We start from the raw sequence: 72,089 nt of genomic DNA on the forward strand, positions 1-72,089 counted from the left end.
ACACTCTATGACATAAATCACAGCAAGATCCTTTTTGACCCACCTCCTAGAGAAATGGAAATAAAGACAAAAATAAACACATGGGACCTAATGAAACTTCAAAGCTTTTGCACAGCAAAGGAAACCATAAACAAGACCAAAAGACAACCCTCAGAATGGGAGAAAATATTTGCAAATGAAGCAACTGACAAAGGATTAATCTCCAAAATTTATAAGCAGCTCATGCAGCTCAATAACAAAAAAACAAACAACCCTATCCAAAAATGGGCAGAAGACCTAAATAGACATTTCTCCACAGAAGATATACAGACTGCCAACAAACACATGAAAGGATGCTCAACATCTTTACTCATTAGAGAAATGCAAATCGAAACTACAATGAGATATCATCTCACACCAGTCAGAATGGCCATCATCAAAAAATCTAGAAACAATAAATGCTGGAGAGGGTGTGGAAAAAAGGGAACTCTCTTGCACTGCTGGTGGGAATGTGAATTGGTACAGCCACTATGGAGACGGTATGGAGGTTCCTTAAAAAACTACAAATAGAACTACCATATGACCCAGCAATCCCACTACTAGGCATATACCCTGAGAAAACCATAATTCAAAAAGAGACATGTACTAAAATGTTCATAGCAGCCCTATTTACAATAGCCCGGAGATGGAAACAACCTAAGTGTCCATCATCGGATGAATGGGTAAAGAAGATGTGGCACATATATACAATGGAATATTACTCAGCCATAAAAAGAAATGAAATTGAGCTATTGGTAATGAGGTGGATGGACCTAGAGTCTGTCATACAGAGTGAAGTAAGTCAGAAAGAGAAAGACAAATACTGTATGCTGACATATATATATGGAATTTAAGAAAAAAAAATGTCATGAAGAACCTAGGGGTAAGACAGGAATAAAGACACAGACCTACTAGAGAATGGACTTGAGGATATGGGGAGGGGGAAGGGTAAGTTGTGACAAAGTGAAAGAGCGGCATGGACATATATACACTACCAAACGTAAGGTAGATACCTAGTGGGAAGCAGCCGCATAGCACAGGGAGATCAGCTCGGTGCTTTGTGACCACCTGGAGGGGTGGGATAGGGAGGGTGGGAGGGAGATGCAAAAGGGAGGGGATATGGGAACATATGTATATCTATAACTGATTAAAAAAGAAAAAAAAGTATATTAAAATGATAAGAAATAATAATGAGAAAACTACGCGAATAGGCAAGCCCCATACAGGAAAATGAACTAGCCAATAACTATTTAGAGAAATCATTTAGGGAAATACAACCTGACATTAATATGAGATACAATAAAAAAAAAAAAAAGATTGCTTTTGCTATTTGAGGTCTTTGGCTTATTTTAGTGAACCTATATTTTAGTGTACCTGTATTTTAGTGTTTGTGTATACTAAAATAATCACTCAAATAACAGAACAGTTATAGCACTGTTTGTTGTGTTATTTGAAAGACTGCTTTAGTATTAATAGCATGTATCTTTTTTTTTTTTTTTTTTTTGTGGTACGCGGGCCTCTCACTGCTGTGGCCTCTCCCGTTGCGGAGCACAGGCTCCGGACGCGCAGGCTCAGCGGCCATGGCTCATGGGCCCAGCTGCTCTGCAGCATGTGGGATCCTCCCAGACTGGGACACGAACCTGTGTCCCCTCCATCGGCAGGCGGACTCCCAACCACTGCGCCACCAGGGAAGCCCTAGCATGTATCTTTAATTTATCAAATTCTACCTCCATGTAATATTATACTACCTCATGTATGGTAAAGTAACCTTAAAACATTATACGCTTATACGCTTATTTTTCCTCTCCTGCCCTTTGTGCTATCGTTGTCATACGTTTTGTGTCTACATATGTTATTAAACTCCCATATACATTGTTCTTATTTTTTATTTAAACAACCAGTTATCTTTGGAAGAGATTTAAATAATAAAAAGTTTTACATTTTTCCATGTAGTTATCATTTCTGGTGGCCTTAATTTTTTTGTGTTGATCTAGCTTTCAGTCTGGTAATATTTTCCTTCTGCTTAAAGGACCTCCTTAATATTTTTTATAGTGCAGATCTGTGATGAGGAACAATTTCACATGTTATACATCTTAAAAAGTCATTGTTATACCTTTTTATTTGGAAGATATATTGACCAGGTAAGAAATTATAGGCCAAATCTCCCCCCAGTACTTAAAGATGCTGCTCCACTGTTTTTTTTTCTTGCATTGTTTCTGACAATAAATGGGTTACCATCCTTATCTGTGTTTCTCTGTATGTTTTATGTCTTTTGCTCTGACTATAAAATTTTCTCTTCATCACTGGTTTTAAGCAATTTGATTATGATGAGGCTTGTGTAGTTTTCTTAATCTTTAATGTGTTTGGGATTAGCTAAACATCTTAGCCTAGTGATTTATACTGTTTATCACATTTGGAAAAATTTCAGCCATTAGCACTTCACATATCTTTTTACCCCCAATCCTCCACACATCTTTTCAGGGATCCCAACTGCATGTTATTTATCTGCTTGAAGTTGCAACCTAGAAACTTTCTCCAGGCAATAACAGGGCTCATCTCCCTTTCCCCCCATCTTTTAGTGTTTAGAACCGTATTCCAGTGTTTTAAGTATCATTGCCTGATACACTTTGTCCCTATTTTAGTTGTTTCACAAAGGAAAGTAAATGCAGTCCCTGTTACACCATCTTTACCAGAAACCGAAGTCTCCAGAATTCCTCTTAATTTCTAGTGCGAAAAAAGTATTGGACAATTTCATGAGTCCTAAAGTGAATTCTCTTCTTAAAGGCAGATACATGTGAAACAAAATTATATTGCTGTTTGGTGAGTGTGAATGCATATCAAGGGAAAATTCCCATAACTTTTAAATGCATAAAGACAAAGAAAATCTAAACATGTTATTACTCAAAGAAAAGAACATAGAAAGCAAGGGAGAAAAACATATGACCCTTAACTTGTCTATATAATCAAGGAAAACATCTGATTAATAGTGAAATCTGAAAAGTTTGAAATTGATTTGTTTTCAGTCCTCTTTATATACATTATCAGAGAAAGGAACAAATACAATACTGTATATTTGTACAATGAAATTCTGTAAAATGGTAAAAATGAATGGAGAATATCTATATGTATAAATATGGTGATAATAGTGATACTTTCAGAAACAAGTCTTTGTGCAGGCAAAATATATAAGACAGAATCAAGAAGACTTAGAAACAGTGTGAAGTGTGGCAGGTAAGTTGTAGATTTGGTGGTAGATTAGGTAATTATTATCTGATGGTTTTGTTTCCTCAAGAGCATGTAAGACAAATAAAAGTGAGTTGCAAAGATATTGGGAGTATGAAAACAGAGAAGTTGTAAAATGTCTGCCTTGGACAGTGGAAAAGTAGATTTTCTATGGCATTGGAGAGTTGCCAACTAGCAATGAATGGATGGCATATTGGTATGATTTTCTCCATTCAGCTGTTCACAGAGTGGCTAATACTAGGTTTAACTAACCATGAGATTCTTCCAGGTGAGAAAGACAGATGGTGAGAGGAACAAAGGAATAAGGGGTGCTGTATCCTAGAAGGAAAAAAGAAACCTTGTAAGGCCAATTAATTTGAGCTTTCAATAGTATAAAATATTTATCACAGTGGGGAAAGTGACATTTCACAGATCAGGATTTCTGACATGGCAGACTTAAAATAATGGATGGATTGCCTCTGTGGATGTTGAATTTGCCTTGACTTATTATGGAACTAGGGCTAATAAAGATCTAGACAGATTATCAAGTACTGAAGTCTTCAATAAATTGAGGGACTTAGATGGGTGCAAGAGATTTTGAGTGATATAGGTTTATCACAGATGTTTCAAAGGATCTATGGATTTTTGAAAGATAAAAATGGACTATGTTGCAGAAGCTATGGGTAGAGGATATAGGCTAAAGAACTAATGGACGACATGGATAAGACTTGGAGGGCTCACGAGAACCAGAGATAAGTGGGGTAGAGTCAAGTCAGCTAGAAGCAGGATCATTGAGATTACAACCCACCTCTTACTCCAAAGTACACACTTTTATTATGCAGAGAAGGCAGAGTTCTTCACGTTTAATCTGCAGCCTTAAGCAAAGTGTGACAGCCTGAATCCTCAACAACAGGCAAGATCAACAGTATTTTTATAGGTGTCAGCATTTGTACTCAGGGACTAGATCAACCAGCAAAACTTTGAAAAGCTACAGAAGGACCAGAAGTCATATGAGGAGAAAACTTTAATGTCTCCTATGAGGGAGAAACTACCGGTAAGGTACCCTCCAGGAAGAATACTAGAGATAAGTTAGCAAGGTAATTCAGGAAAAAATTAGACATTTACTCAAAAATAACTGTTTAACACTGAAGGAGGCATTTTTTTAACCAAAGAAATTGTCTTAGCTTCATATCTACTCTTTTCTATACCTCCTCTCTAAGCAGTATTATAATTTTAGAAGAAGTTTAAATTTATTTTAGAAAATTTAGAAGCTATATATAAAACACTATAAACATGCTAATTATTTATCCCACCTAAGTTTCACACACAGATACACACAAATAAAAAAATAATCTCTCTTTCTCTCCTCCTCCTTCTTTTATTCATCACTGTATTCTAGCTACTTAAACAATTACTGTTTCAGCCTAGGTTACATATTTGTAAATTAAATGAATATACACATGAATTCAATATATGATAAAGGAACCATCACAAAAGAAAACAAAGAATAATGAGGAGAAAATAATTAGAGACACAAAGAAAATTAAAAGAATCATAAGAAACTATTTTGTTCTACACTATACCAATATATTTTTATACCGAGATGACTTTATGAAAAAATTAAACTTTTAAAAATTTATGCAAAACAGAATTAAAACTCACAGAAGCAAATAATATAAGGACAGAGATAACACTGTCAAAGGACTACCCCCCATCTCCTAAAATATCATACCAAGATATTTTACCAAAACTCAAAGTAATATACAATCCCTTTGCTATTTAAAATCTTTCAGAGTTAAGTAAATGAGGTTTCAACTTCTTTAATAAGTACAGCAAAACATTAACAGTAAAATTGGGAAAAATAGAACAAAAGGAATATAGTAAATGCCAACAAAAATATCCTTAAAGCGTTAGCAAGTAGAATCCAGCAACACATTAAACACGTACTTAAATACAACCAACTGAACTCCATAGCAGGAATGCAAAGATGGTTTAACATAAAAATCTGTTAACATAATTTAACATGTGAAAGAAGAATCATATTATCTTTCTCCATAGATGCTGAAAATGCAGTATTATTGTTGATTAAAAGAGTAAATTGATAGTATTTTAACATGCAAAACATGTGCCTCTCAACCCAAAAGCTGAATCATGATTAGCTGGTAATACAAGAGACGCTCTTGGAGACAGGACCGACATAGCTACTCACATTACTGCCATTATTTAACATTATTCCAGGAGTACTAGTCAAAACAATTGAGAAAGAGAAAAAAAATGGAGGACTGGGATTCTAAGAGAGATTAGTTTTTTTTCTGGTTCATGTGGTTGTGTAATCAAGGAAAACACTTATTTCTTTGGACCTAATTTTTCATTAATATAATGGAATGACTATGAGAGACAGGAGTAGGAAATAACAGTTTTCTCTTGTAAGTTGCCAAGCTGACTTCCTCTATCAGCCTCCCTCTTACCCCATTTGAAAACCAGGATTTAATTAATACATCGTGTTTCTACTACTTTTATATCACGTTGACTGACACTTGTATCTTAATAAAAATGAATCTCAAATAGCTTAGTGGTGTAGCTAAAGTCAGCCATTATTTGACATCAGTCTTAAGAAGTTTTCTTGCCTGTTTGTAGAGGCAAATTTGCATTCGAGGGCACTTTCTCAGAAGGGATAAAACATGGAATCGTGGTGAAAGGAGAAAATTGCCTAGCCAGTTATACTATATTTAATTCTTATGGCAATAAATAACACGTGACCTGTTTTTTTCAAAAAGAAATTTTAGGGGGCAATGTTCAACTTCAAGGAGACTTAGAAAAGAGATATTCTGTTGGAAGTTTAGAAAAATGACAATATTTTTCAATATAAATTGTTTAATATTTTATAAACTGTTATTTAAAAGTAAAGTCACATATTTTAAATTTAGTCAATGTGAGCATTTAGGAGTTGCTGTTCACAAAACCTGTACAGATGCTTTCTAAGTGTGAAAGAAAAAAATAGATAAACTAAAGTTTGTTGAACTTTAGGCAGTGAGATTAATCATTTTTCACGTTCAATTTAAGAGAAACAACCCATTTTTGCTTCCAGAATATAATTTATCTTGTGCCAAAGAGAGCCAACAGTGAATCCAAATCAGACAATGAATGTAGAAAACATGGTTTTCTACCCAAACACCACTAAAATGATGGCAAAAGTACACAGAAAAATCATAAACCCATGAGACAAAAGAGAATGGGTAGGAGTGAGGGGAATAAAATAGTGGATAATGGAGATCAACATAATATTTTAAAATATAACTAAAATGGAGAAATGGCAACTCACTAAGCAAACTAGAAAAACCTGAGATTTTAGTATACATTTTGTAGTGAAGATTAATCAAGAAACAATCTGATTTATCCCACAGGATCTTGGGATTGGCAGCGTATCTCAGCATATTGGAGTATGGGATATAGTGATGGGGGGATAGAAGCAAGGAATGTTGGAAGTTGGTAATACAAAGCAATTAAGTGACTTGTTCTATTTCTCCACTCCAAACAACTGACAGACTACTCCCTCCTCAACTCCAGCAGGGGTCTGCGTGTTTATTCTTCTGTGATGATGAACCAGAAGGACTCCGGATTTAGGGATAGTGGGCACTGTTGAGCAAAATGGTGCTATACTCAGATCATAGGTTTATATCTTCATGAGTGGAGAGTGAAAGATTCCTCCACAGAAACTGGCAAAACCAAGAAAAAAGCTAGTAAGATATTAGTTCACCAGTCCTACACATTGAGGCCCTTCAGCTAATAAGCTCTCCTCACCTAAAGTAAGATTCTAGTCACCTTTAGGAATACTGAACAGCATAGCCAATGATCACAAGATATTTGAGAACATCTCTTACATGGAAGACAGAGACCAAAAGAAGAACTCAGAGGAGGCTGAACCAATTCAGGAGATTGAAAAAGTCTACAATGTAAAAGGAATAGTCAGAACAAAAAAGAGCTCTTGAAAATAAAATGTGATAACAGAAATTTAAAATATAAATATATAAGGGTTAAAATATAAAGTTGAAGAAATCATCCAAGAAAGAAGATAAAAGCCAAAGAGAGAATATTGGAGCATACATGATCATCTGATTTACAAAAAAGGGCATCACTGCAAATCCACTTGTTAAAAATGATCTTAGGAAATAATGCCTTTCATTTGCTTATCTAAATAAAAAAATCTTGACCCCCTACTGTACCCTATATACCAAAATTAACTTGACATGGATCACAACCTAAATGTAAGAAAATAAAAGAGTTTTGGAGGAAAATTAGGAAAGTATATTCACAACTTGGATAATCAAATAATTTTAAAATAGGGCACAAAGCACTAACCATTAAACTATTGGAAAAATTAAAAACTGAAATTCACTAAAATTCATAAATTTTGCTCAGTTTTCAAAGTTTTCCACTAAAAGACATGTACAATAAAGTTTATGGTAGTTTTGTTCATAATAGCCCAAGACTAGAAATAACCTAAATGTCCAACAGCAGTTGAATGAATAAATAAAAGGTATTATATTCATATAATCAAATACAACACTGAAATAAAGAAAACCACTTTGTTATGTGCAGTGTATTGATGTATCTCACCAATATATGGCTGAGTAAAAGAATTCAGACCCAAAAGAGTATATGATTCTCTTTATATATTGTTCGAAACAGGCAAAATTAATCTGTAATGATAGAGGTCAGATTACTGGTTACCTATGGGAGTGTTGACTGAGAGAGGGCAGGACGATGTCTTTGGGTGTTGGGCATATTTTATATCTTGATTTGGAACATGGTGTATAGATATATACATATGCAATAATTCATCAATATATGTATTTAAATTGTGTGCACTTTATCTCATAAAGAGTGAGTCTTAACAGTAAAAGAAAAAAGAGAAAATGAAGAGCAAATCAGAGTATCCTTCTAGGAGACCTGTTATAGTCCTTAAGGTTGTTAATCAATATTCTGGTTGTCTTCCTTTGAGGGACCTTGTGGGATTACACCTTCCCATTTGCAGTTAGGCATAGACGTGGTACTTCGTGTGTCTGATAAAATGTGAATACAAATGCAAGTTATTTCTGGGTGGATGTTTTTAACAGCATATGGCTAGCTGTGTTGTCATTTCTCTGGTGTGGTCTTGAGATCTTTTGGAGGGTGGAGACTGTCACTTTAGCCTCTGTGTAAGGTCAACATGGAACAAAGCCCTCAGCTGGTCTCTTTCGGACTTACAGAGTCAATGAGAAGCAAACCTTTGCTGTATTATTAAACCACTGATATTTGGGTTTGCTTTTTACTGCAACACAATACAGCTCATTTTGACTTATGCTAGAGCCCAGTGTTCAGAAGGGGAGAAAATGGTCAAGGAAATAAGGCAAAAACATTTTCTAGAATTGATGAACTTTAATTTCCAGATTGAGAGCCCCTCCTAGAGCTGATTACAGTAAATGTAATGGAACAAGACCCACATAATGCATGCCACTGTGACGCTTTAGAATACAGGAGTAAAGAGACTATCCTGAAAGCTCCCAGAGTGGGGTACAAAAGGATCACAAAGAATTAGGAATCACAAGAGACTTGGAGTTCTCAATGTCAACTCTGGAAGCTAGAAGATAATGAAACCTTCAAAAATTTTTAAAAAACATTTACAGTCTGGTTTTATATCCCAGCCAGTCTTTCAGTCTAGTGAGTATATAAAAATAAAGACATTTTAAAGAGAGGCAAAGCCTCAAAAAATGTATCTCTAGCTTACCCTTTCTCAGCAACCTACTCTATTGTCCCTCCTTCTTTCTTAGTAATACAACTGCTAAAATAAAGACCTCAATTTCCTGTTCCCTTACAAATCGCTGTGGCCATGTGATGAAGTACTGCTTATGGGATTTAAGTGGAGGTAGTGTGTACAAATTCCAGGAAGTGTTTTGAAAGGGAATGCTGTTGCCCTTCCTCTTCCTTTTCTGTAGTATACACATAACAACGCTGGAAGCTCGGGCAGCCATCTCTCACTGTAACCTGGTGTCCCGGGAAATGAAAAGCAAACAAGGCAAAGCAATGAGATCAGAGGATCACTTAACCCCGGGACCACTCTTTTGCCAGTGATAACTAGACTCTTGTTTGACCCCTTATGTTGAGTTTCTGTTTCTCAGAAACAAAGGGAATTCTCACTCAAAGGGATTCTGAGAAAGGGCACTGAATACAAGTGACAGAGGAGATCTCCAGAACTGATAATGAAGAAAAATCTTAGGTTTTGACGGTATGGTTCAAAAAGGGCTATACCTTATTTTTTATCATAGAAAGTCAAAATGTAATATCTGAAACTGGAACATTTTGATTTAGCAAAATAAACAAATTATTTAGGAATATGAGTTTAAAATACCAGAGAGAACATCTAAGACGGCCAAAATGAGTTGCCTTTGGGAAGTGGAAAGCAAAGGTGAAAAGGGGTGAAAATGGGTGGCACAGAGGAATGTTATTTTCCATTATGAGCCCTGGTGAACTATTAGATCAATTAAACTCTGTAAATGTATTAACTTATCATTTATTATATTTATAGTGATAAACACAAAAAATTATTTTTAAAGACAAAATAGATATTTAAACCTGTGAGCTGTATTTTCTACTGCATCTGTATGAGAATGGTAAGAAAGTTCTATTGTTTGTGCTAGTTGACTTACCAGAAGGTGATTTAAAGAAATGGCATTCTTAAATTGAGAGACAAAGGTCAAAGACAAGCAATGCCTTAGCTGTTAAAACGTATATCATGAAGCACGGATCTTTAACTGCATACAGTGGCAGTCCACGGGGAGTGAGGAGGAGTGCCTTTAGTTTGTATCTGTGACTTATTGCTATGACATGACACTATTACATTTTGGTTTTTAGCATTTTTAAAGAGGAAGTAATAGTTATGAGAGATGAAGAACTCAGAATTAAGTACTGTAGTTATACACAGAAGGGTAATTTGGTTTTGATGTATTGGCTCAAGGCTGTTAACTAATAATACCAAATTTTAAGTAGCATCTCACCAGTATGAAAAAGAGGTAGGTAGCATCATTATTAATGTCTAAACTATAGTGTGTTTCACACAGGATTATGGTAAAGGTCAGGCCATGTTTCTCTGAATTAAAAGCTATTCTGAGTTATCGCATTCCTAATCAACTGAGACCTAAAGGTGCATAGCTCAGTTATAATGAGGCACAATGAATTTAAATAAACTGCAAGATACTGTATAGTGATTTATATGTGCACTGTGTTATCCTTTTAACTCATTAGCAATGAATGATACTATGTGTTTGCAACTGTTTTTTGCTGTATGACTATTTTCTAATCACAATATTTCTTAGTAAAAATGCCTTATGCTTCCATTTCTTCCTGTATGTGTAAAGTAAAAGGTAATGGGTGCTCCTGGCATGTACCCAAACATGAGTTACAGCAGAAAGGAACCAGCAAATATCCACTCAAATAAATTTCATAAATTAACCATTTGTAACTATGCTTACATATTTATGGTTTCATGGTATAGAATTGCCATGGGAAGTGAGAATAAGAATTGAAGGTTATATGTAGGTTTCTGAATTATACTTCAGACTTATTTTTGTGGAGGAATTTAAAAAAATCATTAAATACATTTGAGCATTTATTAAATAACACCAAAATTTAGCCAGAAACTCTCTGCTTAATAATTCAGAAGTCTTATTTACCATCTTCCATCATCTTATGTATACCCAATAATTTTTGTAAACAACAAATCCCTATAGCTTGCTCATATATCAGGTTTACATAAACTGTGGGGTTTATTTCATTTAGTAAAAGCCTTTTGTTTTCTTTATTTCTAGATTAAGAGAAAATCTTATGCATGACATGCATGATCAAACATTTAAGTAAAAAAGGGGAGTGATTGAATTGATAAAATTCTCTTTATAAATGGCTCAATTATATCTACTTTTTGTGGTGGTCAAAAGAGACTAGTTATAAGATCCTGAGAAATCTGTTTCTCCTAATGCTTAGGAAATCTTTCCATATTATATTTATCTTAAGTTATGCTCTCTACACTTGAAATAGCCTCACTACTCCTAAAATTGAGTCAATTTAATACCATTGTATTAAAACAGGATTTATGTCTTGGGGTTCAACTGCTTTTGAGTTTCATTATCAATTACTTATCCTTCCCATTCTTTTTCTTGGTGAGTTTTTGCCTAATGTACACTTGGCCTTGTACTTATTAATTCTAGAATAATGTGACGGATGTTTCTAAATATTCCTCAATATCTATTCTCCTTTCTTTCCTTTTAGAAATAGGAGTAAAGTTATACTTAGCTAAATGGCCATCCTACTACAAACTTCATTTCTCAGTCTCCCTTGAAGCTAGGTATTATGGGCTGAATCGTGTCCTCTCGAAATTTATATGTTGACATTCTGGCCCCCCGTACCTCAGAATGTGACTTTTTTTGAAGATTGGGTTTTTAAGAAGGTACTTAAGGTTAAATGAGGTCATTAGCATGGGCCCTATGCCAACATGACTGGTGTCCTTATAAGAAGAGGAGTCTAGGAGACAGACAAATATACAGGAAAGACCAAGTGAAGACATCAGAGAAGGCACCATCCATAAGTCATGAAGAGAGGCCTCAGAGGAAACCCACCCTGTTAATACCTTGATTTCAGATTTCTAGCCTTCAGAATTGTGAGGAAAATAAATTTCTGCTGTTTAAACCACTCAGTTGGTGGTACCTTGTTATGACAGCCCTAGCAAACTAATACAGTAGGAGTGGCCATGGGATTGAGTTTGGGCTACTGGGGTATAAGCAGAAGTGATGTGTGAAGTTTCTAGATAATTTGCTTAAAAGACAAGGTGGAATATTCTGCCTTATCTCTTTTACCTTTCTCACAGTCTTGAACACAGATATGGTAGGGACTCCACTTTGAGTGTTCAAATAAGAACAACACGTTGGGTGTGGTAGAGCAACAAGATGGAAAAAACCTGGCCCCCGAATGACCTTGTAGAGAAGAGCCAGCCAGCCAGCCAGGCAGAACTACTCATACCTGGACTATTATGTAAGAGATAAGTAAACTTTTGTCTTTTGTAAGCCACTGAATTTTTGGGGTCTCTATTATTGTAGTTTAGCCTTTAACCCTAACTAATAAAACATGTATGGCATAAGTACCAGGCACAGGACCGCTATTCTATTTCCATTTTAATTTTTCATTTATATTCCATACATAATAAATAATACAGTTATATAAAATAAACTATAACATTTATAATTTAAATATATAAAATTATAATATCCATATACTTTTTGTTGTATATTACATTGTCACACTACTACCATTTTCATTACAATTTCCTTGCAGGTTTGGCAGTAATATATCTAATGGATACTTGTCTTTCTTTTCTTTTCTTGGTCATTCTCAGGTGGTCTTTTTGAACTTTTATTAAACTCAGTTTCACCCTTCATGAAGACCATCTGAGGGACCAAAGATACCACATAGTCACCATTGTACATTTGGAAGGTGGGGTCCATCCACCATCACATACCCCTGGCTCCTATCCAAGCACTTATCTGAGGTGTTTCTGATTAAGTTCTATTATTATTATTACTATTATCAATATTTCACCAAATTATGAAGCTGGAAGGCATGGCCTTTTTTCCACAGGCTTATTGATTTTCCACACATTTACTTCAAATCATGCCATGTGATTTTTTTTCTTTTTTAACAGATGTTGATAACCATGGTATGTGAGTTCAGTGGACATAATACCCACCCCTGCCATCTCCTACTAGTTTCTAATCATACTAGATGATTTATAGTAATTTTAAGGACATTCATTATACAGAGCTCTTTTCTTATTGTTTTTGTAGTCAGAAAGTCCAACTCTCTTTCTAACCTAACTCTATATAATATTGCTGCTCTTTTTTGTCATCTGTTATGTGTTGAATAAGTGTGTCTTAATGCTTAAAACCTAAGATTTGCAGCAAAAGGAAAGATGATGCCATGGAATGAAGTAGTGCATCAAATGCTGCTAGTAGCCATTTAGAAATTCTTTCCATTGTGACTTACATAAAATAACTTGCAAGCAAAGCAGCCTCACAAACACGTGTTCAACTGGAGTCCTGTTGGGAACTAAAAGATGGGCAGTTTCTTGCTCTCTAAAGAAAAGGATAAGTTTAGCTTGACTGAATGGTGGTAATTCCATCTCCCCACTCTTGGATTAAGTGATTAACCCACTGGAAGTCTGTGATCTGATTTGAAGTCCCTAGCTTCAAAAGACTCGCCACATGAGACCTATTCACATAAACCTGAGTTCCTCTAAATAGAAAAAAAAAAAATCTGCATTTACTCTTAATTTTTTTTTTTCAGTTGATGAAATGTTTTTGAGTATCAATAGGATTTTGATAGTACCATAATTTCTTCTCAAATGCAATACTGGGAAAGTAGAGCTTGAAGGTCCTGGCACATAGGGTTCTGTTCCATGGAATTCAAGCAGGAAGGAGATAGTAAATCACTCTTAGGGCTTTTTGAGGTGCTTCCCTTTTTCTCCCATCAGATCAACTCTCATTCTAAGAAACAATGAATTGAGTTTGTAAGGGGGTTTTAACATGCCAAAATAAACATTTATTCTTTGAATTTTGAATGGGAAATGCAAATTTTTTGACTATCTGAACCCTGAAGAGTGCACTCAATTTGATAATTTCAGATTTAATTAGGTAGTTGGGCATAGTTCTCAGTGGAGTAGGGCAAATAAAATACTCTTGGCTTGAGTGATCACTTTAATAAAGTGAGTTTCTTCCTCTCCATTAACTTTTTTTTTTTTTTTTTTTTTTTTTTTTTTTTCTTTTTGCGGTATGCGGGCCTCTCACTGTTGTGGCCTCTCCCGTTGCGGAGCACAGGCTCCGGATGCGCAGGCCCAGCGGCCATGGCTCACGGGCCCAGCCGCTCCGCGGCATATGGGATCCTCCCGGACCGGGGCACGAACCCGTATCCCCTGCATCGGCAGGCGGACTCTCAACCACTGCGCCACCAGGGAGGCCCCTCCATTAACTTTTGTTGAAAAATAATTCATTTAAAATGAGAGTTGAAACCACCATAGTCCTAAAACATCTCATAATTGAACGTCCCCCAACTCTCCAAATTAACACATTAAAGCAAGGAAAAAAAGGAGGCCTAAATACAAGCAAGCATTTAACAGATACCCAAAAGGTTTGAGCTTCTGACATTGTATATGTATTTATGCTGTTAATTATCATCAGTATATGCTATATTCTGAGTATTACAATATATGAAAATAGAATTATATGAAAATTTTAGACTCAGACTTTATGGAATTCATAGTTTAAGAGGGGCATTTCTTTTATAATGACTTATTCAGGTATGTTGTGGTTGAAAGATTTCAAAGTTTAGCTAGACTCCTAAAATATTTGGAAGATAAATCCATTCATTTGTTCAGAAAATATTTGTTAAGCAAGTACTACATTCTGATTAAAATGGCCTTAAGTTTCCCTTCAGCTTGACTAAATTTTAGACAAGTTTCTTTCTGACTATAGGCCCCTGACCTCCCTTTTCATGGAGCATTTACTTTAGAAAACTTTCAGTTATAAATTCTTTCTCTGCCCCTTTGATATGTTACCCTTTTCCCAGCTCTTGCCAGTTTTACAACCCAGGAATATCTTTCTCAAGGACCTGGCAGCCGTCTGTTTGACATATAATCATCAAAAAGATAGCATCCTTAAAAAACAGAATTTTTGCAACTCAGAAATAACCTTGTAAACAGTAAAGAGCCTGTTTTACTCCAAAGAAGAATCTAAAATTTGAGTTAAAAAGAAGATAGCATCCTTATCTTTCAGTCTTTGTAGGAGGCTAGGAGTCTAACTTCGATTAGTGCCAATTAGCAGACACAGATGGCCTAATCACATTAACTACCCTCCTCCCTAACACTGTCCAGTACTTTTCCTCTATCTTGCCCCAGTACTTAAGATCTCTCCCATTTTTTGTTTCAGTTGAGTTCATTCTCCCTCTCCTATTGCAATAGTCTTGAAAAAAGTCTTCCTTCCCTATTTAACTTGTCCAATGTAATTTTTCTTTGACAATTCCAAATCCTGTATTAATAAGGAATAAAAATAAGACATGTTTGGGATAGGTGTTGTCCTTGCCCTCAAAGATCTTAGAAACTATTAATGCTGTAACAATTTCTTGAATATAGAGGTGGCTTCAAGGAATGCTTCAAATGTATATTGAAGATTCCATTTAATTTAAATTTGAATTTATCCACAAACTTGGGTATGCTAGAGGTCCTCCAGACTGATGATGGTTATCTGAAAGTTTCTGAATCAGAACCCATCCCAAATTTACACTCAAAACCAGGTTTACATGCAGGATGAATAATGGTGTTATTTAGAATGTAATAAAATGGTATTTTACTTAGAAATATCTTCACCAGGATTATTGGATGATTGAAATCCCATATGTAGAAATATGTCACTTTGTATTAACAATTACCTTTCTTTCACTTTCTTTTCAAATATGATAATTAAGTAGCTTATATCTTAGCATGAAATAATACATCATATAGTCCTTTGCAACATGAGGGAGCCAGGGTATCATAGGAACTTTGGGAAGTTGGCCTAGAGAGAAGTAGAGGGAGAAGAATGCTGAGAGTGCAGTTCTTGAAAGATTTCTGCAGAACTAATTGGTGTTGTTGAAGTTTTATTAAATAATTCACATAAAATGGATGCTCATAGAAATCAAAAGCATTAGCATTATTTGTAAAATTAGAGAATGACAATGGTAAAAAAAATGGATTGATTTGGGGTCAGGACTAAAGCTTCCAAAAGTACTTGATAAAATGTGCTTATTTATCTTGCTTTTTGCTTTGGTGTATCTGTTTCTTACTATTTACTGGGACAAATGTGTTTTGGCTTCTCCCAATATAGCTTCTCCCAATATAGGTATACATAGTTAGCTTTCTGTTTCTCTCTTCTTTCTCCGTTAATCTCTATCTAACTTTCCTTCTAAAAGTGAAATATTTGTGTGTATATGTTTGTATGTACATTTATTTTTAGCTTTAATGAGGTATAATTGACAAATAAAGTTATAATATATCTAAGGTACATGATGTGATGATTTGATATGTGTATATGTTTTTAAAGGATTCCCACAATCTGCTAAAACTTAATACATCCATCACCTAACATATTTCCCTTTTTTTCCCCAAGATTACACATATAAGTGATACCATGATGTAGTATTTGTCTTTCTTTGTCTGACTTATTTCACTTAATGTAATGCTCTCCAGGTTCATCCATACTGTCACAAATGACAGGATTTCCTTCTTTTTTAAGGCTGTATAATGTTCCACTGTGTGTGTGTGTGTGTGCATCTGTGTGTGTGTGGTATAAAATACTGTTTTTTTATACATATATGTATATATACAGATATATGTAACTTTTTAAAATCAATTCATCCACCAACAGGCATTTAGGTTATTCCCATACCTTGGTTATTGTGAATAATGCTGCAATGAACATGTGAGCACAGTTATCTCTTTGAGATAATAAATTCTTTAGCTTTGGATATATACCCAGAAGTGGGATTGCTGAATCATCTGGTACTTCTAGTTTTAATTTGTTGAAGAATCTCCATACTGTACAGAGGTGAATTATTTTTAAAGTAATGTAAATGTGTTTAATATGAAGAAATCCCATCTGATAGGAACATTAGCCTAGGAAGGGACTTCCATTTGCTGTATGTCAATCTAGAATGCCCTGCCCACAGGCCTTCATATGGCTACCTTCTTTTTGTTGTTCATATCTCAGCTCACATCACCTCTTTTTTGAGGTCTTTCCTAGTTGCCAAAGATAAAGTAGCTTCATCTTCATACTCTGCTAAAATCACAGATAGATTCTGTCCCACCAGTCTAGTTTATATTATTCTTCAGAGCATTTATTACTACCTGGCATTATTCTTTCTCTAATTTATTTACTTTGTTATTAACTGTTTCCCCCACTAGTAAATAAGCTTCATGAAGTAATGGATATTGTCTGCATTGTTCAGTGTTATTTAGGAAGTCCCCAAATTATTGCTGATGTGTAGTGCACTCTCAATAATTAAGGAAAATTCATATTAAAATTTTTTGCCATAAGTATATTAACTCATTTCTCTCTCCCTTTCATCATGAATTAATTCACCATTATTTGAATTCCATGTTTTATATTTCCACTAAAAATTTCTTCTTCTTTTTCCAATTAAGGCTTCTAAATTCTAGTTGAGGAATAAATGTTTGTTTGCAATTGTGTTTATTTTCCATTTTGTATTTGTGGCCTAGACCTTTGGGAAAATACATGAAAACTAGAATCTGTCTTATTATGAACAATTTATTTAAAAAATATGAAGGTTATATAAGGAACAGGGCTTTATAAAAACTTAATTTGTAGGATGAAAGGAGTTGACAGGTTCCATCACCAACTCATATATGCAGTATGAAAAGATTAGTCCCCATGAGAGGTCCTTCAAAGATGTACTTTCTGGTTTTGTTTACTACAATCCAGTTTGCTTTGTTCTGTAGGTTGCTTAATATATCATTTGGTTCTACATGTTTCTTTTTCCTGATATTTCTTTTATACTGTCAGATCCTGCCATGTCCATTCAAATAGAAAATTGTCTGAAACTACCTAAGTCACAACAAATCTGCTGTGTGAATAAAATCTTTATGGAGAGCTGTGAGGTTTCCAAGGCACATGCCTAATAGAAATTCAATATCACTTCATTTGAGTACAGGCAGAACTACCAATAGCTTCATATCACAGAGACCCACAAATTTGTGCTAAGAAAAGAATGATTACAACAGAATGCCAGGCCTGTGTATGGGAGCCTGGTAATATATTCCACAGTCAGCAGTGTGAGTCACCCCAGGGTGCTGGTGTTAGGAGAGAGGGCCACTTCCGAATTCACAGTGGTATTAGAAGCTTCTAATATTAATCAAATCTGTTTTTAAATAATATATTCCTCAGTATAAAAGTTAAGTTCAAATAGGAAAAATGGCAATCTGTAAAAGCTGCTTTAAAATGGAGAATCTGACATTAGCTTCTTTAACTTTAGTGCCAACGAAACAGTTAACAAAAAAAAGAAAAAAGCTTATAAATACAAAGTTTAATATGTTATCCATTTTTTGCTTAAAGTATTAATAAGTAATTCTCTGGACAAAAACTAAGGTAGGAAAAATGTCTTACGTGTTTGTGAGCATGTGTACAGAAAGGAAGAGAGAGAGAGAGAGATCTCAAATGGGATTAGAATAAATATTAAGAAATTTATTGTCTACTTTCTCCTTAGGATAATTTGTTATAATAAATGTTGCTGAAAATAAGCAGGGAAAAAGTTAAAGTTAATGAGGATTAAAATTATTTAAGGGCTATTTTAGACCAATTTATGATTAAATTTACCTTATGTAGACTATGACCTCTAAGAATATAGCTAATATAAACTTTAATACAATGAATTATGTTTGCATCAATATTTCACTTTGGGGGATATTTTTTCAACAACATTTTTACCTAATACCTACATTATCAAAATAATTACAATCTAAAATCTAAATTTACTATTTTAGCTAACAACATATATGAAAAAAATAATGATCTAATAATACTCCTTGGTTACTTCATACATCATTTTCTAAAGATTTAAATGAACAACTAAAATATATATTTATATTTATAGTTTTTAAAGTCGTATTAAAGCTCAGAAGTCTAAAGTCATTATTACAATTGATCTTAATTTAGCATGAAAATGTGTGTCTATATAGTGCTCCAACTTAATAACTAGAACACTTTTGGATGACTGACACAATTATTTTTTTATAACTTCTAAAAGAAAAATAACTCATAACAATATATGATTATAAAGCAATAATTAATTAGAATCTTTGTTAGGTTGATCCAAGATCAACTTTATCTACTGATTACTTTGAAATAGTTACCATTTCTATGAGATCTGAGTCACATAGAGTTAAGATAATTTTAGACAGAAATGCACTCAAGACAGATGCATTTTTTTAAATTAAAACATGGTAAAAGGGTACAAAATTTTAGTTATAAGATGATTAAAGTCTGAGGATCTAATGTCAAACATGGTGACTATAGTTGATAATACTGTATTATACAACTGAAATTTGTCAAGAGAGTAGAACTTAAATGGTCTCATTAAAAAAAAAAGGTAGGGCTTCCCTGGTGGTGCAGTGGTTGAGAGTCCGCCTGCTGATGCAGGGGACACGGGTTCGTGCCCCGGTCCGGGAAGATCCCACATGCCGCGGAGCGGCTGGGCCCGTGAGCCATGGCCGCTGAGCCTGCACGTCCGGAGCCTGTGCTCCGCAACGGGAGAGGCCACAACAGGGAGAGGCCCGCGTACCGCAAAAAAAAAAAAAAAAAAAAAAAAGGTAATATGTGAGGTGATGGATGTGTTAATTAACTAGTTGGTAGGAATCCCTTTACAATGTGTACATATAGGAGGTCACCAAGATGGATATTTTAGATAGATTACAATTTTGTTTTCAGTTACACCTCACTAAAGCTGGAAAAAAAATAAAACTTGACTGTGGAATGAAAAAACAAAGATAAAAAATAAGAATCTAGCCACAAAATATAACCAGTGAAAATTCTCCAAAAAACCCCCAAAAACCCATTATTTAGCAAACAGAGTATTTTGATTACCTAAGAAAACTACTTCTATTGTGTTAACCTGATGTCTTAAGATTTAAAATGACAAACTCTAGAAGTGTAAAAAGTGGTTTTTTTCCCATTCAAGGAGTGCTGCCAACAAATTTAATCCATTCAAAGTAATTGAACCATTAGAGGGAGAGTAAGTGTGATTTGGTCTCTGAATTAGTTAGGTCTCTATGAATTTTGGACCAAATCTGAAACTCTTTGAAACACTTTAAAAAAAGTGACTAAACATGAAAAATATGATCCTAAATGGTACTGTTGAAGTAACATTTTACCAAAACATGAAAAATTCATGTGTGTATTATCAAATATTTAAAAAATATGTCAACTATTAATGTGATTCTGACTATACATGTAGTAAATTGGTTTGTCAAACACAATACGCTATTCATCAGTATTTCTGAACATCTATAGGATAATTATAATCATTATTTGTATTGACCCAGATGATAATAACAGCTGTCACTTACTGAACACCTGCAATTTACCCAAACACTGAGTGCTGGTACTGTATGATGTTTAAGGCTATTGACTTTTTATCCAGAAGCTGCATTCAAATCTTGTTTCTGTCACTTACTTGTTGTGGGGACTTAAGAAGATGATTTGTGCCTCAGTTACCTTTTCTGCAAAAGAGACAATAATTTTATCTGCCTCATAATATTGTGGTGAGGAAGCATTAAATGAGTAAATTCATTAAACCCCTTAGACCAATAATTGGAACATAGTCAGGGTTCAATAAATTTATCAACTGTCAACTATTACTTGATAGTTTAGATATTTAATCATGATAAAATATTTTTTATAATTATCTTATAGATAAGGAAACTGTGGCTACGAGATTTTATGCAAGTTACCCCAAGTCACGTAGCCAGTAATAGAGTTAAAAACTCCCAAGTTTATGTTCTTTCCACTTTATTGCACTGTCTCCAAAGGTATTGTGAGATTCTGAATTTTCTTTTTTTGTACAATTATTTTTTTTAAATTGAAATATAGTTGATTTGCAATATTAGTTTCAGGTGTACAGCATAGCGATTCAGTATTTTTACAGCTTATACTCTATTAAAAGTTATTTTAAGATAATGGCTATAGTTCCCTGTGCGGTACAATATATCCTTGTTGCTTATTGACTTTATACATAGTAGCTTGTATCTCTTAATCCCATACCTCTAATTTGCCCCTCCACCTTCCCTCTACCCTTTGGTAACCACTAGTTTGTTTTTCATATCTGTGAGTCTGTTTCTGTTTTGTATATTCATCCTATTGCATTATTTTTCAGATTCTACATGTAAGTAATAACATACAATATTTGTCTTTCTCTGTTTGATTTATTTCAAACAGAGAAAGCATAATATTCTCTTGGTCTGTCCACGTTGTTGCAAGTGGCAGAATTTCATGATTTCATTCTTTTATGGCTGATTAGTATTCCATTTTATACACACACACACACACACACACACACACTACATGTTCTTTATTCATTTGTCTGTTGGTGGGCACTGGGGTTGCTTCCACATCTTGGCTATTATGAATTGTGCTATTATAAACATTAGGGTGCATGTATCTTTTGAAATTAGTGCTTTTGTTTTTTTCTGGATATATATACCATAGATCGTATGGTAGTTCTATTTTTAGTTTTTTGAGGTGCCTCCATAGTGTTTTCCATAGTGGCTGCATCAATTTACATTCCTATCAACAGTGTATGAGGATTTCCTTTTCTCTACATCCTCGCCAACATTTGTTATTTGTAGACTTTTTATGATGGCCATTCTGACAGGTGTGAGGTGATACCTCATTGTTGTTTTGATTTGCATTTCTCTAATGATTAGCGGTGTTGAGCATCTTTTCATGTGCCTGTTAGCCAAGTGTATGCCTTTTTTGGAAAAGTGTCTACTTAGGTCTTCTGCCCATTTTTTGATTGGGTGGTTTATTTTTTTGATATTAAATTGGATGAGCTGTTTATATATTTTGGATATTAACCCCTTTTCTGTCATTTCATTTGCAAATATTTTCTCCCATTCTGTAGGTTGTCTTTTCATTTTGTCAGTGGTTTCCTTTGCTTTGCAAAAGCTTTTAAGCTTAATTAGGTTCTATTTATTTTTGCTTTTATTTCTTTTGCTTTAGGAGACAGATCTAAGGTAATATTGCTATGATTTATGTCAAAGAGTGTTCTATGTTCTCTTCTAGGAGTTTTATGGTTTCAGGTCTAACATTTAGGTCTTTAATCCATTTTGAGTTTATTTTTGCATATGGTGTGAGGAAATATTCTAATTTCATTGTTTTATGTGTAGCTGTCCAGTTTTCCCAGCACCACCTATTGAAGAGAGTGTATTTTCTCCATTATCTATTCCTGCCTCCTTTGTTGTAGATTAATTGACCATAATTACATGTGTTTATCTGGGAGCTCTCTATTCTGTTCTATTCATGTATGGTCTGTTTTTGTCCCAGTACCATACTATTTTGATTACTGTAGCTTTGTAGGATAGTCTGAAGTCAAGGAGGGTGATACCTCCAGCTTTGTTCTTTTTTTCTCAGGATTGCTTTGACAATTCAGGATCTTTTGTAGTTCCATGCAAATTTTAGAATTATTTTTTCTAGTTCTGTGAAAATGCCATTGGTATTTTGAAAGGCATTGCATTAAATCTGTAGATTGCTTTTGTTAATATTTTAACAATAGTAATTCTTCCAATCCAAGAGCTCAGGATGTCTTTCCATTTCTTTGTATGATTTTCAATTTCCTTCATCAGTGTTTTATGAATTATTCTTAAAATTCAGAAAAATTCTTAGTTTTCTGAATTATTTCTTAAATTACTAAAGAAATAATATAAACAACGGCCATGATATAATAGATGTATGTGTCCAACAGGTATATTAACTCAATCCTCACATCAACAATATTATCTCTATTTTACATATGAGGAAACTGAGACATTGAGGAGATTCCTCACTTGCTCAATATCATACAGCTAGTAAGTGGCAGAGGTACAAATACTCCTTCAATATCTCTCTATGTCCCCAGGTATGTCTCTGTATGTCTTACATTTGCTCAGAAATGGGTCAGCTCCTAAGGTTTCCACCTACTTGCCCAGCACTGATAGGCTCTATTCTGAACTACAGCTTCTGAGGCAACAGAGACTTCCTATTCTTCCTATTCTTTGTAATATTTATGGACCCTGTTGCTGCCCCAGAACTACTCTGCACAGCACAGTGGACACTTCCACTGTTCCTCTGCTGCATTGAGCTCTCTCTCCCAATTTTTATCATTAATGACTCTGTTAAGGGATCCTGAGGGAATGCTGCTGTGTTCACTATGTATTGCATCTTTCCAATTTTTCACTTTGCCTTCTTTTGCCTAACATCTAATCATGCATGCAGGGACTATACTGGCAATGGATTCAGTCAACAGCTACCATATTTTACTCAGAGTGCCTCTCATCTAGATTGACTGAGGATATGATGCTGACTTAGGGTAATCATGTGTAGTCTCTTAAGACTTTATTCACCCCTAGTTTACAAGACATGCTTACATATAGCTGGAACCCAAGTGCACATAGTTTAAATTCTTTCCTAGGATTCTCCTCTGCATACATACAAATGAAATTTTGCCAGTTCATCAAATATACCCAAGCATGCTTGGATCCTGAAAGGTGCTGATAGAAGGCAGCGACTCAAGCTGTAAACGCCACTATCCACACATAAAAGGAATTAATGGTAATGCTAGTTTGGAGTACTTTACTTCTTGACCATGTCAAATAACAGACTAGACTATACAATTTTTTGAGCAATATACTCCTGAACTATATTCAGAACTTAGTAAACTTATGGTACTGATATACAAGCCAAAATATACTATGGAAATATAGATACTACTACTCTATTTAAATACTTGGGAAAGTAGTTGTAGCCTTAGACATTTTATGAAATGTTATAATCTATATTCTTATTTAACAATTAGGTGTGCATATATATTATATATAGTTAAATATATATTTTATATATATATATAGTTAAATATACATATATAGATAAATATATATATATATATATATATATATACACATAGTTCAGGTGAGTTGACCCTAGCTCCTGGCTTCAGATTGGCATGCCACTCAGATCAATGAACATATACTGCACCACTTTAGTTGGTTCAGGACAGGGAATGTGAGATGAACTGTGACAGTGAAAACTCTGAGCCTTTCGCTTGAGCTATTGAGAGTACTCTTAAGTCCAGTAGAATCACTGTTGACCATCTTCGTCACCACATAGGAAGAACACGCTTGGGAATAAAGCCAACAGAGAAAAAAGCCAAACAAGAGGGATGGGGAGGAATAAGTCTTGAGGATGCTGACTTTTAGTTGTGGGACATTTTAGTAATGTGAATTGATACCTTCCCTTTTTTGTTTAAGAATTGAATTAGGTATTTTTATCTGCAAATAACAGAGTCATGACAAAGAGGGAAGAATAATTTTGGAATTTTAAATAAACTTTACTAATTAGCACTTAAAGTAAAAGTTTGAATTCCCATTGGAAATATTGGCCTTGGTGTTTAACCTTACATTTAAAAAAAATCTGTAGATATCTTTTGTCTTAATATTGCTCATGTCAATGATAACTTTTTAATTAAATGTAAACTTTTTAATTAAATGTAATAAAAGTTTCTTCTTTCTCTCTTTTCTCTCTCTTTCACCTTCTCACTCTCCCTCTCTCTTTTTTTTTTTTTTTTTTTTGCGGTACGCAGCCCTCTCACTGTTGTGGCCTCTCCCGCTGCGGAGCACAGGCTCTGGATGCGCAGGCTCAGCGGCCACGGCTCACGGGCCCAGCCGCTCCGCGGCATGTGGGATCTTCCCGAACCGGGGCACGAACCCGTGTCCCCTGCATCGGCAGGCGGACTCTCAACCACTGCGCCACCAGGGAAGCCCTCCCTCTCTTTTTTCATACATCAAATTTAGAGATTAAAAAAAATTTAACCCCTGTGAATAAAATGCTAAATAAATATTGCTTTTATTTTTATAATATTGGATTTAAAAAAGCTATCCACCCAGGCAAAAAAAAAAAAAACAAGAAAGCAACTCTGTCAAAACTCTGTTTTCATTACTCATTAACTAATTAATGATTTGGGATTGCTTCTTGATTGACTAATAATGCTTTATTTTACCAAAGCCCTGTATGCTATGGCGCAAATCTCAGTTAGTCTTACTTCTTGAGACATTGTTCACTACTATGTCTGCCTTTTGCAGACTCAGAAATTTAGAAATAGATGGAACAATGTTAAATAACCTGCGATTATGACACTTCAAATATAAATCCACAGTTTGACGTTCAAGAATTTCAAAAGCTTCCCGGTTGTGATATTGTGCTCTTGATTTCTATTGTATCATTTAAAAATTTTTTATTCAAAAGTGTCTGGTTTTGTTTCTCATTGTTAAAACAGTAAATAGTTATAAATATTCCAAGTCACCTGTGCTGAAAAAAGTTATCCCATGCTTTCTCTTGTGACTGAAGATATTTAATCTAAAGAGTGTAATGCAGGTATATGCTACTTTTAAATATGAAAATTATATAGTTAATTATATAACAATAATTTATAATGCAATTGTTTAAATTCCAAATGATATTCCTTAAGGATTTACTGAAATGGCAATTCTTGGAAGGATTAAATATTTGATAATGATATTCTGCTTTATTTATTTCTTCTATATTTGCATAATAAGTTTCTATGTTGTAGAAATAATAGATCAAAAGGGAAGTTTCACTTTATTTAATAGTCAAACAGAATTTCTTGAATGTTGATTGTGAACAGGAATTTTTCTAGGTATTGTACTATCCCTTAAGGAACTCAGGGTGTAGACAGGATATAGAGATATTAGTATCAGTGACAGTGTCCATGGCATTTCTCTGTGTATGTAGAAAAATAAATTATAGTATTATCTTCCAAGAAACTTAAAATGTAGTTTTGAAAAGAACACATACAAACAGTGAATGATAAAAATGTTGCCATAGGGTAAATTATAAATAAGATTCTATGGTGTTGGCAATGCTATGCAAAACCAGAGAAAGATCTCACTTTTAATTGAGAACACAATTAGTAAAATTTGGATAAGCATGTAGCAAGTGGCAGAGGTATTCCAAATTAGAATACACAAAGGTGTATTACAACCTCAGAGATGTGAGAACTCCAGAAGGAATACTTAAGGGAGAGTGGTTTTACTTGATTGGAACATAAAACAATTGGCAACTAAAGTGTAAAGTTGGAGTGATTTTGAGATGGGAAGTTGGGTGATGAGAGTGGTACTTAAAAAAAAAAATCTGGTGGTGTGTATATAAATAGTAATAAAGAGGAGTTGCCTAGAGAGAGCAACTCTACTTTTCTTTGAAGGCTATTATAGTAATACTGAGGGATAGTAATATGAAGTAGGCCAGGGTAATGTAAAAGGAATGCAGGGAATTAAAGGTGGGATCATTATTATGATTCTAGAGTTTATGTGTTTTTCTGGTTAACTAAATGTGAAAGAGAAATAGTAGAAATTACATTCCAAGGTCATATCCAGTGTTACTAGGTTTAGTGTGTTAGAGCGTGGTAGTCATGAAACTATGGCTAGAGTTAACATCATTTCTCTAACACTATCACGACTACCAACCATAGTCTTAGCTGCTCTTTATCTACAGATGCCATTTCTCTCAGTGGGAAGCTGTGGTGTGGATGTGTCTAGGCAAAAGTGCTGGAACAAATGTGACACCATTTGGATAATAGAACAAGATGTCAGTTCACATATAAAGATTATATACTTGGTTTATTTCACTATCTAAAGAACTATATTCTCAAAAATCAAGGTAATAAGAATATTAGTTTCTTTGATGATAGTGGAAGTAAAATTATTATACCAATATATACTTATAAATCAATTAAATATTAATAAATCGTGAAATATTAATGTGTTTCTTGGAAATTTGTCACTGGAATATATTTTTTAGCCTATTGTGTGATATTTATTTTTTCTTTATTGTGTAACATGATAATCATATAATAGCTATTGAAGAGTTGTTTCATTTTGAAGTGTGAAACAGTTAAATCCTTTAAAAAACATTCTAGGTTGAAATTTCATAGATAATCTGATAGTAAAAGAGTACTTTCCAACAAAACTTGAGGAATTCCTCTTGGGGCCTTTTTACACCCAAAGCAAAATTATTTTTCTCATTTGAATTTTTTTCTAATCTTTTTTTAACTCTTGAAAAACTTATCTAATGACTTTAATTTAAAAATGGTGACTTCCTATTGGTTTTTAATAACAATGTCAGTTTTAGAACAGTTTCTGCTTTCTTAAAAGAAGACAAAGGTTAATGAATCCTGTAAGAGCCAAGTAAATGAGTTTTTCTAATTTTTTAACAAGTAGAGAGTTTCTGAACTGTAGATTATATATATATATATGTAAGTGTGTGTGTATATCCTTGAAGGCCACATGCATCTGGAGCTACTCCATATAATGAAGTAACTAAAGCTGTGTGGAGTATGTGTATAAACTAACTTTATGTTTATGTGACTCATACATGTATTCGTTTATTTCAATGTGTGATTATTTGAGTTTCAATTCACACATTGAAGATTTTTTCTTTTAAAAATATGTAATGAAATCCAGCACCAAGAAAAATCTACAACCCTAAGGTTTGCAATATCAAATACCCTCCAAAATGTTGGAATCAAATGTTAAATACTCTGGGTAAATTTTGTTTTTGACTTTGGATCTGGTCATCAACTGTTTTATTAAAACTGTTACATAGCTACATTATATAGAATGTACTATTAGTGAAAAATTGTAGTCAAGTCCTGATTTTCTCTTTGGGTTTTACTCTATGAGTTGGCTCTGATTAGATTATGAACACAAATTAGCCTCTGCCATTACTTCCATTTCCACTAAGCAAGCTGGCAAAGGGGAATCAGAAGTGCCCTGGCCCTGGACGTAGATAGGAATGCAGTAGAGGAGAAAAGGCAGATAATTTTTTTCTAAAACTAACACAGATTCTAGTTAGATTGTGAGAATTAGGGAGAGGAAGGTTATTTGACAGTAAGAGAGGGGATCAGTTGCAGGACTCAACATTGTAAAACATCACCCTCACACAGACTCATTTATGGATAACTGTGAGTTCCTACAATGTGCCCAAATTTGTTCTAGGTGTTTGGTGAACCATGGTGAACAAAACTGACGAAGGAGGGTTTAAACCTCACTTCAGGGTCCAATGTTAACAGGTGTTTTATGTCTAACAGGGACAGGACAAGTCATATTTATTACTTACATACTACGATATGACCAATTCTTACTTTTTCCAGCAACTATGTGAAGCAGGTACACTGATCCCAATTTATACATGAGAAAAGAGCCCATAAAATTTAGGTAAATTGCCCAGTCATATAATCAGTAAGTGATAGTCTTGGATTTAAACATATCAGTCATATTCAAAAAGCTGATAGATATCCTTTTCACCAGAGCACACATGCCTTTGGAAGTTTGTGGAATATTATGAACTTATATAATTGAGCAAAATCACTGGGAATATGGTCCTTGGGGAGTCAGTCATTTTTTTTTTTTTTCGTGGCACTCAACTTTGCCATTTAGATCTGTGACCTTAGACTGGTTACTTAAAATTGTTAGCCTTAGTGGAGTAATCACATATCTGTCTCATCAAATTATTGTGGGGATAAAGACAATAAATATAAAACATTTAGCACAATGACGGGACGTAGTAAGTTTTAAAATATGCTGTCTCTTCTTATCATGATCATCATTATTTACAATATTTTATTATTCTTTCCTGGTGAGAAAAGCTATTTGCCAATTTAAAATTTATAACTAGAATGAAGGACCCTGGCTAGAAAGGGCAAGAAAGAATCTAAGTATAGATTTAAAGATATAAAATTTGAGAAATACAAAGTATGCAAAAAGTGTACTCTTGATTTCAACTTTTAAAAAATTTAACCAAATTGTCGCCAAATACATGGATCATTTTGGTGTTTTCCAACATTAAGTATTTAAATTAGATACATATTTTCCATTATTAAATTATTTTCATGTGAGAACAAATGAGTACATTTAATGATGCCATTGTTAAAAACACAGCATATTTAACTGAAAACATAAATAAGTTATTTATAATATTTACATAAATACCTTTGTGCCATAAACATTTCTCTTTTCTAAGTTTAAAGTAATGCTGTACTGAAATTGCATATTAACCTTACTATTATACACAAAATATGCAATTAACTGCTCACTTAAAATTAGCAATTATAAATGTCCCTGCATATATAGTAGCTCCTAAAGAATGTAATGCACTTGCAGTAATACCTACTATACTGTGTGTTGCTTTTCTGCTGTTCAGCTAAGGGATTGAATGGGGAAATAATTTCACACTGCATATAATGCATCTGATATGAAGGAAACTTGAAAATTATTTAGTTACAGATTTCTCTGACCAGGCTTGCAAAGTAGCATATATTATGTTAATGGGCAAGCATTTGAAAATGAATTTGAATATTAAATGCAATAAGTTTGGGTTCTGACATGAAAGAAGGCAGAGTTGATACACAATTTACAAACAGGTTCTTGTTAACTCTTTCATTGCTGTGGCTCACCATCATGCTTTGTGCTTAAAAATTTTACAGTTTTATGTTTTCATCACTGAAAATTGCACAATATTGAAATCTAACCATTAGCTTGTACAAATGAAGTTCTACTATAGTATTAGATTTTTAACCATGTTCTATGTTTAGTTGTACTCCATGTTGTTCAGTGAAAAATAGTTGCTTATTCATGAAAGTTATAAGTAGAAAAGAAATGAGCAACATCAATCACTGTATTAATGGTATACTATATTTTCTAGCTTTCATTTGTAAAGTAGCCCATTTGAGTTGGCATATATTGGAATGCATGCTACCAAGCCACTATTGTATATTCAACCAAAATATCTTGTTTTCAAGTCTCAGCAGAGATCACCAGTTTACTACTATTGATTCATTGTGTTTAAATTTACAGAAAATGAATAGTTAGTAGTAAACCTAACCACCAAAGCATATTTTTATTGAAAGCATTACAGTACACTGGATGATTTAGGTCATTTATTTTGTTTTTGCTCTGGGTCATTTTACAAAAGCACTTCTGCTCTCTAGCGTTAAAATGAGAGCCAGTCTACTCCCCAGATAGTACCCAGCAGCACTTGGGGGCTCTTAATGATTAATACCATCACTGTCCAGCCACAAACCTTTCTGCCGCAGATAATGCCAGGCAGCAAGCGCTCTTGACACTTTTAATGTATAATTAAGTAGGAAAAGTCAGCACTCAGTATGCAAATTTTTCAAAATGATAAATGATGCCATACAGCAGTAGGGATTGATTTGGTGTAAATGAAACTAATTAAGGAAATGTCAAACATAATTAATAAAACAGGTTTAAGCTGCAAAACATTGTCAATTGAATGAATGAGGAGGCATTGGCTCCCATTGTTTCTGCTTTATTTAGGGCTTGTGTTTAGCTTGTACTCTGTTCCTAAATGCACTTTCGCTACCTCACACCCTCCACTACCAATTCCCAGAGAGGGGGAAAATAAATTTGCTTGTCTCTCCACTGACTGCAGAAATTAATTGCAGAAATCTTGTCCCATCCAAGTGTTACATTCACTCACAGGACATTAACATAACTAATTTGAAAGAGCCCAAATGACTGCATAATAGAGCACTGTCAGTATGCCTGACAGTCTTTGGTCATACCAAATTAGCTTGGTTTTCTAATTGAAATTTTTTTCCTTGCACTCTTTTTATAATTTTTTCCTCAGCTATTCATTTTTGATAAGAACAAAGGTTTTATAATTTACAAAAGAGTGCTTGACCTATAATTACTATGAGGAAATTAGGGGAGGTAGAAAAGTCAGATTTAGTCCTGGTAATGATGCTAGAGACCTTGTTACCTCTAGGGAGCCCAAAGAATAATGGAATCTTCTATTTTTATGGGCGACCTGTGCACTGGTGCTGACTCTAACTGTGAATCCACTTTACTTTGCAGATCACTTGCTTAACACTAAAAGTGCCAGCAGAATGGCAGGCCATTACTCCAAATGTCATTCAAACCAGTGCCATTTCCACATGCCCTTTCCACTCAAAGAGTGAATTGAAAAACATCTGCCAGTCCTCACATCACTCCCTTGTAAATCTTCCATGTAGAGTTTTATGCAACTTAGTTTGTGAACCCTTTGGTTATATAACGGTGAGAGGGGATAAGGGGCTTGTGGAGAGTAGGAAATTTAAAGAACACTAAAATGGGTTATTTGAAAGAGAATCCAGTGGTTCTTGATTTTAAATCTGTCACCTGCATGATATGGATGTAATCCTATTATACCTGATATGGTTTTCAAAAGAAGGATTCTGGTACCACTCTATCTTCAGTTTAGAGATCTTTTCCCTGAAGGACAGTTTTCCTTTTGAGTATGTCCTAAAATGACTCAATATATAAGAATGGAATCAGTCCACTCTTTTTACACTTTAATTATGAATTATATACTAATATGTTATTTTAGATTTATTGAGGAAATTGTATGGAACCGAAGACCTGGATTATACACACTCTTCTTAGTCCATGAAGTTTCTGCTGAGTAGATGTGTAGAGGTACAAGTGCCATGGCATGGTTTTATTTGCTTAAAGTCTTGTTTCTGTAAAACCCTCTATATCTATGGCTTCTTTCATTTGGTTCCAGGAATATAAGTAAAGTTTACATGTATACTATATGAGATTATAAAGATTCTTGACTTTGAACTCTCCAAATCCTTTGGAGCTCATTTCTAGACGCTCTCCAATATATTCTCTCTAGTTTTAAAATAATACACATATAAGTTATCTATTAATTTTATAGCATTGATTGATTACATTTACTTTACTGGGGTATGTGTTACGAGCTTTCTTGTAATATCTTCTGTGTTGTATGCATCTGAAAGGAGAGATGGGTTGTCATTTTATACTTCAACTTTAAATGGAGTGGATATGGAATAAATCAGTGGGATTCAAAATAAATCATTATTACTTCTTCTTTTTTTTTTTTTTTTTTTTTGTCTAAAAAGGGCACAAAGAAGTACCTCAGGTTTATTTTATCCAACATGTACAGTGATAAGTTTGAAGAACTTTTTCTCAGGCAAATTTCATATGATGTAATTCTAATCCTCCCCTCCCCAAATTATAAAATAGGAGTTAAGGAATTTATTTACCCAGAAATGTCTGGGGTCAGTTTTCCAGAATGATCTTTAGACATAGCTAAACAAAGTAGATTAAACAATGTCATCAAGACCAGACATTTCTCTTTCTCATTTTCCTTATCTCTTGGCTCTGCTTTGCATTGTGTTGATTTCATCTCCAGACTCCACCTTGTGAGTCCCAGTAGCTTCATGATTAAGATTATAGCAATCCGTACAGTTCATTGCAATGAGAGAGAATTGTTTTCCAGGCAATTAAAGTTCCAGGATTAGCCTTGACTGAACCACCAAAAGAGATGTACTCATCCTAAAATCCGTTACTAGTACCAGGCATCTGGAACCAGGTTAAAGGTCAAGTATTAAACTTTATGCTTCCCCTAAAATAGCCCCATCTAAAACCAAATGGACTGCAGGTGGAGTAGAGGGATTCCCCAGGGAAAATTGTGGTGTTTTTATCAAATGAAAGAAAAAATGAGAAAACATTGGTAAAAGCAATAGATATTCACTCCAAAAGTATACAGTACAGTTTCTAAGAGCAGAATATATATTCAATGTGGTCTTCTTATTTATGCTGGATGTTACTTAATTAAAAAATGGGAAAATTTAAGTTTTCTGTGAGTGAAAGTATTGTTTTATGCTTATGATGAATTCATTTAAAAGAGGGTATAAACAAAGAGAATGTTAATTTTTAACTGTTAATGCGTGGGTATTTATAACTGAACAAAGGGAAATATGGTTTTTTAGACTTTAGATTTATAGAAGAGTTGCAGAGATAGTATGGAGAATTCACTATACACTTCACAAATCTTCCTCAAATGTTAACTTACATAACCATGGTGTATTTATCGAAACTAAGAAATTAACATGGTACAATGATACTAATTATATACTTTATCAGGTTTTTACCAGTTTTTCAGTTTTTTTTTTTTGCTGTTGTTGTTCCCTGTTTTTAATGCAGGATACCCTGTGCATTTAGTCATCATGTCTCTATAATTCTGACCAATTTGTGACAGTCCCTCAGTTTTTCCTCGTTTTTCATGACCTTGACACTTTTGAAGAGGACTGGTATTTTATAGCCATTTGGCTTTGTCTTATGATTTTTCATGATTAGTTTAAGGTTATGCACCATTGGAAAGGATACCACAGAGGTGATGTGCCCTTTTCACTGCATCATATCAAAGAAACTAGTGCCAACATGATTTATTACTGGTGATTTTAACCATAATCACATGGTTAAAGTGCTCTCTGCCAGGTTCCTCCACTATAAAATAATGATTTTTCCCTTTCCATATTCTATTTGTTAGAGGTGAATCACTAAATCCAGCTCACACTTAAGGGAAGAAGAATTAAGCTCCACCTCCTTCAGGGAGGAGTATAAAATAATTTGCAAATATATATTAAAACCACCATAGTAACTTTGGGAAGGTACCTAAGGGCCATGCAACTATCCTGTTTCTCCTTAATGTTTTGCCCATTAAAAATTTTAACATTCATCAGTGGATGTTGCCTGGAGCAATTATTAATGTGGTGGCCAAATGATGATTTTGTATTTTCCTCATTCCTTCCATATTATTTTCAATTCTTTAGTAAGAAGTTGCCACCCACCCACTCTCCCTCCCTCTTTCTTTCTTTCTTTCTTTCTTTCTTTCTTTGTTTATATTATAATGCAAAATATTTGGTAAATAATAAATAGTTTTGGAGAAGTCACATTACCCAATTTTAAGACTTACTATAAAGCTACCAAAATCAAGATAGTGTGGGATTGGTAAAGGGACAGACACTTGGATGAAAGAAACAGGAAAAAAAGTGAACCTTAGCCTAAACCTCATACCTTATACAAAAATTCATTCAAAAATTCATTCAGTCAATTCAGAGATCTAAATGTAAAACATAAAATTGTAAAACTTTTACAAGAAAATATAAGAGAATATCTATGTGGCCTGGTGGTAGATGAAAAAGTCTTAAATGTGACACTAAAAACGTGATTCATGAAGGAAAAAGAAAAGACAAATTAGACTTTATCAAAATTAAAAAAAAACCTTTTGCTCTGTGAAAGACAATTTAAAAAAATGAAGACAGGCTACAGACTGTGTAAAAATATTTGTAAATTACATATCCAACAAATAAAATGTATTCAGAATATACGAAGAACTCTTAAGACTCAACAATCAAAAACTAATACATTTAAAAATAGGTCAGAGGACTTCAATAAACATATGCAAAAAGAGATACAATGATGGCAAGAAAGGCACATGAAGATGCATTCACCTCGATGCAATAGTGAAATGCAAATTAAAATCATGGTAAGATACCACTACACATCGATTAGAATGGCTAAGGAAAGAAAATACTGGCAAGCAGGAAGACAAAGCAGAGATCATACATTGCTGGTGGCAAACTGGTATAGTCACTCTGAAAATGTTTTGGCAGTTTCTTGTAAAGTTAAACATACACTTACCATATGACTCAGCCGTACGACTCCTGGGTTTTTAGCCTAGAGACTTGAAAACCAATTTTTACACAAATATCTGTATAAAAATGTTTATAGCAGCTCTATTCATATTTGCCAGAACCAAACCAAACCAAACATAAATGGAAAGAACCCAAATGTCCTTCAGTGGGTGAATAGATAAACAAAATGTTCTTACCCATACAAAAGAATATTACTGAGTAACAGAAAAGAACAAACTGCTGATATGTTCAACAACTTGGGTGAATTTCAAAGGTATTAGGCTGAGTGAAAAAAGCTGGTTTCATAAGGTTACATACTGTATGATTCAACTTGTATGACATTCTCAAAAAGAAAGCAAAAATCCCCTGTAGTTTTAGAGAACAGATCAGTGGTTGCCAGGTGTAGGGTTGGGGGAGGAACTAACTATAAGGGCATAGCACAAGTGAGTTCTGTATTGTGAAGCAGCTGTTCTGTATCTTGACTGTGGTGGTGGTTACACAAGTCTATATGTTAAAATTTATTGGACTGTACTTTGAAAGAAAAACATCAATACTATTGTATGAAAATGCTAAATATAAAAATTAAAAAATAAAATCAATACAGCCTCAAAGCTAATTATTTTGTTCTTTGTTAAAACCCAGTACTTTGGTAATATGTTTATTTTTGCTCAGATTATTTCAGTTTTGGCTATTGGGAGCTCTTTCAAAGATCCTGTGTAAACATGGCTTTTATTGGCACTGTTTTATGAAGATTTCATCAATGAAATTCTAATCTTAACTAAAAGGTCAAAAAGGGCAATTAATTGTATAATTGTTCATTGGAAAATGATTAAATTCTTGTGATTATTCAGTTCTATTAGAGATATTTGGTTGGTGCAGATTAGTTTCTAATAGATTACTTCCTTTGATAGATATTCTTGCCAATTTGTGAGCTCCTGCTTTGTAACAATTAATTCATATTTTCCATTTCAAGATGATATATATTGATTTGTACAATTTTCTACCCTACTTTGTAGGACTCTCTTTTAACTGATTTTCCCCCAGTTAATGCACTGAGTAGGTGGATGCTTATTTGAGATCCAAAGAAATAATTACTGATAATTGTGTAATATTATTTGATTAGTTTATTTTTTTTAACATCTTTATTGGAGTTTAATTGCTTTACATTGTTGTGTTAGTTGCTGCTGTATAACAAAGTGAATCAGCTATACGTATACATATATCCCCATATCCCCTCCCTCTTGCGTCTCCCTGCCACCCTCCTATCCCACACCTCTAGGTGGTCACAAAGCATCGAGCTGTTGATCAGTTTATAAAAAGCAGAAAATGTCTTTGAGCTTTCTACCAGGGATTGATACCAATATTTTTAAAGCATAGTTAAAGCCTGCATAATTCATTTGGTTAGCATTAATTTTGGTAATTAAATAATTATTTCCTTTACTTAGTAAGTAAAGGAATACTAAATGATGTATGTACTAAACAATTATGTTACAAAGTAATATTTATAGGTAAAACATTTAATATAATTTGACAGAAAATTATTTGATATATTTTTTTTTTTTTTTTTTTTTTTTTTTTTTTTTTTTTTTTTTTGCTGTACGCGGGCCTCTCACTGCTGTGGCCTCTCCCGTTGCGGAGCACAGGCTCCGGACACACAGGCTCCGCGGCCATGGCTCGCGGGCCCAGCCGCTCCGCGGCATGTGGGATCTTCCGGGATAGGGGCACGAACCCGTGTCCCCTGCATCGGCAGGCGGACTCTCAACCACTGCGCCACCAGGGAAGCCCCTATTTGATATATTTTTAAAGGAATAATTAAACTTCCATGTACACTTGGGACAATATCATTCTGGAAATAGTGTAAACAATTCTAGGTATAATCAAAATGCATTTCAGCCTTGCAAATAGATTTCCACTGCTCTTTTTAAAAAATATAACTTAATCCTTGTTTAATAGCTATCACTTTTTCTAAGATGGCAAAAAGAAAAACATTAATGGGTATGTGTGAGGGAAAGTGTATGTGTGCATGAGAAGTATAATGACCCCTTTTATGGTGGACTTGTGTGGCCTCCATACAGTGTACCTTTTGGACATTTAGAAGGATTGTTATTTGTGGGAGAACATGATATGGTTGCTATAGGCTGTGGACAAAACAAACAAATAGTTTAATTATTGCTGATAATAACAGCAGATTGACCCCAAGGCAAGCAGAAAATTAAAGGGATAGAGGCTCCATTTTCTATACCGTTATGTGTTTTAATATCTTGATGCTTTGATTATCCATTAGAAATAGTAGTAACAGCTGTAACCAGTCAAAATAATATCAGCATTACCTGAGTCCATCTATATTCATCAAAGATATTGGCCTGTAATTTTCTTTTCTTGTAGTATCTTTGTCTGGTTTTGGTATCAGGGTAATGTTGGCCTCATAAAATGAATTTGGGAGTGTTCCATCCTCTTCCGTTTTTTAGAATAGTTTGAGACGGATAGGTATGAGTTTTTCTATATATGTTTACATATATGTGAAGCTGTTCAGTCCTGGACTTTTATTTGCTGGAAGTTTTTTTTTATTACAAATTCTATTTCACTATTAATGATCAATCTGTTCACATTATCTGTTTCCTCTTGATTCAGTCTTAGCAGCTTGTAAGTTTCTAAAAAATTGGCCATTTCTTCTAGGTTGTCCAATTTGTTGGCATATAACTGTTCATGGTATTCTCTTATGATTTTTTTGTATCTCTGTGGTATCAGTTGCTATTTCTCCTCTTTCATTTCTTATTTGTTTCTTTGGGTCCTCTCTCCTTTCTTCTTGGTGAGCTTGGCTAAATGTTTATCAATTTTGTTTATCTTTTCAAAAAACCAGCTCTTGGTTTCATTGATGTTTTCTATTGTTTATTTATCTCTATTTTACTTATTTCCTCTCTGATCTTTATTATTTACTTGCTTCTGCTGACCTTGTGCTTTGTTTGTTCTTCTTTTTCTAATTCCTTTATGTGGTAGGTTAGGTTGTTTATTTGAGATTTTTCTTGTTTCCTGAGGAAGGCCTGTATGATGATAAACTTCCCTCTTAGGACTGCTTTTGCTGCATCCCATAGACTTTGGAGTGTTGTGTTTCCATTATCATTTGTCATGATGTAATTTCTGATTTTCCCTTTGATATTCTTCATTGACCCAATGGTTTTTCAGTAGCATGTTGTTTAATTTCCACATGTTTGGCTTTTTTCCCATTTGTTCTTCCTGTAATTGATTTCTAGTTTCATACCATTGTGGTCAGAAAAAATGCTTAACATAATTTCTATCCTCTTAAATTGGTTGAGATTTGTTTTGTGGCCTAGCATGTGATCTACCTTAGAGAATGTTTCATATGCACTTCAAAATAATCTGTATTCTGCTGTTTTGGGGTGGAATGTTTTATATCTGTAAAGCCAACTGGTCTGTTGTGTCATTTAAGACCAATATTTCCTTATTGCTTTTCTGTCTGGGTGATCTGTCCATTGATGTCAGTGGGGTGTTAAAGTCTCCTACTGTTATTGTATTATTGTCAGTTTCTCCTTTTATGTCTGTTAGTATTTGCTTTATATATTTAGGTGCTGCTGTATTGGGTGCATATATGTTTATGCATGTACTATCCTCTTTTTGTGTTGATTCCTTTATCATTATATAATCCCCTTCTTTGTCTTTTGTTATAGTCTTTGTTTTAAAGTCTGTTTCATATGATATGAGTATTGCTTTCCCCACTTTCTTGTCATTTCTGTTTGCATGAAATATCTTTTTCGATCCCCTCACTTTCAGTTTGTATGTGTCTTTAGCTCTGAAGTGAGTCTCTTGTAGGCAGCATATAGAAGGGTCTTATTTTTTAATCCAATTAGCCACTCTGTGTCTTTTGATTGGAGCATTTAGTTCACTGACATTTAAATTATTGATAGGTATATACTTACTGCTACTTTATTACTTGTTTTGGGGTTGTTTTTGTAGTTTTTATCTTTTCTGTTCTTCTTTTTTGTCTTGTGATTTGATGATTTTCTCTAGTAGTATGCTTGTGTTCCTTTCATTTTAGTTTTTGTTTATCTGTTATAGGCTTTTGATTTGTGGTTACCATGGGGATCCTATTTGTTGACCTATGACTATGTCTACTTGCAGTCATTTAAGTTCAAACTCATTCTAAAAGATGTATATTTTTTATTCCCCTCCCCTACATTTTTGTTTTTCATATCATATCTTACAGCTTCATGTTTACCCATAAACTGTTTATTGTAGTTATAGTTGCTTTTACAATTGTTTGTCTTTTTTTTTTTTTTTTTTTTGCTGTACGCGGGCCTCTCACTGCTGTGGCCTCCCCCGTTGCGGAGCACAGGCTCCGGACACAGAGGCTCCGTGGCCACGGCTCGCCGGCCCAGCCGCTCCGCGGCATGCGGGATCCTCCAGGACAGGGGCACGAACCCGTGTCCCCTGCATCGGCAGGCGGACTCTCAACCACTGCGCCACCAGGGAAGCCCTACAATTGTTTGTCTTTTAATCTTCATACTGGCTTATTTATGTGGTTGATCCTCAGTCCTTACTGTTGAGTTGGCCAAGAAGTTTGTTTGGGTTTTCCCGTAACATGTTATGAAAAACCCAAACAAACTTTTTGGCCAGCCCATATATACATATTTGCCTTCCCTAGTGGAATTTCCCCTTTCCTATAGATTCTATTTTTCCACTTAGAGAAGATCCTTTAATATTTCTTTTATGGTAGGTTTAGTATTGATGAACTCTTTCATCAATACTTAGTATATCCTTGTAAATATACTTATATACTTAGTATATCCATGTAAATCCATCATAGACTAATAAATATTTACTTCTAATATAAAGATAGAAATTTTCTTCTATTTTTATATTTCAGTAATTAACAACTAGAAAATATAATTTAAATAAGGAGAGATTCATTACAGTAACAAATATATGAAATATTTAGGGTTACAATTGAATTTCAATATGTGGAGGAACTTTAGATGAAAACTATATAATCCTATCTTAGAAGATTTCAATGAAAATTTGAATAATTTTAGATATAGAACATAATCTGGAAAGAACTATTTTATATTATCAAAAATATCAGCTCTAATGAATGCATATAAAACATTCCAATTTAAATACTTACATCAAAATTTGATTTGAACTTGGTAGTGTGACTCTTCATAAAATGTAAACTTGAAAATGTTTATTTAGAAAAAGTATGTGGGATTATAAAGGAATAAAAAAAGTAACCTTCCCCATCAGACACTAGAACATGTAATTTAGCATCAGTACATAAAATACTGCATAATTTACTCAACATTTTGAACATAGACTGAAATGTAAGGTAAAGATTTGAAATATCAATAATTATATATCAACTCTTGTTATATGATAGCAGAAACTTTCTAAGTTTTATTAACAGAATTAAAACAGAATTATTATATAAGTATGTTTGGAACAGATAATAAGTGTAAGATGCACCAAACACTGAGGTCTTGGAGGAGAAGGGAGGTTCAACTTTAAAGAAAAAAGCAATCTGCTTGGAAGTTATGACATCAAATAAGAAGGTAAACAATCCTACTGCTTTTAATGGCCACAGTGGACCAGACACTAGAAAGCCACAATTATATACAATTTTCAAATGGTTATTATTGTGCCCCAAACACAAAAATATAACTGAAAAAAGTAAATAATAATAAAAACCAACAACTCCTGTATTTCAATGTTTATAAGACAAAGTAAATTTAGCAAACATGCCCAGAATGATTATATTTGAAATAATTCTATTTTAGGGTGTACAATAGTGTTTATCTATTAAAAGGCACACTTATTTTACAATTCTCTTTATGTCCATAGAGAAAAAGACAGAAAGGAATCAAACAACTTGTTGAGGATATCACAGAAACACTATGACCGTTATGTCAATCATGTATATATTTAGGTTCTCGTATTCAGGCATTATTTTAAATGATAGAATCTATAATTTTTGAGAATATAAATAAAACATTCCTCAAGTTCTAGGACAATAAATTAAATATACAAATGTGATATTTATCAAAGCCCTTTGGAAAAGTTATGTTATAATATAGTTTTGTCAGTATGTTTATATCATCAGTATCTTTGGATGATCTTCATTTTAGACTTCTGAATTTCGTAAGTACACAAGAGAAAAAAAAATAGTCTGTTGTATGGCAGAATTTGAGAAAGTATTTATAAACATTGTCTTTTTCTTTTGTACTTAATGGTAGATAGAATTTATATCATTGTTATTAAAAGCATTTAAAAAGTTATAATAGAAAGCATTTTCCAAACATTGGCAAGAGAAAATAGAAAAAGGAAAATATTTGCACTAAATAGTGGTTTAAATGCCATTGTACGTGGAACTATGGTAGGGGTTAAGTATGCAATTATATTAGTAAATCTTTTTTTTTTCTTTTCTTTTTAAAAAAAGTCAGCTCAGCTAAGAGCTCAGTTGTACCTCAACAAATTGTAAAACTGAAGGGCTCTTGGGTCCATGGCTCTTTGAAGGAAATAGACTAACCTGATATTATACTTAGCCCCACAGTAAATTAATTACTTAGGGCATATGTGGTTTTATGCAGCATACACTCATTCTGAAGATGGGACTTGTTTATATGAAAAGGTTCATTGAAGTCAGAATCTAGGCAAGAAACTCGTGAGTAATATGCCAAATAAAAATGTTAAGCATAGTTAATTAACAACTTAAAAATTCCAGAATGTAAAATTAGATTAAATGCTGTAGAGATTTAGCTGAGAAAACTGTATTATTAACATTATTACATATCACTTTCTGATGAGTAAATCATCTGAAGCTTATTCATTGAGGAACTCCATGCCCAAGAGCCTAATAATTGAATGAGGCAATGTAGAGTAAAGCAGGCTCACACTCCAATTGAGGAAATGGGGCATGATAAAATTAATGAATATGATGTTAAAATATAAGTGCACAGTATTGTTATAAATAATAATGTACTCAGTTTTATAACATGGATCGTTAGAGAATGAGACACACTGTAAATTTAAAGTTTCATATGTGGTATTTAATATCTCCAAATATGATACATAAAACTCATCTGTGTGACCACCACCCAGCTTAACAAGTAAAATAATACTCACGTCTTTGAAACTTAGTGAGTTCTTGTCCCTGATAATGTATCCCTCCTCCACTGAGATTATTGCTATCTTGAAATTTGTACTTATTAATAATTCCTCTCTTTTCTATTATGGGTTTATCTTACACATATATCCCTGTGCTCCATCATATTAATATGCTACACATTATCCATTCTCTTATCTATGGATATTTGGATTGTTTATAGTTTTCACTATTTTGAACAATGTACAGATGTTTTGCTATGTACATTCAGTTCACATTTTCAGAATTTTAGAATAAATTTTTGCATGTGAGAATGGTCTTTAATTTTGTAATAAAGTCTTAATTTTGTATTAAGGAGATATATCCTCAGAATGAATTTGAGAGTCTTCCTACCTTTTCCTATTCTATGCAAGAATTTGTGTAGGATTGAAATTATCTGTTCTTTGAGTATTTGGTAGAACTTCCCTATAAAACTGTGTGGCTTTCTTTGTAGGAAAAATTTGAATTACTAATTATTTTTCCTTTTGCTTATAGAACTCTTCAGATTCTATTTCTGATCAAATTAGTAACATTATTTAGGAATTTGTTTTTTGTATGTTTCAAATATATTGGTATAAGTTATTCATTCATTATTAATAAAACATTTCTACTGCATCTGTGTTTATAACCTAATAATATTTAAATGTTTTATTTTATTCTTCTTAATCAGTTTTGCTGGAAGATTCTCAGTGTTATTAGTGAAGTCTTTTTACAGCACCAACTTTTGGCTTTGTTGTTTGATCTCTATTGTGTCTTTATCTTCTATTACTTTGTGATATTATCTTTATCCATACCTTATTTCTGCTTTCCTTGGGTTTATTTTATTATGTCATTCTTTTACAAGTTCCTTATGTTCTAGGAAGAGAGGAAGACTAGAGAAAGAGTATTTACAGAATGTTGGAAAGGCAATAAGAATTTTCCAGAAAGACATAAACTCAGATACATGAAGGACAATAATCCTCAAGGAGGAAAAATTTAAAAATAAGCCAATACCTAGATTCACCTCAGTCAAATGTATAATGCTGAAGAAAAAGGCAATATTTTAAAAGCCATCAAAAAAATTGAGAGACTTTGCTAGAATAAGACCTTTACTAAAGGAAATATTCAAAATGGACTGACTGATGGACTTCAGAAGAAAGAAAAATCAACCACGAAAGAATGATGAGCATATGGGTAAATCTAATATAATGTGGGTGGAGTAAATAAGTAAATAAACAAACTGAAGTTTATTAATATATGTGGAGTTGTGTTAAAATCTCCCATTCTTGTTATGGACCTGTCAATTTTTTCTAGTCACTCACTTTTGCCTTACATATTTTGAAGCTATGCTTTTAGATGCACACCAGTTTGGAATATTACATCTTGGTGAATTAAACATATTATTAGTATATGTAGTTTCTCTTTAGCTCTACTAAGTATTTTGCCCTAAAATTTATGTTATCTAAAATTAAATGGTTATATTGGTTTTCTATGGTTACTACTTTTTTTTGGTATAATATTTCCCCCATTCTTTTATTTTCTATCTTTCAATGCCATGGTTACTAGTGTTTATTATAGATAGCATATAGTGGAGTTTGGCTTTTAAATGAGAGTTCAGAATGCTTTAACTCTAATCATTTCATCCTCCCTCTCATCTTACATGGTATCATTGCCCAGGATTTTTGCCTTTTTTTTTTTTTTTTTTTTTTTACTTTTTAACCTCCTAAACTAGATAGTAGTAGTATTTACTCCATCCACGTTACTTTAGATTTACTCATATGCTCATCATTTTTTCAAGGTTGATTTTTCTTTCTTCTAAAGTCCATCAGCCTGTCCATTTTTAATATTTCCTTTAGTGAAGTTCGTATTCTAGCAAAGTCTCTCAATTTTTATTTATCTAAAACTACTCTTCTTTTCACTTACTATTGAAAGATAATTTCTCAGATATGTAATCCAATTCTGATTTATGTTATCACTTAAATGTAATATTCAATTGATTTATGGCTTAACAGCTCAGGTTGCTGTTAGTCAGATTTCATTTTGCCTTCAAAATTATGGGTGCATTTTTTTTGATGGCTTTTAAAATATTGTCTTTTTCTTTAACATTATACATTTGCCTGAGGTGAATCTAGGTATTGGCTTATTTTTAAATTTTTCCTCCTTGAGGATTATTGTCCTTCATGTATCTGGAGTTTATGTCTTTCTGGAAAATTCCCATTGCCTTTCCAACATTCTGTATATACTCTTTCTCTAGTCTTCCTCTCTTCCTAGAATTTTCTGATGAGTTTTGAACCTTTCTTTTCTCCATGTCTCACGATCTCTCTCACTCAATTAAATTTTCACCATGCTGTATTTTCTGTAATTTCTTCAGATCTATCTTACAGTTGACTAATTTTCCATTGACCTTAATTTGATGGGCTTTGAAATTATGTCTTTTTGTCTGTCTATCTATCTATCTCTATCTATCTATCTATCTATCATCTATCTAATGAGGCATTGCAAAGAAAAAAAACAAGTGCATAAAGGAGAGAGGAGTGGTTTTGACTTCTCAACTTCATTTGGGATCAGCAAACCTGCAGTTTTAATCCTGAGGTAATATAGTAATGTATCTACCTATCTGCAGAGGATTCTCTTTCTGAGCTGTTTTCTGCTAAAGCATTAGGTTTTAAATGTTTTAGTTTGAATATTATATTCCCATTCTAAATGTTAGTTTTTTTCCCTTTTTATGGTTTTACTGAAAATAAAGGTTATACTCCTAATAAACTTTAATAGAAACAAGAGAAGATTCATTACCCGAAGTGCAAATAATTTAACTAAGAACACTATGCAGGTTGGCCAAAGGTAATGTTTCATCTGAGTTCCTTTAAAAAAAAATTTCTCCGTACAACCATCCTCAGGCAGGCTTTAGTTTCTGGAGAACAATAAATGAAGGTAATTGGATTCTAACATTCACTACGGTCTGACCCTGGGAACATCCCAAATACCTTTCTGGGTCTTCTAAAATCATTTCACCAGAACTGAAATGCTTTCACTGAAGATGGCCCTACACACTAACTTTGATTTAGTTGCTCTTCTAATTATTAGTAATTTTTAGTAAACTAGGAATAAGTGATAGAATTGGGGCAGTAGGGTATGTCTAAAGTTGACTGCTATCATTATTGCAAACTTGCTGGCTGTCCATTTGAGATAAGGGAAATATTCAGGAGTTGAGATTATTGATTCATCTAAATACATGGAGGAATTAGGATAACAATATGTTCTTATTCTTTATCTTTGGCTGTAACATTTTGCTAATATTTTTATTTGGATTGAGAAACACGGCAGTCTTCTTGGTTATAAAGGCTCACTCTTTCCAAGGTTGTGCCACTTGTGCTAGTCAAAATGACAAATGCCATATTTTACTTTTCCTTTAACTCTTCCCCCACAAGCAGTTCTTAGAAGAGACAAAATTCTCCCGTGCCTCTTAGGCTTTGCGTAAGGTTCTCAACCAGTGAAATCCTCCTTTTTTCATCACCATTCCTCACCCTTACTTCTATAGTCCTCCCAGGATTTCTCTTTATCTTTGTAACTTGTGATTGTCCTGTGGGATACAATCTGTATATCTTCAGTCTGAGATAGATAGATGTTCTCTGAATTCTCTTAACACTGTGTGCAAGGTACTTTATTACAATTATCTATTTATTTGATGGATTCTCTTTACTATTCTCTAATTATTAGATTAGGAGCTCATTGAAAGCAGAGGCCTCGATCATCTCAGTTTCTCTAGTGCCCAGCATAGTGACAAACATAAAGTAAAGAAAAAAACAAACAAACAAACAACCTTGCTTAATTACTAGGCTTTAAATAAAGGCATTATTAAATTATAAAAGTGATCCTCGAGCGCACCTGCTGTAGAGCTTCTACTGTCCTCCTAAGAAGGACAGCATTTCATGACAGCTGTGTTTAGCTAAGTAGAATCATTAGCCAATCTGAGTGTCGACATAGGCACAATCTTCTTAATTTCCTTTCTCAATTTATCTTCAGTTAACTTGCTGACCCATGTCAAAACCTTTTCATGGTAACAATGGTGGAGTTAGAAATACTTTATTCTCACTATATATAAAATTTGCGAACTTGGAAACTGGTTCAGATTGGAGAAAACAGAAGTTTACTATTTGCTCTGACTCCTCTCTCAATCATTAAAATCTTCATTCTGTTACTTCTTGGTCTAGAAAAGCTGATATAAAACACAAACAAAAACTCAAACCTTGTTTAATTAAATATTTTGTGTACATTTTCACCTTTGGTTAACTTATTTATGGATATATTTATATAATTTACATAAGGAGATGTTCATTATCTGTCTTACAGAAATTCAGTTATGTCTTAACTGGAAACTTATAGAGGGTAATTCTCATAAATTCAGTTTACACAGTGCCTGGTTCAGCACCATAACTGATGTGTAATACGTGTTTTTTTATAATGATGTTAAAACATTCAGTTGCAAAGGTGGGCTGTGGTCACATAATCTTCCTGTTCCCTGTTCAATGAATAATTCAAGTAGTAGCCTTCACACTCTCCATAAGATTGAGAAGATATATCTATTCCCAAGTCTTGTTTTCTATTATTGAGATGTAAGGAGCTACAGCAAATGCAGAGTCTCTGGGGCCTTGTTACAGGGGCCAGCTTCAATTTTCCTTTGTGAAGCCAGAAGGATATGTCGACAGAAATTTTAGAATCACTAGTAAAAAAGGAGGCACGGTTTCAGGGGCAGTGTCCCTATTACATGGAAAGTGTATGTGTATTTAGCAAAATAGTGTGTGTGGGGCGGTGGGGTTCCTTTACTTATATTGTGTTTTATGAACATGGCCAGATATTGAAATTTCTCTATGGGTGTTATTTGGAAATATGTAATCTTATACAGAGAAACGTGGAGGGTAGGTTTTAAAATTATTTGTTTTATGTATGGTTATAATATGGTGCTAAACATTAATTAGATAGTTGTAATTGACATATATGAGAATGTAAAACATACTTGTGTGTTTATGTATGGGAAGAAAACCAAAGAAGAAACTGTAAACTGAAATGCAAAGCTATATGTGATTATCTGAGTGATCTTGTAGCAATTATCCACTGGGCAACAGCAAAGTAAGCCATTCATTAGGTTCTTGGAATCTGGGGAGAAGTTATATTTATATTTAATGAAAAGTGTTCTGTCTTGAATCAAAAGTTTGCATCTGTACATTATCTGAGCCTTCATATTTCACTCCAAAGATGTAAAAATAAATATAGCAGAACTATCTGTGTTTCTAAAGGATATTAAATGTTTCATGAGAGAAAATAGCACTAAACTTTAATAACAAATTTCCCATAATCATAGACAAACAACTTACTGGGTTTTTTCCCTCCCTAGGTTCTGATTTAATGAAACCAACCATTTTGTACACTGCTCTGTTTCCTGTCTCAAGTGTTGCCTGGAAAGAAAGTCCTAGGTGAGTATTCCCAAAAATATTGCTTCATTTACAATTTTAAATATTATTTTCATAAGAAGTCTGTTGACAAAGACAGCCCAGACAGGAAAAACAATAGAAAACTTTATGATGTATAAAATGAATTCTTCAAAAGAATTTTGTTTCGAAATGCCAAGGGTTATAAGTCAAATATATGCAGCACATATTACTATTTATTACCTTGCATTGGCTGAAATTCATCTCTTCTGACAACCCTGGGTAAATCATGTTACATATTTCATAAAATATGAGTGCCGGTCCTTTTCTGAAGATGCCACTTAGTGTGTGAACTCACTGCCATTGGCTGCCTCCCAGTTGCTGTAAGCTCCCTTAAGACCACTCCTTCTGCAGAGTCCTATGGCAGTTGAATCAGAGAAGAAAAGGTATTTATAGAAAACATATGCAAAAGGTTGATAGCTTGTCCAGTTTTTAGTGCACAGACTGACAGCTAAATACAAATTGAGAAATGTAAGTTTCAGTTCAAGCAAATTTACTGGGTGAAAACCTCATTTTTTCATTTCATTTGAATACGTTCACTGGCTTCTCAGAATATGCAACTTTATAGTGAGCATATTTTTTATTCTTGAAGGCTCATTATTTTACAGTGAGGTTACTGAACCTAGACCACGTAGAGCAGATTACCCAGCATAATATTAATCAAAATATACATGGCAAATGGGATTCCAAACAGTGCCAAATAGGCATCTGTTTTTAACAGAGAATAAAAAAATGCATTTAACTCCTTTATTAAAAGGTATTATGGGCAATTTATTTTTAAGCTATCTCTCTAGGACTATTAACTAGCATTTAATATAATGTACTCTCAAGCAACTTGACTTTTACTGTTTCCTTCAAAACAATGATGTATAAAAGCAACTTGATATAAAGATACCTTTGACGCTGAGAAAAGATTTGCGTTATTAAGAATAAATTAAATAATCGTTTAGACACATGTAACAGTTACTCTGGGTCTCGCAAAATAACATATTTTCTTTTGCCATGTATGACTTGATGTTTCATAGGGAAAAATGAAGCCAGTGCTGTTTCTAATTTTATAATTTATGTTCTCTGAATAAACCATACCAGTTTTGTAAGTTTTGCTTAAATTTGAACAGAGTTGCTAAATGCTTAAATATTTCTAAACAAACAAATGAAAGAAGATGCTCCAACTTTCTATAAGAGAGAAATAAATTCTATTATGTCTGCTTAGGAAATTTTGGGTAGGTTTGAGTATACTCAATTTTATACTATCTTTATAGTGTTTTCTTTATAGAGAAAAGGAAACCAATTCACTTCCATCAAAATGTAGCCAGATAATTTGATACTAAATAGGCAATTGGGATAATGATAGGGAAAAAAAGGAAGCTAGGCTAAGAAGTATAAACAAAACTAAGCATTGTGACATTTTTAATTGGGTAAATTTTTTGAATGGTAAGTGGAAAATAAAACTTAAATTATAAAGGTAATGCAAAGATACATGCTCCTTTTAAAGAAGAGAAAATATTCGAGAACAATACTGTTAAGTGAAAACAGCAACAAAAGCAGCAATAAAAACTTGACATCACACCCTATCCTCCTGAAATAAGATTGTGCATCCTGCTCTAGGTAACTAATATAAACGATTGGAAACGTATCCTTAAAACACTTTTCTTATATATTTACATAATTATATTATTTATATCTCTATATTGGATTTACATACATGCATGTTTACATAAAGGAATTATATATTACATGTGTCTATACCTATATATAGTCCACATATAATTTTTAAAAATTTTCACTTAAAATAAAATGAATCAATACTTTGGTATATTATGTCTTTTATTTTTCATACTTTTTCATTCTTTTTTTTTTTTTTTTTCTCGGTACGCGGGCCTCTCACCGTTGTGGCCTCTCCCGCTGTGGAGCAAGGCTCCGGACCCGCAGGCCCAGCGGCCATGGCTCACGGGCCTAGCCGCTCCGCGGCATGTGGGATCTTCCCGGACTGGGGCACAAACCCATGTCCCCTGCATCGGCAGGCGGACTCTCAACCACTGTGCCACCAGGGAAGCCCCTTCATTCTATTTTTGAGTGCAGATGGGACTAAGTATTTTAAACCATTTCCCTGCTAATAGACATTGGATTTTTTAAAGTTTTTGTTTACAAACAATGTAAAGAAATCTTTATGTCTGTGAGATAGATTTCTAAGTGACTGGTTTTCCTAGATACTGCAAAATTATCTCTAAGAAGTTTGTATTCATCTGTATCCCTTCCCCTCAACAGTAAAAGTACTACTTCTTTCACAGCTTCACCAAAACTCTGTATTATCAACCTCTATTTTTAATCTACTGGTAAAATTTTTGATTATTTTAACGTGCATTTCCATTATTACTAGTGAGGTTGAGCATTTGTACATGTTTATTGTGTACACACACACAGACACACACAGTCTCACATGGATTACAATCTTAATCTTGAATCCCCCCAAAAAACTTATCCTGGTAGATTTTATTTTCTTTACTTTACAAAAAAAAAAAAATGTTCAGAAGCATTAAGTGACTTGCCTAAGGCCATCCCACTAATAGGTGCCAGGGCTTGGATTCAAACCCCAAGCAAGCCACTGCACAGCTGGCTACCACCTCCACCCTCCGGTCATCACTGTCTGAGAGCTGAAACTAGCAGGCTGAGCATCGCCTTGTTCAGCCTCAGCTGGGAACGTGCATATAGGGCAACTCAAATGTTTCACAGCTCTGTGCGTGTCTGCAAATGACTGCAAAACCTCCTGAGTTTTGATTCTGAGGTTCCAAATAAATTTCAGGGAGCAGAAGAATTCTCAAATATGGAATTGTGAATAATGAGAATTGACTGTATACACACATACTCTCTATATACAATGTACATACATACATATATATTTGAATTGCTTTTAAAAACATTCTATGGAGTTATTTTCTTTTTCTTATTCTTTTGTGGAATATATTTCTAGATTATGTGTATTACCCTTTGTTTATTAGATATTTTCCAAACATTTTCTCCCAGTTTGGGCCTCCTGTTTTTAGTCTGTTAATAGTATCTTTAATCACAAAGATTTCTGTGTAGTCAAATATATCTATCTTTCCATGTCTTTTTTTTAGTCTTACCTAGAAAGGACTTCTTCATCACCTGAAAAACACATGAAACAACAACAAAAAAACATAGTCCTCTTTCTTAAACTTTTAGCACTTTAATTCACCTTCAATTAATTTTTTGTATATGTAATGATGTTGGCTTTTTTAGTCATTTTTTTTCAAGAGGAAACTCATTTATCCTGAAGATGTTGTTTAAATTATCATTTCCCCTCATTTCAAATCCTCCCTTTACCCGTACATATATAATCCTTTGTTTTTGGACTCTTTATTGTCTTCCATTGATCTGTGTCTCTTCCTAAATCAAGAAACATCCTGTTTTAATAGATGTCCTTTTACAACGTATGATAGAAACAAATCTCTCCTTACTGCCCTCCTTTGTTAGAATTGTCATAATAGTTCTTTAACGTTTTCTACAAGTAATTTAATGTTAGCTTTTTAAATTCCATAAACAGTCTTGTTGTATTTGCATTGAAACCTAAATTAATTATCCACTGCTATGTAATTACTCCAAAATTTGGCAGCTGAAAACAATACACTGCTAACTTTATTAAATTAAAAAATATTATCTCAGAGTTTCTGTGGGTCAGGAGTCCTGGCATGGTTTTTCTGGATGCCTCTACCTCAAGCTCTTTTATAAACCTGCAGTCAAGCTGCCAGCTGGAGCTGCAGTCACCTCAAGACTAGACTGGGGTAGAATCTGCTTCCAGGTTGGTGTCAGGATTCAGTTCCTCAGGGGTTGTTGGATGAAGGAACCTATTTTCTCCCAGCTGTTGGCCAAAGGCTGTTCTCAGTTTTTTGCTGCATGAGTTTCTCTATATGTCAACAACATGGCCACTAACTTCCCTCAGAACCAGACAGGGAGAGAGTAAGAGAGCGTGAGCAAGCAGAAACCAGTCTTTTCCTGTAACCTGATTTCAGAAGTGACAGCCCATCACTTTTGCCATATTCCATTTATTAGAAGTGAATGGGAGGGCATTATGCCAGGGCATAAACACCAGGAGGTGAGCATCCTCAGGGTGTTAGATGCTAACTCCCACGAATGCATAGGATAACTGGGGCCAGCTTTATAACAGAGTCTTGCCATAGAAGAATATGGTAGGTTGCCTCAATTGAATAGTTTTCTAAATATGTTTCAATTATCTTGTTATTGTGAATAGGATTTGACAAATTTCCAATTGGAGTTGGTATTGCCGTTATAGTTTCTCTTTCTCTGTGTGTGAAACATTTATCTTATAAATTTTATTTTTATTTAACTTTTTGAATTCTATTAGCATTTTTTATCTGCAAATAATAATGGTTTAAATTTATTTATTTTAATGAAGTATAGTTGATTTACAATTTCATTTAGTTTCAGGTATACTACATAGTGACTGAGCATGTTTATAGATTATACTCCACTTAAAGTCATCACAAAATACTGGCTATATTTCCTTGTGCTATACAATACATCCCTGCAGCCTATCCATTTTATACATAGAAGTTTGTACCTCTCAATCACCTACCCCCATCCTGCCTTTCCTCCCTTCCCTCTGGTAAATATCAATCTGTTCTCTATACATGTGTGTTTGTTTCTGTTTTGCTATATTTATTTGTTTTATTTTTTAGATTTCACGTTTTTTAGATTTCACATTATTGAAGCATAATATTCTCTGGGTCCATCCACGTTTTTCCAAATGGCAGAATTTCACTGATTTTATGGCTCAGAAATATTTCATTGTGTATACATAGTACATCTTCTTTATGCAGTGATCTGTTGATGGACATATAGGTTGCTTCCATATCTTGGCTATTGTAAATAATGCTGTTATGAACCATTGGGGTACATGTATATTTTTGAATTAGTGTTTTAATTCTGTTCAGACATATACCTAGGTGTGGAATTGCTGGGTTATATGGAAGTTCTATTTTCATTTTTGTGAGGAACCACTGTACTGTTTTCCACAGTGGCTATACCAATTTATATTTCCACCAGCAGTGTATGAGGGTTCCCTTTTCTCCACACCTTTGCCAACATTTGTTGTTTGCGCTCTTTTTGATGATAGCCATTCTGACAGGTGTGAGGTGATACCTCATTGTGGCTTTGATTTGCATTTCTCTGATGATCAACAGTGGTGGGCATTTTTTCAAGTAGCTGTTGACCATCTGTATGTCTTCCTTGGAAAAATGTCTATTCAGGTCTTCTGCCCATTTTTTAATTGTTCTTTTGTTGTTGAGTTGTATAAGTTGTTTATGTACTTTGAATATTAACCCATTATTGGTCATATCATTTGCAAATATTTTCTCCCATTCCGTAGGTTGTCTTTTTGCTTCATTGATGGCTTCCTTTGTGTGCAAAGGCTTTTAAATTTAATTATGTCCCCTTTGTTTGCATTTGCTTTTATTTATTTTTTGCCTTAAGAGACAGATTTAAGAAAATATTGCTATGATTTATGTCAAAAAGTGTCTGCCTATGTTTTCTTCCAGGAGTTTTATGGTTTCAGATCTTACACTAAGGTCTTTAATACATTTTGAGTTTATTTTTGTATATGGTATGAGGAAATATTCTAATTTCATTGTTTTATGTACAGCTGTCCAGTTTTCCCAGCACCACTTATTGAAGAGAATGGCTTTTCTTCATTGTGTATTTTTGTCTTCTTTTTTGTAGATTAATTGACCATAAGCGTGTAGGTTTATTTCTGGGCTCTTTATTCTGTTCCACTGATGCATGTGTCTATTTCAATGCCAATACCATGCTGTTTTAATTACTGTGGCTTTGTCGGTTAGGCTGAAGTCAGGGAGGGTAATACCTTCAGCTTTTATCTTTTTTCTCAGGATTGCTGTAGCAATTTGGAATCTTTTGTAGTTCCATGCAAATTTTAGAAGTATTTGTTCTAGTTCTATGAATACAAAAATACCATTGGTATTTTTTTTGTGTGTGTGGTACGCGGGCCTCTCACTGTTGTGGCCTCTCCCGTTGCAGAGCACAGGCTCCGCACACGCAGGCTCAGCGGCCATGGCTCATGCGCCTAGCTGCTCCACGGCATGTGGGATCTTCCTGGACCGGGGCACGAACCCGTGTCCCCTGCATCGGCAGGCGGACTCTCAACCACTGCACCACCAGGGAAGCCTGACCATTGGTATTTTGATAGGGGTTTCATTAAATCTGTAGATTGCTTTTTAAAATATTAAAAAAATATTAATTCTTCCAATACAAGAGCTCAGGGTATCTTTCCATTTCTTTGTATCATCTTCAGTTTCCTCCATCAGAGTTTTGTAGTTTTCAGAGTATAGGTCTTTCACCTCCTTAAACTTATTTCTAGGTATTTTATTCCTTTTGATGCACTTTTGAACAGGATTTTTTTTTACTTTCTCTTTCTCATAGTTCATCATTAGTGTACAGAAAAGCAACAGATTTCTGTATATTAATCTTGTATCCTGCAACTTTACTGAATTCATTTATTCCAATAGTTTTTTGGGGTAGACTTTAGGGTTTTCTACATGTAGTATCATGTCATCTGCAAATAATGATAGTTTTACTATTTCCCTTCCAATCTGGATACCTTTTATTTCTGTATGACTGCTATGGCTAGGACTTTCAATTATGTTAAACACCGCTTCCAATATTTGTTAAATAGGCTGTGGGTTTGTCATAAATGGCCTTTATTATGATGAGGTATGCTCCCTCTATATCAACTTTGATGAGAGCTTTTATCATGAATGGATATTGAATTTTGTCAAATGCTTTTGCTGTGTCTATTGATATGTTCATGTGTCTTTTATTCTTTCTTTTGTTAATGTGGTGTATCACATTGATTGATTGGCTGATATTAAACCATTCTTGCATCCCTGGGATAAATCCTACTTGATTATGGTGTGTGATCCTTTTTATATATTGTTGAATTTGATTTGCTAGTATTTTCTTGAGGATTTTTGCACCTATATTCATCAGAGATATTGGTCTGTAATTTTCATTTTTTGTAGTTTCTTTGTCTGGTTTTGGTATCAGGGTAATGGCGGCTTCACAGAATGAATTTGGGAGTGTTTTGTCCTCTTCAATTTTTTGGAATAGTTTGAGAAGGATACGTATTAATTCTTCTTTATATGTTTGGTAGAAATTCCCCTTCGAAGCCAGCCAGTCCTGGACTTTGTTTTGTGAGAGGTTTTTTTTTTTATTATTACAAATCAGTTTCACTACTAGTCATCTGTCTGTTCATATTGTTAAGTATTTCATCCTGATTCACTCTTGGAAATCTGTATGTTTCTAGACATTTATCCATTTTTGGCTAAAGATTTATCAATTTTGTTTCTCTTTTCAAAAAACAGCCCCTGGTTTTATTGATCTTTTCTATTGTGTTTTGACCTCTATTTTATTTATTTCTTCTCTGATTGTTAATATTTCTTTTCTTCTGCTGACTTTGTGCTTTTTTTCCTTCTTTTTCTAATTCTTTTAGATGGTAGTTTAGGTTGTTTGAGATTTTTCTTGTTTCTTGAGAAAGGCCTGTATAACTACAGGTTTCCTTCTTAGAATTACTTTTGCCTCATCACATACATTTTAGAAACTTTTGTTTTTATTTTCATTTGTCTGAAGGTATTTTCTAATTTCCTCTTTGATTTCTTCATTGACCCATTGTTTAATAGCATGCTGTTTAATTTCCATGTGTTTGTGTTTCTCCCATTTTTCTTCCTGTAAGTTAGTTCTGGTTTCATACTGTTTTGGTTGGAAAAAATGATTGATATAATTTCTATCCTCTTAAATTCATTACAACTTGTTTTGTGGTCTAGCATGTGATCTATCCTAGTGAATGTTCTATGTGCACCTGAAAAGAATGTATATTCTGCTGTCATTGGATGGAATGTTCTATAGATGTCTATTAAGTCTAACTGGTATAATGTGTCATTTAAGACCAATGTTGCCATATTGATTTTCTGTCTGAATGATCTGTTCACTGATGTCAGTAGGGTGTTAAATTCCCCTACTATTATTGTATTATTGTCAGTTTCTTCCTTTATGTCTGTTAATATTTTCTTTATGTTTAGGAGCTCCTATATTAGGTGCATATATGTTAATAAGTATAATATCTTTTTATGTATTGATCCCTTTATCATTATGTAATGCCCTTCTTTATCTTTTGTTACAGACTTTGTTTTAAAGTCTATTTTGTCTGATATGCGTATAACAACCCCTGCCTTGATGTCATTTCCATTTATATGAAATATATTTTCTCATCCCCTCACTTTCAGTCCGTGTGTGCCTTTAGCTCTGAAGTGAGTCTCTTGTAAGCAGTATATAGATGGGCCTCTTTTTTTTTTTATATCTAATCAGCCACCCTCTGTCTATTGATTGATGCATTCAGTCCACTGACTATTAAACTGATTATTGAGAGATATGTTCTGATTGCCAGTTTTTACTTGTTTTCCTGTTGTTATTGTAGTTCTTCTCTGTTCATTTCTTCTTCTTTTTGCTTCTTCCCTTGTAGTTTGATGATTTTTTTAAATAGTAAGCTTGTGTTCTTTTCTCTCTAGTTTTTGTGTATTAATTATAGGTTTTTGATTTGTGGTTACCATGGGATTCCTATATGTTGACCTATAACTATGTCTGCTTGTTTTAGACTGGTAGTCATTTAAGTTCAAACAAATTCTAAAAGATATACATTTTTAACTCCCTCTCACACTCTTTGTTTTTGATGTCATATTTTACATCTTTATGTTCATTGTAGTTCTACTTTTGTCTTTTCAACTTTGTACTAGCATATTTAAGTGCTTGATTCATAGCCTTTACTAGAGGGGTTTTTCCTTTCTTATAGATTCTTACTTCTTGTTGTAGCCTTTTCTTTTTCACTTAGAAAAATCCTTTTAACATTTCTTTTAGGGTAAGTTTAGTATTTATGAACTCTTTTAGTTTTTGCTTGTATGAGAAGTTCTTTATACCTCCTTCAATTATAAATGATAATCTTGCTGAGTAGAGTATCCTAGGTTGTAAGTTTTTTCCCTTGCATCACCTTATAACCTGCAACTCCCTTCTGGCCTGCAAATTTTTTCAGAAAAATCAGCTGATGGCCTTCTGGGTGTTCCCTTGTATATGACTTTTTGTTTTTCTCTTGCTGCCTTTAGAATTTTCTCTTTACATTTAACTGTTACCATTTTAATTATGGTATTTCTTGGTGTGGATCTGTTTGGGCCCATCTTGTTTGGGATCCTCTGTGCATCCTGTACCTGGATACCTGTTTCCTTTTTTCTGTTTGGGAGATTTTCAGCCATAATTTCATCAAATCCTTTTTTGACCCTTTTCTCTGTCTCTTCTTCTGGGACCCCAATAATGCTAATATTGGTATGCTTGATATTGTCTCAGAAGTCCCTTAAACTGTTATCATTTTTAAAAATTTGTTTTCATTTTTGCTGTTCTGATTGAGTGATTTCCATTATTCTATCTTCCAGATCACTTCTGCATTTTTTTTGTATCACTTAGTCTGCTGTTAATTCCTTCTAGTGTGCTTTTCATTTCATTTCATTTATTGTAGTCTTCATTTCTGATTGAATCTTTTTTACATTTTCTAGTTCCTTTGTTAAAAATTCTCACTGTATTCATCTATTCTGTTCCCTAATTCGTCTAGTGTTTTTATACTAATGCTTTGAACACTTTATCTGGTAAATTATTTATTTCTGTTTCATTAGTTTTTTTTTCCAGGGATTTTCTCGTTCTTCCATTTGAAATAAATTCCTTTGTATTCTCATTTTGCTTAATTTTCTCTGTCTCTACAAAATAAGTGAGACAGTTACCTATCCTAGTCTTGATGGGGTGTCCTTGAGTGGGAGCATCCCTATAGAGTCTGTGAGTGCCCAGTTACTTTGGTGGAAGAGTTGGATCTGATGTGATGAGTCACCTTTCCCCCAGGGTGTGTGGCATGTGTCACCGTGGTAGGAGGTAGGGCTGGAGATGGAGAGACTAGAGCCAGAGCCAGGTGTGAGCTGGGGCTTTCATACTGCTCAGTGGCCAACACCACTCTATTGGGTTTGGGGTTAGGTTCCTACGTACTGAAGGGGAAGTGCTGAGGGTTGGGTCTGAACTAACTCTGTTCCCTCTAATTGTGTGCTCTTCTTCATCCCAGCACCAGCACCCTTGCCCCAGAGGAGAGTAGGGCTAGAGCAAGAGGAGCTGGAATGGGCACTTTGTGTGGGTCAGGCTTGGGTGTGGTGATCCTAGCACCAGTCAGATTTCTGGAATGCTCCCAACCTGCTGCCTCTGTAATCACCAGCAATGGCCACTTCTCCCTGTTCAGATGCCATGCCGGGTCCAAGCTGGCTCTGTCCCTCAGAACTGTGCACTTCCCTTAGACTTGGCTGCTCTCACCCTAATGTGGAGCTGTGTCTTGGAGCAGGCTGGGCTAGAGCAGTCACTCAGCTCAGGCTGGTGTGCTTGCTGGAGCAGTTGAGGGAAACTGGCCAGACACCTGGGTAGTTTCAATCTGCTTCCTCCACTTTGTTTCAGGAGTAAGCAAGTGTGTGGTGTGCTCTTCATGAGTGGAGTCTCAGTTCTTACAGCCCCGCTGTCAGTCCCATTGGTTTTCAAACCCATTGGTTTTCAGTGGACACATGTGATAAAGTATACAGAATTTGCAAAATAAGTCTAGGATAGTCACTAAACAAACAGCAACAACAACATACCCTGGGAGGTAGGGATCTAATATTCCAAATATTATATATATATATAATTAAATAAAAAAATATATAGTATAATAATATAAATATATAATGAATATATAAATAATATACAATAAAATAATATAAATAATATAAACACTATATTATTTGAATGTCTAGTTTTCAACAAAAAATACAAGATGTGCAAAGAAACAGACAAGTATGGCCTATGCACAAGAAAAAAAATTAATCAATAGAAACCATTCTTGAGGAAGCCTAGATACTGGATTTTAGAAAGATGTTAAATCACGTATTATAAGTATGTGAAAAGAACTAAAGGAAACAGTGTCTAAAAAGTTTTTAAAAATATGAGAATTATGTATCAACATATACACAATATCAATAAGGAGATAGAATTTATAAAAAAAGGACCAAATAGTTATTCTGAAACTGAAAATTATGATACCTAAAAGGAAAAATCCAAAGTAGAGACTCAAGAGTAGATTTGCATTGGCAGAAAAAAAAAATCAGTAAACTTGAAGACAGGTCAACTGAGGTTATCCAGTCTGAAACAGGAAAAAAAAAAGAATGAAGGAAAATAACCAGAAAATTAGAGATATGTAGGACACCATCAATAATAAAAATATATATGTAATGAGAGTTCCAGAAGCAAAGGAAAGAGTGAAAGGATCAGAAAGAATATTTGAAGAGATAAGGGTGAACAGTTTCCCAAATTTGATGAAAAGCTTTAATCAATATATCCAAGAAGTTCAAAGAGGTCCATGTAGGGTAAACTTGAAGATTCACATCTAAGCACATCATAATCAAACTGTTAAACTAAAGACAAGGAGAGGAATCTTGAATGCAGGAAGACAAAAATGATTCATCACTTGAAGTTATCCTCAATAAAATTAACATTTGGTTTCTCATCAGAAAACACTGGTAACCAGAAGGCAGTGAAATGACCTATTTAAAAAGTTCTATATCCAACAAAACAGTCTTTCAGAAATGAAGGAGAAATTAAAGCATTCACAGATAAACAAAAACTAAGAATATTTATCATCAGCAGACCTGCTCTACAAGAAATACTAAGGGAGTTTTTTAAGCTGAAATGAAACAAAAAATTAGGCACTTACTTGAATGCACATAAAAAAGTAAAGAGCACAAAGAGGAAACACAGATGGCCAACAGGCACATGAAAAGATGCTCAACATCATTAATTATCAGGGAAATGCAAATCAAAACCACAATGGTCTATCACTTCACACCTGTCAGAATGGCAATCATCAAAGAGAACACAAATAACAAACATTGGCGAAGGTGTGGAGAAAAGGGAACCCTCCTACAATGTTGGTGGGAATGTAAATTGGTGCAGCCACTGTGGAAAACAGTATGGAGATTTCTCAAAAAACTAAAAATAGAATTACCACATGACCCAGCAATTCCACTTCAGGGTATATATCTGAAAAATCAAGAACACTAATTCAGAAAGATACATGCACCCCAGTGTTCATAGAAGCGTTATTTATCATTGCCAACATATGGAAGCAACCTAAGTGTCCATCAACAGATGAATGGATAAAGAAGATGTGGTTTGATATATATATCACATATATATGTGATGGAATACTACCCAGCTATGAAAAAGAATGAAATTTCGCCATTTGCAGCCACATGGATGGACTTGGAGGGCATTCTGCTAAGTGAAATAAGTCAGAAAAAGACAAATACTGTATGATATCACTTATATGTGGAATCTAAAAAATTCAACAACCTAGTGAATAAAATGAAAAAAAAGACTCATAGAGAACAAACTAGTGGTTACTAGTGGGGAGAGGGAAGGGAGGAGGGGCAGTATAAGGGTAGTGCATTATAAAAAAGCATTATTATGGGATTATATGAAATCATGTATGTGAAACTTTTGAAAACTGTAAAGCACTATAGAATTTAAAGAATCTTCCCTTCAATAAAAAAAAAGTTACCAAATTAAAAAAAAAAACACCAGTGAAGGTGACTAGATAGATAAATCCAAAAGTTGGCATAGATATACTTTGTTACCCTTCTCCTAAATGACTTAAAAACGAGCTTCACAAAGCATAATTTTAAAACTGTGTTGATTATTTTGGAGAGTCTGAGTCCCTGGCATTTCCATATGAATTTTTGTATTAGTTTGTCATTTCTGCAGAAAAGCTAACTGGAATTTTGATATGAATTACTTTAAGTCTGTAGATCAATTTGGAAAGTATTCCCACTTTAACAATATTAAGTGTTAAATGTTCTTATGAAGGAGCATGAGATGTCTTTCCATTTGTTTAGGTCTTCTTTAATTTTGCTCAACAATGTTTTGTAGTTTTCAGAGCACAAATTTTGTACCACTTTTGTTATGTTTATTTCTAAGCATTTTATTATTTTTATGCTATTGTAAATGACTTGTGCTCTTAATTTTCTGTTCTATTGCTCATTCTTGCAACTGATTCAAAATAGCTTTATAGTAATAAATTTATTCATTGCTTAGGTATCTTAGATACTAAATTTGACTTTATTAATGGGGAAAATAGGTTGATTCAAGTTCTCATTTTTACCTTGAATAGTGATCCTAAAATTCTTATTTCTACCTTGAATAGTGATCTTAAAATTCTACATATTTTGGCCATGCCACCATTTTGGAAGAGAGGCTATGAGATAAATAACCATGCCAGTGTTTCAGTGCTGAAATACATTTTTATGAGGGCTGATACAGACTTTACCAGATGACCTTATGGGTTTGAGGACAAAGATATTAATAGAACTCAACTCACGTTCTTATAAAATTCAGTTGCTCATTTATACAATTCTATAAGGATGTTGTAAAGTGAACTATGAGAACTCTGATATCATTTACTAAAGTATGTTTATTTGGGGCTTCCCTGGTGGCGCAGTGGTTGAGAGTCCGCCTGCCGATGCAGGGGACACGGGTTCGTGCCCCGGTCTGGGAGGATCACACATGCTGCGGAGCAGCTAGGCCCGTGAGCCATGGCCACTGAGCCTGCGCGTCCGGAGCCTGTGCTCCGCAACGGGTGAGGCCACAGCAGTGAGAGGCCCATGTACCACAAAAAAAAAAAAAAAAAAGTATGTTTATTTGAATTTTGGTTTTAAAATCTTGCTACCACCAAAATACAAAATCTGAAATCATTTAATATCTAAATAAATTGAATGTACCACACATGTTTTTAGCTTCTCAAGCCAAACAATCAATAGCAGCTGTCTGCTGAAATTAACTTTTATGCAGAAATAGTTTATATTTGATTTTATTTGTGTAATTTGCTAAAATTATTTTTCAGGAAGTGTTATTTTACATGAAAAATTAGAATGAGAAAGATTGTAATTTTGTCAACAGTGTTTTTATGGCTTATGTGGATAAAATCAAATTTCCAAACATAAAAATTAAATGTATGCACATTCTGTATGCGTGTGTTCATATGTCTGTTATCAGGTTCTGGAAATATCCCAAATATCTAATAAGTTAGAAACAACTGATGTATACAGTTGGTTCAGTTAACTCAATATAGGCCCCATGGATTAGTACTTTCATTTTGGAATTACTGATTTGTATTCTTTCTTCTCTAGTCTACATCCAGTTGCTTGCCTAAAATATACATTCAACTATTTAATAGAATTTCCAACTTAACATTTCCAATATTGAGCTCTTGAATTACTTCCCTAAAAGTGTTCTTCCTGGTTTTCACATCTCAGTTTATAGCAACTCCTTTCTTCTAGTTGCTCAGGAAAAAACCTTAGAGTCATCCTGGACTCTGCTTTCTCTCATGTCTCACAACCAATTTCCTAGAAAATTATTAGTTGCTTTACATTTATTGTCTTAGTTAGTGCTAATAAATCTATGAAGTAGGTATTATTATCCTATTTTCAAATAAATAGGAGATATTAATAATTATCATAGCAAACACATATCACTTACTATACCAGGCACCCTTTAACCCTTTGAGCTATTTTACTTATTGTAACCCAAGTAATACTCCTAATAAGCCTGCGTGGTAGGTACAATTACTATATCCATTTTACATGTGGGAAAATGAGGCACAAATTATTAAGTATCTTGCCTAAATTCTCATAATTAATGAGTGTAGGAGCCAAGATGGAAACCCAAACATGGCACACAAACACAGTAAGCTCCTTCCAACTGGAAGGAGGAAGTTTTAGGAAAACTAAAGTGAAGTACTACATAAAGAATAGATTCTAAACATATGAAATTTTATTTTTTATTCCTTACCAATATCCAACAGGCATTTACCTAGTACCCAATATGTGCCAGGCATTCATGCACACAGGCGTGTACAGTGTGCTTCTTGTGCACAGGAACATTACAATCATGTTGGAGAGGAGAGAATAAATGAAGATAAATAACTGAGTGTATTGGCATCATTAAATATATGAAAAATATGAAGATGAGACAGAAAAAGAGAGAGGTTGCAATAAACACTTGTGATACACAAATCATTGTTTGTAAAATAGTAGTCAAGGTACTTAAATATTCGTGTAAGGAAGAATATATTCTATTCTTACCTTTCTGTTTACACTCTTCCCTGGGATCCTTCTAAATCTAAGCTGATGAAAAATAGAGACTCTTCATGGTGCCTTGGTTACTCAAAGTGCTCAGCCTTTAGAACTATTCTATTCTCTTTTCCACTAAGAAACACAAAAATCACAACTACATGGTATGATAGGAAATAAAATGAAATGAAAGGTCTCAAAGATGAGTTTGGAACTGAACGAAATATAACCTTAGATTTATTTATTTATTTTATATATGAGTACATTGCATTTTTCTTACAGAGCGTTTGTCAGTTAAAATCTAGATTGTAAATTGTATAATTGGGACAGTAGTATATGAGATGTTAAATATATTAAATGCAGTAGAGTATTTAACCAGGGTCCTTCCTCTTATTTTACTTCAACAAATCATATGCAGAGAAAAAGTTAATAATTGACAAAGATTTTGAAACATGGATCTTAAATATTTACAGACATTTAAAAAAGCAGTATCTTCAGTTTTCAACTACATCATGTTTGTGGCTTCTCAGATTATTCAGGTTTTTGATACCTACCTCTCTTTATTTCTCTAGCTATCAAACATAGAGTAGAGAAAAAAGAGAAATTGTTCAAATTCTCTGGAAGCATGTTAATTTTAGCAGTAAGTAAATCTTGCTGCTGGAATACTTTCTTTTAAAAGGGCAAGATTCTTGTAAAGATGTAAAACAACAGTCTAGTAGAATAAAGTACATGTGCTTTCTATGTAAATTGCAAAGATGGAAAACATTTTACTTCATGGCATTAATGTCACAGGTCAGAGTCAAGAGTTTATTGCCAATTCAGAGGAAATTCTCTTTTCAATGACATATGGCATGACCTTCAACTTCTAGCAGTTGTAGAATGGTTAAGGTCAACTATTCTTACATTCAGAAAATCTAAATGATGTACATGACAAATGGTAGAGTAGATTGTAACCGATTTCAGGGGCAAACATAGTAAAATATTGCACTGTGGGATGCAAGTTTACTGACCCTGTGATATTATGCCTGACACTGATCATTGTCTCCCAATTGAGTTATTTGAAAGGATAGTTAATATTCTGTTTGTTAGACTTCTCATTTTATTGTATATGAATTGGAAGGATGCTGCCCCCTCCGTGTATCTCACCAAATGGAATATAGCTATTGGAATTTTATCAACTAAAGACAAGTTGTAATGAAGAGCAGGATATTTTTCTTTCTGTACAATTTTTCTTTCTTTTTGCGCCTGTTTTAATCAGAATTTTTTTCACCTTACTCAATGGAAAAAAATTAGAAACCTTCATATAGAACTAAAATTTCAATGTTAATCATTTACCATCTAGAAAGAAAAATAAATATTGAGTGTCCATCCTTTATATACTATACACTGATATATATATATATATATATATATATATATATATATATATATATATACTGATTTTTTTTGTCTTCCTTAAAAAACAGCCTCAGTAGACACTGATTTAGAACTGCTTAATCTTCCTTGTCTCTAAAATGTGCTGTTGCTGTGTTCTATAGCCCTGCAATGGATTTTCTTTTTTTCTATTCTCCAAAGTTGACATGTTCTCACCTCTTGTCCCTTTCTACAGCTATCCTCCAGCAGTCCAGCTGCTAATTAATACTCCTACCCAGAGATTTTCTCATAACACACTGGATTAAGGTTGTTGTCCTGTTTCACTATATGACCCATTCATTATAGCACTTGTCCATTCTATGTTTTGAGAGATTAATGCATCAGAGTACCAGATAGCATTCATTTGCTGCTCTTTTTGTGTAAACCATGGTCTAATCTTATCTAATCTAGAAATGCATTAGAGATCACCATTTACTTTTCTTTTAAGCAAAATCAGAGAGATGAAGAGAAAGAAATACTACATGAGTTAACGTGTTTGATTTCTAAATCCTCTGATTGGTAGGGGTTGTGAAAGAGACCTTCGAGAACCTATAATACCATTGCTTTACTTAGCTTCTCATTTCATCCCATCCATGATTCTCATAGTTTATGGCACATGACCTACAGCAGTAAACTTGAACTACTTAGAGAACTCACTCTGGGCCTACTACATCTGGGGCCACACATAGAAACAATCCTAGGAGAAAAACAAAAACAAAAACAAAAAAACAAAACCTGCTATGTCTTCCATTATGCAGGGTTTGTCTTTAGCCATTTCCACTGTTGTTATTAATTTTCTTTTTATTATGTCTTTTTCCATGTTTGTTGCTACTACTCTGCCTATTACTATTACTGTCTATTAATATTGTATTTCTACTACCCTGGAATAAACATTACTCTGCCCCTATCTTTGAAGCAACAAAGGAAAGATTTTTCTCTTTAAAAACCAGTGCTGAGGGCTTCCCTGGTGGCGCAGTGGTTGAGAGTCTGCCTGCCGATGCAGGGGACACGGGTTCGTGCCCCAGTCCGGGAAGATCCCACATGCCGCGGAGCGGCTGGGCCCGTGAGCCATGGCCGCTGAGCCTGCACATCCAGAGCCTGTGCTCCACAACGGGAGAGGCCACAGCAGTGAGAGGCCCACCCACCGCAAAAAACAAAACAAAACAAAACAAAAACAGTGCTGAGATGGCTCTAAAATAGACTAAAGAATTCAGAATGTGGGAGCAAGCATCATAAGAAGCTTTCCAGCTAACTTTGCCCTGAGAGCTACAAGAAGTTGTATATCATCACTATGCAACTAGAGTGAAGTGAAGCATACTCATGAGATTATAATATAAGCCAAGCTGAATTAAAGGCATCCTTTCTTAGGTAGGTGCACAAGAAAGGAACTCAAAATGCCTGGCTACTTTCTTTTTTTTTTTTTTTTTTTTTTTTTTTTTTTGCTGTATGCGGGCCTCTCACTATTGTGGCCTCTCCCGTTGCGGAGCACAGGCTCCGGACGCGCAGGCCCAACGGCCATGGCTCACGGGCCCAACCGCTCCGCGGCATGTGGGATCCTCCCAGACCGGGGCACGAACCCGTGTCCCCTGCATCGGCAGGCGGACTCTCAACCACTGCGCCACCAGGGAAGCCCATGGCTACTTTCTTAAGAAGAGTGATCCAAGAACAGAAATGTCACAGGTAAAAGGCAACAACCAATCCTCATTACTTTTAAAGATACATTCTAGTGCCTTCCCTCCATTAAAGCATCATTCAACCTTGTCAGATGGTTTGAGAAGTATCCCTCTCCCTCCAAAAAACCCTTTATTTTAATTGCTTAATTAATAGATTAGAATTGTTTTAAATGATAAACTAGGACATTGATGATACTTGAGGAAGTTGGTATATAGGCAGCTGTGATTGGGTTGTCATTGTTTGGGGCAAATAAGAGTGATGATCTTCTTGAGATGAGAGAATTTAATAAAGAAGAATTGAAAAGTAAAGAGCATAAAAAAGGTATGTTCCTCAAAATTTGGCCTATGGCTAGCCTTGTCCATGCCTTCATCATTCAATCAAAGAAAAAAGATCTCCTCTCTTCCCATATATAAACATCGTACATGAAGAGTGCAGTTTCCATTCTGTATATTTCTGCATCCATCTTATTACTTCTTAAAGTAGCTGAGTTTCAGTTGGGTGCCTTAACAGAAGGAAACCCTCAAATGCCCTCATCTATGTGAAATCATCTGTATTTTGTGAATGCCATGCAAATAATAGTTTTACTTTTCTTTTGGAACCAGGCATCTATGTGATAAATCAGTTGCTCTGGGTTCCACATATTCTTGGCCAATTCTTGTGTGTGAGAGAGAGCCTGATTGGAGAGTCTACTAGTGATTACAGCACTTTTAAATCCAGCAGGCATTTCAAATTACAGATAAGAAAACAAGACCCCAAATCTTTAAGCTATTGCTCTCAGGTCATAAAGCAATTGTTAGATAAACCTAGAAATGACACCTGAAATATTTGGTTCTTTGATTGGTACATTAGCCTTCAGTATATTTCACTTCTTCTTCAACCTCAGTTGACCAAACATTCTCTTAGTTAATTAAGCTCTCACAAATACCTATTTTTTATATATTAAGATGAGGAAGTAATTCTTGAGATTTGTTTTTACATCTGTAAGGAATACTGTAATTATTTATCTGTACTTCAAAGATAGATAATCTGAATCTTAAGGGAATTTTCCAGGCCACATCATGCATCAGACTCTAGCCTGTGAATTTCATAGGGAACTATAGACATCTTAATTTCCATTATAATATTACAAGTAATGAAACTGGTCAGAGAGGGAAATAATTTATGCAAGTTAATAAGGGATGGTAATATCATGATCTGGGTGGATCCCATGTGTTCTGAGTGCCAGTTTCATGGGCTCTGTACTCATGGTTTGATCTAATCCTACAAGGAAAGTGTCATAGCCTTGACCAAGTTCAATTCATTTGAGTTTCACCCACACAGCAGTTAGTCAGAAGTGGAATCCAAGGATGCTGTAATATAGTACCTTTCCACTCAAATTAATCATTTTCAGAAAATAAGACTAAAAGTACAGTTAAGAAGCAACAAGGGCAAAAGGGAGATTTACTGCTGTTAGAAATGGACTAGTAATTCTTTGTTCATCCTCATAAAAATCAGGCAGTGCAACAGGAGGAAGAAATTAAAGGAGCATTTAGAAGGCCAGTGGCAATGGTATATCATTGTAAAAAAGAAAGAATGAGAGTGTATTAGGTGAACCATAACACCAAGGAAAGAGAAGCAGGTGTCTGCTGTCCTCTTCTGATGTTGTATTATTAATCACAGGGAACTTGTTCACATAACATAGAAAGTTCCTCCTTGTAAGGAAAGAAAAATATTTTGAAAGAGACACCTAAAATCTTTTTGTGTGCAATTCTTTATGTATATGTAAAAATATGTTACTGCTGCCAGAATCAGAAGGGGAATAATATTTGTGACATTTGCTAAAATGTTTAAATTTTTATTGACAGCAGAGTTGACACCAGATATACCTGATTTAGGTGAAAAAGAATACTTTTGTCATCACTCTTGAAAAGTAAATGTTTCTACAGATACTTTAATTTCTATAGATATTTTAACTTTCCCATGTGCTTTCACGTGTTTTATGTCCTTCATCTATTTGTTTCCAGGTATTTATTAAGTCTCTACTCTGTGTTAGGATCTGTTCTAGATGCTGGTGATGCATTGGTTAGTAAGACAGACTTGGCAGTTGTCCTTAGAGACTTATATTCTCATGTTGGAAAGATAAACAATGAACAACTAAATGAACAAAATGTTTTTGGAGCATGATAAAAGAGGTAAAATCAGATTGATAAGAGAGTGAGTTTCTAGTAGGGGCCAATTTAGATAGAGTAATCCCGGAGGGCCACTGTGATGTGGGGGCTCTAGAGTGAGAAGAAGCCAGTCATGAGAAGGTTATTATTAGTGTCTTTTAAGAACTCTGGGAGGTATTTTGATCCTGTGTTAATGTACCTATTTTATAAAATAGGAACGTGAGACACAGAGAAAATAAAAGACTACCCAAGGGAGCACAGTGTATTAGTAGTATAGCAAAGTCTAAACCCAGGCCTCCTCATTTTCAGGCCAACACCATTTTTGTTATACAAGCAATAAAGGACAAATTAAGATTTATAGTATATGTGGTAAAACAAATGCAAAACAAAGATGGTCACTCTTCTGGAGTGATGTATGTTTTTCTCATTCATTATTATTGGATTTCTTTTCTGTTCTTTGTTTTAATTAAGCTTATATCTGCTTGTATATTAGGAACTAGTGCTTTAGAATATTCATTTCTAGATGAAAAAAACCACTAGTAAACTTAAAAATTATGTATATTTAAAATTCGCTATTTTACTAATAAAGAGAAGGATTTCAAAGTAGCTTTATATTAGTAGGGACTCAGAGTCAAATATGTATACTTATTTGTCCAAAGTCTGGGGTGTACCCATCATCTGAACTTCTTGATTTTGAGAACCCCCCCACCAAAGATGAAACTGCCAGGTACTCAGTCTCCCAGCACCTCTTCTGGCTTGTCTGAGCCAATTAGATCCATCACCCAGCCTCTGAATTAGGAGCTAGTAGACCAAAGAAGAAGGGTGAAGATCCATTTTCATGGTAGGTGGCTTAGGGCCAGCACCATTCATGTTCCAGGTGTAACAAAAGAAGCAGGGCTGTGCTCATGCCAAGTGCCCAGAGCCAGTTACAGTGGAGCCCGTGGGGCAGCGTCTGGTACTCAGTGACCAGCAGTGTTCTCTTGGGTTGGGATTTGGGGTGTGATTTTGATTACTGCCCTGGCTCTTGCCCAGTTTTTTTGGTTTGCCCAATTCTGAATCTGCTAATCAGACTGTTCAGCAATTCTTTGAGCTGCAAAATGTACTATCAATAAATGTCTTCTCTGGTTAAGTAGTTCAGAGGTGATCTCTACTGCTTGCAACATTGAAATCGTTACAATTTTCTGAAGAAGAGTTATATTTTTTACAGATATCAGTTCTGTTAGAAATTTCAGGTTTTGGGTAGGCAGAAGGAGACAGATATATAAATTTAAAAAATCTCCCCAGGTAATTCTAGCAAATTCTGCTACTGTTGAGAACCTCTGGATTAAGACACCTTTCCATTGTTTTAAATGTCACAAAGTGATTATTAATTCATTGAGTTCTGAGGCAGAAACCTGGAGGGGGAAAAAATCAAGGGAACATTTGGCTGAATCTTGGCTTTTGTGTGCGCAGATCCTAGGCATTGTGAAAATGCATTTTGAAAACACAATTGAGGGAGCTGGAGACTCATGGGAGATTCCATCTGTGTAAACAAAACCAATCTCAGTTACAAGTTAATGTTAAATATATATAAAAATATAAGTATAAAATATTTTTTAAAAGTTCAGAAACATGTTTATAGCATATGTTTTGTGAAAAATATATTGAATGTAATGAGAGATGATTTCTTAAACAATTTTCTCTAAATGAAAGCATCATTTTTCCTATTGGTTTTGATCTCTGTGATTAAGAGTCTTATGTTTGGGGGAAATGATAAAGCCTTTCAATAAACAAAAGTAACAGAAGCAGCAAAAAAGTAATGAAAGTAAACAAAAGAACAAATAACCACTGCTCCCCCCAAAAAAGGAAAAAAAAGAATTCATTTGTCATATTCTGAATGGCGAAAAGCCCCAACTTACAAACTTGTGAAATAATAAGAATTTACACTTATTAAGTTCCCAGATTTAATTGTTCCAGGCTCTGCAAGGAATCACATTCAGGGAAACAAAAGTACAAGTAACCAGAAGTAATAAAAACCTTTAATTTATGTCTTTAAAAAAACTTAAAATAGACCCAATTCGAAACACTGTATAATCATTCTTATATACTTCTTTTCTTCCCTCCCAAGGTTCTCAGACTTCTCACTGGCTCATTTTCTAAGTCCAATGCAAATCATCTCCAAACCCAGCCTTGGAAGCCTCTTTTCTTTTCCCTCCTGTTCTCATTCTTCCTCTCTCCTGCTTTTGTTACATCATCTTTACCTGAGTATAGGCTTTATCTCCCTTCTGCATGAAGCCTCTGTGTTTCATTCATTCTCTGTCAGTTCTTCATTTCCACCTTTTAAAACTTCAGGAACTCATTTGACTGAGACGATCCCTCCTCAGAAGGTGAAGGAGGATGAGGGAAACTTGACTGAATAGGCAAAGACTGGTATGGGATGGGGAAGAGGAGGTTGATGTAAGCTCTGGGTAAAAATGATAAATTTTTACCCTGTTGTCCTCCAAATGCATGTAATGATGTTGTTGTGCAGGGTAAAAATGTATTGATTTTCTTTGATTCTTTAAATATCTTTCACTTACCATTTTGTAGGCAATGTTGCTCTTCTGTTTTCTCTTTTTATAAATCCCAACTTTCATTTTATTTTCTATTTCGCAAGGAAGCAAACTCCCTGAAGTCTGAATAATAAAATGAAGATATGTGAAAACCAGATGTCTATTAGATTTTTCTAATCCCAAATTATGTGTCATCTAAGAAATGGCATAATTCGTGCAACCTAGGTAATTGTACATTCCTGCCTTCAGAGACCCAGACCTAGAGTGCTACTCTATTTAAATGCCTAAGTTTTGTGTTACTAATTCTATGCAACTTTATAGAAGTATCTTGAGAAAAATGTAAGTAATGTCCACATCATTTAAATTCCCTTTTGGTGAACATCCTATGGACTTTTCTAAAATATCAATATCTATCTATCTATCTATCTAGATATCTGGATAGCAATATAAAATATCTATCTGCTTCTATATCTGTATACAAATTATAGCTCTTTATGCACTCTGAGAGCCTCGGTTTTCAGAGTTTGAGACCTTTTACCTTTGGATCTGTTTCAGGTTGAACTGGTGTTGGAGACAATATATAGTTAGTTGTGTTTCTCAGTTGGGAGTATACTTGCCCCCTACACCTAGGGGACATTTGGCAATATTTGATTGTTACTATTAGATGAATACTACTGGCATCTAGTGGGCAAATTCCAAGAATGCTACTAAATACCCTCCAGCACACAGGACAGCCCCCACAGTAATCATCCCGTCCAAAATGTTGATAGTGACGAGGTTGAGGAACCCTTGATTAAAGATCTGTGACGTGGTCTCACCAATTATGTTTTCTCTATGCCTTTGACAATAGCCAATATGTGAGACTTCAAACTTGAGGTTTTACTGTTCCACATCCCCTGTGGAGCATTTTTGTCAAATACAATTTTTTAAAAATGTATCTCTTAGGCACAACCTCATAATGTAATCTAAGAGAGGTTTAATTAAGAATATTTTAATCAATTATTATGGTTAATGAATGACTGCAGTACTTCAAAATTGATAAAAATATTTCTCATGTGAATATTTTTTTATATTTCTCCATTTCAAAAGATTACATATTATTCAAATATATCCTAGTGATGAGAAAAAAACTGAGTTTCAGATGGTTTCTGAACATACATATGTTGACAAAAGATTCTAAAATATTTCAATGAATTATTATCATATAGACTAGATTTTGACTTTTAACATTCATTTAAATAAAAGTGTAAGATGCCGGAAAGTTAACTTTGCATAATTTATTATGATTTTTAATTGCTTTTCCAAAAAAAGAGACTTTGAGCTTTTCAGTACTGTAATTGAATCAAGATACTGGTAATGAATATATTACCTCCACAAAAGAGTTACTTAGATATTATGTCATATATGTAGGTAATAAACAATTTTATTATGTAAGTCTTCTAAGGATGGTTTAATATAGTTTAGTTTATTGAATTATAAAATTATAGTGTTTAATTGAGATTATAGAAGTTTATCTTCTGAATTTAACCTCCCTACACAAGTGAGTTTGATTTGAAATATTTACCAAGCAACTTGCCTGTAAAAAGTGTCGTGTGACTTGTATCTTTACAAATAATTTACTTAGTCATTCCCATCAAAGATCAGAAATGACTTCCTAAAATGTTTCAATTTAGGTGTTTCTGTTAGGACATGGTAAGCCACAAGAGAATGTCACTCCCATTCTAAGAACAACAACAAAAACAAAAAACCAGATATTGTATAAAGTTATAACTTATTGGGTGCATTAGTGAGCT

The sequence above is a fragment of the Mesoplodon bidens genome (assembly GCF_964165515.1).
Source record: "Mesoplodon bidens genome assembly, chromosome: 4".
Lineage (NCBI taxonomy): Eukaryota > Metazoa > Chordata > Mammalia > Artiodactyla > Ziphiidae > Mesoplodon > Mesoplodon bidens.